Genomic DNA, 71,610 nt, shown 5'->3' with positions numbered 1-71,610 from the left:
AAGAAGGAGATGTGGAGAAAATTCACAGACTTCCTGGGAAGGGTCATGGGTGTCTACCGCTGTGCGCTTCTGCATCCCCAGGTTTCTGTGGTTTTGTATTTCTGAACCTGGGTCGGCTTTGTGCTTATGGCCAACCCATGTGGAGTGTTTTGTACCTACTGCTGTCTGTACTTTTGCCCATGTGCTCTCTTTTGTACATACAAAATTAGGTGATTTAAAATATAATGGAATAAGGGGGAGTTACTATCATTATATCGTTTTGTAGGTGAGGTGGGAGCAAGATTTGAACCTGCCATCCCAGTCCAGAACCCTGGCTCTTGACTGCTATGTCATCCAACTCTATAAACACTTTCTTTTTTTGGGCTGCTTGATAATGATAATTTAACAAAACTTCTATGACTTTCCAAGGTCATTAACCTGGTCCTCCCTGGAGGAGTAGGTAGATGCTGTTTTCCCTGTTGTTTGGTGTCTTGGGAAAAGACTGATTTTTCAGATAGCAAAGGTGACAAACGAGAATATCAGGAGACAAATAAGGTTATCGAGCTATAAAGCAAGATTGGGAAATGAAGATTGCAGGCACTATCAGGATGCTTATCTTTTATGAGTTAATTAAGCCCGATTATAAAAACTAACACTGTAACTGAAGAGCTGTTAGAAGCTGATGTGCAGGTGACTTCTAACAAGGTGTTGATGGTAGAAACGACAAACTGTGGAAACAGATCCGCAGTGTCATTTGATCCTCAGTAACAATTGTGGGGGTAGATCTGATCATCATTTTCATGTTACAGAGGAGGAAACCAGCTCAGAGAAAGTCCATGATTTCTTTAGTTAGAATCACACTCAGAATCTTTTAGAAAAAAATAATTGTATTGATTTATTTATGGCTGAGCTGGGTCTCCATTGCTGTGAGGACTTTTCTCTAGTTGCGGCGAGCAGGGGCTTGTCTCTCATTGCGGAGCACAGGCTCTAGGGCACACAGGCTTCAGTAGTGGTGGCAGGTGGGCTTGGTAGTTTCGGCTCCTGGGCTCTAGAGCACAGGCTCAATAGTTTTGGCACAGGGGTTTAGTTGCTCTGCGGCACGTGGGGTTCCCCTGGATCAGGAATTGAACCCACAACTCCTGAGTGTCCTGCAATGGCAGGTGGATTCTGTACTACTGAGCTACCATGGAAGTCCCGGTTAAATGATATAACAGGAAGTAAATCAGAAACATTGATATTTGGGGGCGGTGGGAATGCTTTCAAAGAATCCTCAAATACGTCAGGATAAATATTACCCTCACCAGCTAATTGTCACGTAGCACGAAGCTCACTGGCGATGAACTGAGCGAACAGTGGGATTCAGTGCTGTTACCTGTTCAGCACCAAGCCGCAAAAGCAATACTGGAATTTGAGAAATTGAGTGTGGTGGTTGCCGAGTGACATAAGAAAGTGCTCTGTTGATTAGAAACGTCTACAGATAGTGGCAACAGTGTCCCGTGTAATATGTCCCCACGCACGAGAAAACAGGGACTGCTGCTGCTGCTAAGTCACCTCAGTCGTGTTCAATACACTCCTTGGACAGCAAGGAGATCAAACCAGTGAATCCTAAAGGAAATCAACCCTGAATATTCATTGGAAGGACTGATGCTGAAGCTAAAGCTCCAATACTTTGACCCCCTGATGAGAAGATCTGACTCACTGGAAAAGACCCTGATGCTGGGAAAGACTGAGAGCAGGAGGAGAAGGGGAAGACAGAGGATGAGATGGTTGGATGGCATCACCGACTCAATGGACATGAGTTTGAACAATCTCCAGGAGCTGGTGAAGGACTGGGAAGCCTGGCGTGCTGCAGTTCATGGGATCACAAAGAGTCGGACATGATTGAGCACCTGAACAACAGAGATTTGGTCAATCATGACTATGTAATGAAGTCTCCATAAAAACCCCATTTTCCGAGAGCTTCTACATTGTGTTTCCCTGATAGCTCAGTTGGTAAAGAATCTGCCTGCAATGCAGGACACCCCAGTTTGATGCCTGGGTCAGGAAGATCCTCTGAAGAAAGGATAGGCTACCCACTCCAGTTTTCTTGGGCTTCCCTTATGGCTCAGCTGGTAAAGAATCTGCCTGCAATGTGGGAGACCTAGGTTTGATCCCTGGGTTGGGAAGATCCCCTGGAGAAGGGAAAGGCTACCCACTCCAGTATTCTGGCCTGGAGAATTCCATGGACTTTATAAAAAGAGTCGGGCACAACTGAGGAACTTTCACTTCATTCTACATCGTTCACTTCACTCTACATCGGGAAGCTGGGAGGCTTCCAAATGCCTCTGGGCTGGTTCCCAAGCTCCGTGAGGACGAAAGCTTGTTCAGGACCTTGTCCTATGTATCTCTTCATCTAGCTTTTGTATCATATCCTTTAATATACTTTTATAATAGATTGGCAATCTAGTAAGTAAACAGGTTTTATTGAGTTCTGTGAGCTGTTCTAGCAAATTAATCAAACCCAAAGAGGGGGTCATGAGGTATATAACCCGTCTGTCAGAAGAACCAGTGACAACCTGGACTTGCAGCTAGAGTCTGAAGTGGAGGGTGGTCTTACATATGGAATGTGATGCTATTTCTGGGTAGTGTTAGAATTGAGTTGAATTCTTGGACACCTTGCTGGCATCTGAAAATTGCCATTTGGTGTAGAAAGCACACACACACACACACACACACACACACACACACACACAGGAATTTGGTTCAGAAACTGATTTTCAGCCCCAAACTAGAAATAACCAAAATGCCCTTCAATGGGTTAAACAAACTGGCACATCCATATCAAGGAACATGACTTGGCAGTAAAAAGAACAAACTACAAGCTACAGATACATACAACACCGTGGGTGGATCTCAGGGAGTTAGGCTAAATGAAAACAAGCCATTCTGATTCCATTCATTCAGCCCTTGTAAAATAAGAACTATATGAACAGATTAGTGGTTGCCAGGGGTTAGGGAAGTGGGGAGAAAAAGAGAGGTGGCTGTAGCTACGAAAAGCGCATTGAGGGATCCTTAAGTTTGGAAGCATTAAGTATCTAAACTAGACTGTGATTGTGGTCACATGCGTCTGCATGCATGCTAAGTCGCTTCAGTCGTATCCAACTCTGTGTGACCCCATGGGCTATAGCCTGCCAGGCTGTTCTTTCCATAGGATTCTCCAGGCAAGAATACTGGAGAGGGTTGCCATACCTTCTCCAGCACATGCGTGTACAGGTGATAAAATTATATGGAACTAAATACAGACACAGAAATGAGTGTATGCAAAACTGGTGGAATCTGAATGAGGCTGAAGGACTGTACTAATGCCAGTTTTCTGGTTGTTATTCAACCAGATATGCCAGATGTTGCCATTGGGGAAACTGGATAAAGGGTATATAGAATCTCTATATTATGCCTGACATTTGTGTTAAAAAGACATGGGCATTAAAAAAAAAAACAACTTTTTTTTAGTATTGGAGTATAGCCGATTAACAAACAATATTGTGATAGCCTCAGCTGAACAGGGATGGGACTCGGCCACACATGTACATGTATCCATTTTCCCCCAAACTCCCCTCCCAGACATAAGCATTTCTGGAAGCATATACAGAAAAGTGAGAAGTAGGAAAGGGATGACTTCTCTTTTCACAGTCATATCTTCTGGGTGTTTTTGATTTACCACATGCATGTGATACTTTGTTGTTTTTAATTACCACTTGTATTTTGGTTCTATAAACAAAGTATCCCTTTTAAGAACTTTACCTAAAAATGTAGCATTTTGGAAGCATAACACTATTTAGTAAGCTTGGAATTTGAATTACAACGCAAGGAAGTGCTTCAGTATTTAATTCTGAGCACTGACCTAATGGCAAATTTTGCATGACAACAGTTGATCAGATGAAGCAAGGAAGAAACTTAAGTATGAAACTGCTTCAATTAGAAGTGTCCCTTTATTGGGGGAAGAAAAAAAAATAGGCACATTTGGAGGCTTTTCCTTTTCTCCCTGTGATGGTTATCACTTACTGTGCTAACAGATGACCAACTCAATGGACATGAGTTTGAGGCAGCCGAGTGACAGTGAAAGGCAGGGAAGCCTGGCATGCTGTAGTCCATTGGGTGGCAAAGAGTCAGACACCATTTAGCTAGAGACTGAACAACAACAGATGCCAGAGAGCTGATCAAACATAATTTCTGGGTGTGCCTATGAGAGTGTTTCCGGAAGAGATTAGCTCGCTCAGTGTTGGCTCACATGATTATGGGAGCTGAGAAGCCCCATCCTCTGCCATCTGCAAACTGGAGGCTGAGGAAAGGTGGTGGGGTCAGTTCCAGTCTAAGTTCAAAGGCCTGAGAGTTCAAGTTCAATATCCTATTGATTCCTATTTTTATTCTTTGACAACCCTCACTAATACAATCAATTTTGGTTCTATTTGCCATAAATTCAGACATTGTAGTCTAGATCACATGTGAAAGGATTAGTCTAGAAATTGTCTCATTCCTTCAGAGAAGATTAAAATTTGCTATTGGATTAGAAAAATAGGATTCTAGAGCCTTTGAAGGAGGAGTGGCCAGGGCTGCAAAATCTGCCTCTAAAATGAGATTATCCCACATTACACTGAGATAAAATTTAGGATTAAATTAAGGAATTGATGCTTCCCAGGTGGCTCAGTGGGAAGAATCTGTCTACAATAAAGAAGCTACAATAGATGTGGGCTTGATCCCTGGATCAGGAAGATCCGCTGGAGGAGGATATGGCAATCCACTCCAGTATTTTTACCAGAGTAATCCCATGGACAGAGGAGCTTGGTGGGCTATATATAGTCCATGGGGTCGCAGAGTCAGACTCAACTGAGCATTCAGCATTAAGCAACTGATAAAAATTTAGAAAACAGTGAGAAGGGTACACAATTGTATACAAATGTGAATCTATAAATTCTTGAAGTTTTTTTTTTTTTTTTTTTTTTTTACCAGAATAAACAATTTTCAAAAAAAACTATACAAGTAAGGGGTCTTCCCTGGTGGTCTCAGTTCAGTTCAATTCAGTTGCTCAGTCGTGTCTGACTCTCTCCGACCTCATGGACTGCAGCACACCAGGCCTCCATGTCTATCACCAACTCCCAGAGTTTACTCAAACTCAAGTCCATTGAGTCGGTGATGTCATCCAACCATCTCATCCTCTGTCATCCCCTTCTCCTCCTGCCTTCAATCTTTCCCAGCATCAGGGTCTTTTCCAATGAGTCAGTTCTTCGCACCAGGTGGCCAAAGTACTGGAGTTTCAGCTTCAGTATCAGTCCTTCCAATGAATATTCAGGACTGATTTCCTTTAGGATGGACTGGTTGGATTTCCTTGCAGTCCAAGGGATTCTCAAGAGTCTTCTCCAATATCACAGTTCAAAAGCATCAATTCTTTGGCGCTCAGCTTTCTTTATAGTCCAACTCTCATATCCATACATGACTACTGGAAGAACCATAGACTTGACTAGATGGACCTTTGTTGGCAAAGTAATGTCTCTGCTTTTTAATATGCTGTCTAGGTTGGTCATAACTTGTCTTCCAAGGAGTAAGCGTCTTTTAATTTCATGGCTGCAGTCACCATCCCAGGTGGTTTAATGGTTAGGAATCCACATGCCAATACAAGGGACACAAGTTCAATCCCTGGTCGGGGAAGATCACAAATGCTGTGGAGCAACTAAGCCGGTGTGCCACAACTGCTAGCCAGAGCTCTAGAGCCTGTGAGCCTCAGCTACTGAATCCCACGCATCTAGAGCCCATGCTCTGCAATAAGAGAAGCCGTGGCGATGAGAAGCCTGCACATCCCTGCAAAGAGTGGCCCCCTATTGTAGCAACGAAGGCCCAGCTCAGGCAAAAAATGAATAAATAAATAAATCTTCTAAAAATGTATACAAATAAAATGGAAACATTTTGATATATTTTATTCCAGATTAACAGTGCAGATTTATTCCAGATTAATGTCCTCTGTAATATATCTTTATGGAAGATATAATTGAGACCATACTATGCAGTTTCATCATTTTTCAAATCAATATTACATCCTAAGAATTTCCAAAGTTCCTGGAAGTTGCCAAAAATTGCTCACAAATATAATTTTTGATGGCTATGAAACACTACATCCTGGATGTACCATAATTTATTCAAAAATCCTCCTGTTGGACATTTATTTGATACAACAGGCAGTGGTGAGACAGGCATCTTTATTCAGAAAGCTTTGTCTCTATTCACCCTCAACATGTTTATGAGAACTTCAATATAGTTGAATATATTTAACTGCAATATATGGAAAGTTCCATTAAAATTTTTTTAAAATTTTGACTCTTTGGCCATGCCATTCAGCATGTTGCATTTTAGTTCCCCAACCAGGGATTGACCCTGTGTCCCCTGCATTAGAAGTGCAGAGTCTTAGCCACTGAACTTCCAGGGAAGTCCCTCTATTTTGTTTTACTTTGCCCTTATGGTTCTCATGTTTTTATTTTGCATTAGTTGCACATTGTCACAGATCTCCTTTGGAGAAACAGAGAGCTTATTTGGGGATATACTTGTGAAATTACTTTACAGGTATACATGGTCAGGATGAGCTGAAGTCCGGAGTGTACTGGATTAATGGAAAAAAGGGGGAGAGGAGGAAGACTGAAAGTGATGGGAGAAAAGAGGGGGACATGGGATAGAAGATGAGAAATATGACCTGAGAAAACAGCAAAGAGAAGAGGCATCTAACCCTGAAAGCCCTCTGAGCCATTGAAGTCCATTAAAGAAGTCCAGACCCTATTGAAACATAAGCCATCTAATGATCACACAGTGTGCACAGAAAAAGCAGGGGCTTCAATAAATGGGGGGAGTGAGAAAGCTAGAGGTTTGTCAGGGAGGGAACAGGGTTCACAGTGGGCCAGGGAGAGCAGCCTGGCCTTTCCTTGGGATCTGCTTTGTGGGTGAGGGGAAGGAACCCCGAGGGGATGAGCAACTTCTTCAGGCCCCAGCAGCTCTGGCCAGTCTCCCACCATGGCCTCTCGCAGCCCCTGCTGGTCAGAGTAGCCAGACCCCATTTAAACATCTGGATGCAAGCTCAGCCACGCTGGGGTTCTTGCCGGCCTCCACTTCCCCTGGGCTTCCGGCCCCAGCCCCTGTCTCAGGCACCACGGCTGGTCAGAAGACAGTGTCCCACCGGTTAGCTGCAGAATCCATCCGGCTTAGCTTTCTTTCCCTGACAGACTTAAGAAGCTTCTGTAGAAGAGAGAGAGGGACTATTTCCTGCTCCCTCCACGTAGGCGCCCCCAAAGTGGGGCAGAGGGCTGGGGGCACACAGGAGCTGTTCTTCTCAAACACCCAGAGTGGCCAGGATGCGGCTATAGGAACAAGAACACATGGACACCAGGGAGGACACAGACCCAGAAATAATGATGCCTAATGGCATTAGGTTTATTCTGTGGAGCGCAGAGTCAGAGGCTCTCAGAGGCACTTGTGAGACTAACGGCAGATGGTGTATTGACCTTCCCGCCCCCCAGCACACCCCAGGGCCAGACAAGAACCTCTATCAGATAGGAAACCAGAGTCCCAGGCCCCATGGTGGAGGAGGGGTAAGCAGATGATCCGCTTTTTTATACCAGTCGTCTTGCTTCCTCTGGGCTTCCTTAAAGTCTGGCGTTTACAGCTGGAGGCACAGGGCCCATCCACTTTTCTCCTGGATGGAAGAGATCGCCAGTCAGAGTCTGGCCTCAAAAGCTCCCAGGGGTTCTCTCCAGAAAGAGCTCCTGGGTGCTGGGTACAGAAGGCTTCCTTCCTTCCTGCAGAAGAAGGTGGCCCCTCCCCACTCCACCTCAAGCACACCTACCTCTGTATGAGGTTCCATTATTAGAAGTGACTAGAACATTTTTTTCTTTTTTTTAGTTCTTGAATCCATCCTTCTGGGCAACTGATATAATGCAGGGATGGGGTCAAGGGCAGGTCAGCATGAACCTGTAACTTACCCAGCAGGTATGCCAGCAACTCCATCCGGTCGGAGCCAAAGAGCATGTGGGTTTCATCATCCAGGTGGGTCACAGTGATGGGTAGCCCAAAAGCCTGGAGAAGTTACAGGGCAGGAAGGAGGGTGATGGAGCAGGTGGTTACAGGGCTGCCATTGAAGGCTGCAAGTCAATCCTGGTCAGAGGTCACAGACACAAAGTAGCCAGAGGTATCTGATGAGAGGTTCCAGGGTTCTAAGGAGAGATTTCTGTCTCCTCTCTCACCATCTAGCTCTCTCCCTCCTTTCCTTGGGCCCAGGGAAAGGAAGGAAGACGATGAGGGTTATCTTGGAGATCTAGGAGGACTCACAGTTGGGGAGTAACTTTTGCTCAGGAGCTTAGGGACGCAGTCAAGATTCTCTGTCTCGGCACAGGGGTGGGGACAGAATTGCTCACCCCATATTTGCAGGCTGTGTCAGTGGTCTCCTTGAGCTTGTTCTTCACTTGTGGTGTTGAGACCCTTTCTAGAAGTTCCTGGGCTTGTCCCATGGACATGCCAGCCTTCTCTGCAGCCTGAAGGGATGTGGTAGAGAAGACAAGTGTGTCTGCTTTAGTGCAGGTGGGAATCTCAGGAGAAACTCTGGTCATTTTATTTTCTGTCCCCACATTATCCTGGCAGCACTTTTACCTACCCACGAGTGAAGGTCTAATCTTTGCCAACAGGGGCTATGTTTTTTGCCTTCAAAATCATGAGATTGGTAGAAAGAGTGGGTGGCAAGGGGCATAATTGTAGAAATTTAACATGAGAGGGCATCTTGAGAGGTCAGCTTCCCAACCACTTCATTAACAGTTTAGGAAAGACTTCCCTGGTGGTCCAGTGGTTGAGACTCTGTGCTCCCAATGCAGGGGGCCTGGGTTCAATCTCTGGTCAGGGAACCAGAACCCATATGATGCAATTAAGAGTTCACAAGTCACAACTAAGACCTGGTGTAGCCAAATAAATATTTAAACAGCCAAAACAAAACAGATAAGGAGCTTCCAGTCTAGAAATGGTACATGTTTTGGTCAGTGTTGAAGAGCTTGTTAGTAGCAGAGCTAATGCTGGAATCCAAGTCCCCTGACTTGGATTAAGCTGGGGGCTCGTGCCTTCCTACTTCTCAGAATTCCCGAATCTAAGGGCTGGACTCTAATTCTCATAGAATTTCCTGAGGAGTCTGGACAGGGCACATGGCTGCAGCCACCAGTGTCTGTCTTCAAGAGAATGTTAAAGGTTTCAGTTTGGGGTTTTTTGGGATCAGTGATTCTCAACTGGCTGCATTAATTAGAATATGCTGGGGGAGCTTTTGAAAATCTCAGTTTGGATGTCATCCTTGAGAACAAATCACATGGGAATTTCTGGGTGGTGGTGTCCAGGTGTTGCAAGTGATTTTAATACACAACTGGGGTTGACAGGTATTGCAGCCTGACCCCCTTGACCTGGAGTGGGAAATACAAAGTCAGGCCTGACTTCTTGTCTTTGACCCGGTTACATCAGAGAAGCGTATTCTGGCTAAGTGCTCAACAACAGGGAACTGGTTACGTGAACAGAAGTACACCCACTGAGTGGAATGCTATGTGGAACCTAACAATTATTCTCTCCAACAGTTTTAAATGACAAGGGAAATGATTATTTAGTATTAAGTGAAAAAAGCAAGCCAATGCATAGACTTTGCAGGAATAAAAACACAGGAGGATATACTAGGCAAGCTTTACACATTTAATGTTTTTTGTGACTTGTCATTTTATATATTACATTTGAATATGCCTAGTTATCTTTTGTAAACTTAAAGTGAAAGTCACTCAGTCATGTCTGACACTTTGCGACCCCATGGACTATACAGTCCATGGAATTCTCTAGGCCAGAATACTGGAGTGGGTAGCCTTTCCCTTCTCCAGGGGATCTTCCCAACCCAGGGATCGAACCCAGGTCTCCCACATCGCAGGCGATTTCTTTACCAGCTGAGTCACAAGGGAAACCCTTGTGGCTTAAAGGGAAAAAATGTGGTGTTGAATTTCCTGATTTAATCCTGAAGAAAAACTTTTCTATATCTAAATATGGCTGGCACACATTTTGACATTTGGAGCTATTTCCACTTTTCTCACTCGGACTTCCTAAATACTTCTGGCTTGAGTCAGTTATCTCTCTCTGTCTTTTCAAAGTCTGCTTTTTATCTCTTGGATGTGACGGTGAGGTTTGTGTTGCAGTTTTTAGGGCCAAGACTTGCCAGTCCTTCAAGTCTCCCCATCTGCAGGCCCCCCCATGTACCACCTCTCTCCCACTGACTTCTTTCATCAAAATCATGTTTCCTTTTTAACCCATGATACATTCTTTCAAGAGTCTTCTTAGTTCCAACCATTTAGTAATTTGGCCTCAAACATCCTTTCTCCCCCAGTAATTATGACCACTTCCACCCAATAATAAATGATGTCCTCTCTACTCCCAGAGGTCAGCTGTCCTCAGATTCCCCAGGAGAGGAGTGGGAACACTCACGGCCAGGATGCTCGGGGGCTCCGTGATGTCTTCGTCCTGAAAAGAGGAGGACAGTCAATACGAGGGGTGGGGGGGGGGGGGAGGTGGCACAGTGAGGGGTGAGATGGAGGCCAGTGAACCAGGTCAGTGAACAAGGAGGAGGTCTGGACTTGGACTCGAGGCCTAGGGGAGGGTCACAAGTCATCCAGGGTCTCCCGAAAGTGGGTGCCCGGGACCCAGCCCTCACCCGTGACCAGACACGCATCCACAGTTCTCTGGACACTTTCTCCAGCATCTCCGGGTGCTCCATCTTCACCGCAGTGAGGAAGCGCATGGCTGTCAAACTTCCTGTGGGGCAGAGGCACTCAGAGGGGGGCTCCTCTAGCTTGTCTCCCATGAAGACCAGGTTTTTCCTCCTTCTCATCTCCCCCCAGCCGCCCCCCCCTCCAGTGCTCCATTGCCCTCAGCCTCCCATTCGCGTTTCTGATCACTAATCCATCCTGCTTTCCCTCTGCTTCTAGCTCCACAACTTTCTGTGTTACCAGCTGTGATGCTGAGCTTTCCCAAAACTTCCTTCACTTAATGGAATCACAGGAACCCCTCCTTTCTGGCCCTGCAATCTCCAAATCCACCGCTGAAACCTTATCCTCCATCCATATCCCACTCTCTTCACCTTTCTTAAGGATCACAGAGAAGAAATCCTTGGGGAAGTGGAGGGGAACCTGGAGATGCTGGCTCAAGAGCCTAATGTCACTTCTCAAGTACAGGGCTTTGCGGGGAAGCATAGCTGGCGGCTGGTTTCCTGCAAGTGGAAAGTTGGACTTTCTGATGAGAGATCACTTGAGGATCCCAGGCGGGGGATGCACCTACCTGGGTTTCAGGCAGTGGGCATATTGGCTGCTGCCGCCAATAAGGGGACCCAGTGGAGGGGCTGCTCCCCTGGTTGTTTGAAATTAGTCTTCCCTCAAATCCCCGCCAAAAACGCCACTGCCTTCGTACCGCTGTCTCTCATGATTCCTGCAATTAACGTGGGCTGCAGCTGCAGGCTGACGTTCCAGATATTCTTATATCTGCACAGCACCTGCAGGAGGAGCGGGGAGGGAGAGTGAAGACGGCTGAGGGAGAGAAGGGTGTTTCATGGCACTGACCAGCCAGTCTATGGGTGCGGAGAAGGGGTTAGAAGGACACCCTAAATTTGGCTTGAAAGGGCAAAACTTTCCCAATTTCCTAGTTATCGATTCCAGGATCTCTGCTCCTGTGGACAGTTTTTATCTGTTCTGCACCCCACTCCCCCAAACTGACATCGGAGGGCTTATATTCTGGATTCTTTGGAGTTGATTATCTTCCAAGTCAATGTGGGAAACCCCGGCCTTAAGACATAAAGGTTCGACCTGGAGCCAGCGATCATATCCCGTTTATCAACAACGTGACCTTCAGTCCTGGCTCTCTACCCTCTTGCTCTAAACCGCGTAGGGGACTGCCAGGAAATTCACGAGACCGAGGTCCCCGCGCTCTTTGCTGATCCCTCCGTCTGCCTCCGTCTCCCCAAGCCCCGGGCGAAGCTGCTCCCCCGGCGTCACCTCGAAGGCCAGCCAGGAGTAGGGGGACAGGACATCGTAGAACAGCTCGAGCGTTCGCGGCCCGGGCCCCATGCTGCAGACGCGGGATCGCGAAGCAGGTTCGGCCCCCGGAAGCCCGCGGCGCAAGCGTGCTTCCTTCGGAGCGCGGCGGCCCCGCCCCCGCTCCCCGCCTCCCCGGAGGACCGCCCCCTACCCGCCCCGGCCGCGCCTCCTCCCGGGGGAACCCGCCCCAGGGACAGAGTCCAGTGGCCGGTTGGTGTGTGCGGGGCTTCTCCGAGGTCACCCGCGGGGGCCGCGGGTGAGGGGGTCTCCTGGGGAATTCGCAGGTGTGCTCACCCGCTCTGCTCGGGGGGATGGGGGGCGTCACTACCCTACCCTGGGAGGAGTGTGGGGCAAAGGGGCGAGGTTTGAGATCTGGCCTCTACAGTTAGCAGTGCACCTCTGGCAATCCTGTTGACCTCTCCGAACCAGAGAAGGCTTGTTACTGACCGGAGTTCTTGGCCTCCTTCGAACTGCTGCGTGGGGTCGTGTCGGATTCTTTGTGACCCCATGGACTGTAGCCAACCAGCCTTCTCTGTCCGAGGGATTTCCCAGGCAAGAATACTGAAGTGGGTTGCCATTTCCTACTCCAGGGGATCTTCCCTGCTCAGGGATGGAGCCGACTCTTTGGTCTCCTGCAGTGGCAGGCGGGTTCTTGACCACTGGTCCTTCTTATGCAATAGAAATGAGTCAGAGGCCTGATAAAAAATACAGGGAAGGCGTTATTGGGTCTCCTGCTGGCGGGGTGCGGTGAGGGGGTGTTCCAGAACAAACCATAGGTTCTGTTGCTCACTCCCCTAGTGTGCCCCCCCCCCCCCCCAACACACACAGGATGCTTTCTCTTAATATGGGGTGAAGTAGGTATGTATCCAGGGGTCAGGGCGGAGGGGTAGCTTAGGTGGTGGTGTGTGCAGGGGCCATGCCCTGTACCCGGCTCTTGGTTCCAAACCCCAGCTTTTGGTCCAGGCCCATTAGAAGTGGCAGTTGGGTTTTTTTGGTCTCTTTGTATCTTTTGTCCAGAGTTTGCCCTGTGCATACATGCAGTTATATTTAGTCCCATATAGTTTCTTCGTATTTTGTTGGTCCAGGAGAGGTGTGTCTAGGTGCAAGCATTGCAGCACTTCAGTAAACTATTCCAGGTCCCAGCCTGTCTCATCCTCGTCTCTGGTAAAAAGAGAACACTTAATACAATTACATAAAATTTAAAAAAAAGTCTGGCAAAATCCAGCCAGTCAAAAAAATGACTGGGAAAAATATTTGGGTTCGTTTTGCAGTCAAAAAACTAGTTATCCTAGTGTTGAAAGAGTTGAAAAAAAAATCAATGAAGTAAAAGAACATAAGTTCATGGGAAAACAGGCAAATCATATGAACAGAGCTTTCACAGAAATGGACAAATAGATGGCTCTGAAACACAAACCTGCTTGTCTACGTGAAAATTCCAAGTTAAAATTACACTAGGCTATTTTCATCTATCAAGTTGGCAGTGATCAAAAAGGTTTATGACTCAGGGTGTTGGCAAGGATCTGTGGAGAAGCATTGTCCTATGTAAGTGGTGGGAGTGTAAGTCAGTTCAGCAGTACCTTTCTGTTTTAAACATGCACACAGCCTTTGACCTAGTAGTTCCCTGTTTAAGAATTTATACTATAAACATGTTTACTTACATGCTGTGTGATGAGCTGTGAAGTTACTTATTACAGCATTGTTTGTAGTAATAAAAGATTGGAAAGCTACCTAAATGTTCATCCATACAGGGCTAATTCAATAAAGCAATATTTATATTATTTTCAACTATAAAAGAATTTGGAAACTCTTTGTGTGTTAATATTGGAAGATATTCTATATATTAAAAAGTGAAAAACAAGGTGTAAAACAGAGCAAATAATTTATCTTTTTTTGAGGGGTTTTAATAGTCTCTAGGTGTGTGAATATACCACACACACATATATGCTCATTGATACTGACAGAAAAAAACATGATAAAACCAGTTGCTTTTCAGAAGGCAAGCTAGGTGCCTGGGAGCAGGTCACGGGGAGAGTTTTTGTTGTATCTAATGTAGAGTTTTTGTTGTAGCTAATGTTTAACACTTTTTGATTTTTGACCCATGTGAGTGTATTATCTACCCAGAAAGAAAGACAATCAGGAAAGAGGGACAGAGAGATGGAGTCAGGAAGAAAAATTTAAAAAGGAAGGAATTTGCCTTTAGGAACTTGTACTGGCAGAAGAGGGGAGATTTATTTATATGATTTATGAGCATTTGTATATTTTACTTTGATTTAAGGAAAATGTCAATTATGAAGGCCGTTGTATTTGCCAAGATGCAACAGAGTATTTACATCACTGGTTCTCAGTGCCTGACATTTTCCTAAGGATTTGCCAAGGGTGATGTGAAATTCTGTGTGCTAACTTCCACACATAAGAAACCACATCCAAATGCAAGAGACTCAAGTTGACATTATCGTGGTTCTAATCTTGGGTATGCTGTGCTATATTAAAAGAAGTAAATCTTGGCAAACTGCGTATTTTCAACATGATTTAATAACAAATTTAGTTGGAACATCTTGCAGGTCATCAGGACAAAACAGTGTGACAACATCGTAGCTGAGAACAGCTAATATATACTGTCATTATCCCTTTGTAAGTAAGATCCCTGAAGGAGGAAATGGCAACCCACTCCAGTGTTCTTGCCTGGAGAATCCCATGGACAGAGGAGCCTAGTGGGCTACAATCCATAAGGTGGCAAAGAGTTGGACACACCTGAAGCAACTTAACCCACACATACCTTCATAAAATACATACGTACTGGACATGGGTAAAAGCAAAAACCAGTGGAAAAACTGAAAATATCTGTAGTAGAGATTATACATACTTTTCTTAATTTCTCAGAGTCCCTCTCAGGCTTTGACCATTTCTTTCTTCCCCCCTCTTTCTAAAACAGCTTTATATTGAGGTATAACTGACATGATAAACTGTACATGTGTGTGTGTGCATGCTAAGTTGCTTCAGTTGTGTCCGACTCTTTGAGACCCTGTGGGCTGTAGCCCACCAGGCTCCTCTGTCCATGGGATTCTCCAGGCAAGAACACTGCAGTGGGTTGCTATGCCCTCCTCTAGGGGATCTTCCCGACCCAGGGATCGAACCCGAATCTCTTATGTCTCCTGCGCTGGCAGGCAGGTTCTTTACCACTAGTGCCACCTGGGAAGCCCCAAACTGCACATATTTCAAGCATAATCTTTGATGAGCCTTGACATATACATGTACCTGTGAAACCATCACCATCGAGAGTGAATACACCTGTCGCCCCCAGAGTGCCTCATGTCTCTTGGCAATACCACCTCCCTCAATCCTGAAATAACCAGGGACGCCTTTCTGTCACTAGAGGTTAGGTGTGAATTTTTCTGTCACTGTTGGATTAGATTTTTTAAAAATATATATTAAAAATCTTCATGTTTCAAAATAAGTTTTAGAAGCCAGAGTCATTGTTTCGAGGTGTCCCAGTTAGAAAGTTGACTCTTGGAGATTAGAAAGGAGGAACTTCACTGGAGATAGACTTTATGATTGTCCCCTTTGGAAAGGAAGGGATGAGGGGGGAGGAGAGAAAGACCCTGGCTGTGATGCTGAACAAAGTCCCAGCCAACCCCCAAGGAATTCTGAAGGTAGGATGGTCCTTCAGAGTAGCTCTTTACTTGCCATCTCCCGCCCACCCCCCCCACCCCCCAACCCTGCAATAAAGCTGTCCTAGGGTGTGAGCTGCCCTCAGAAGAGGGCTTGACCTTGACTGAGATATAGCTGTCTGCTGGCAATGCCCCATGAGCTGGGGGGCGGTCATGTCTGAAAGGGAATCTGTGCAGAGCATCACAGGGCCTCTGATATAATAGTTGTGATATTTCTCCCATCCCAGGGACTTCTTTAAAAATATCATTACTAGTGCTCGCTTCGGCAGCACATATACTAAAATTGGAACAATACAGAGAAGATTAGCCTGGCCCCTGCGCAAGGATGACACGCAAATTCGTGAAGCGTTCCATAGTTTTATTCATGTCAAAGTATGGCAAAAACCACTGCAATATTGTAAAATAATTAGCCTCCAACTAATAAAAATAAATGAAAAAAAAAAAGAAAGAGAAAAAAAATCATTACTAGAGAGACCAATTTCAAATTGTTCAAGGGGAAAGGTATGGAAATACTTCTAGAGATTTTTCTCAGAATTTGAGAGGACAATCCTTAAATTCAAGTCTAGAGAATGATTCGTTGGTTCATCGATTCACACTTCCCAGTAGTGCAGAATTTCTCAACCTCAACACTACTGACATTTTGGACCAGATGATTCTTACTGTGTGTGTGTGGGAGGGGGGTGGGGATGTGGGGGTTTGAGGGGTGGGGGGCTGGGGGGCTGGGGGCAGCTTCTCATACACTATCGGATGTTTAGTAACATCCCTGACCTTTACCCACTGGATGCCCGTAGCATGTTCCAACTCCAGCTGTGACAAAAGATATGCCCAGTGAGAGAAACCAGATGCAAAGGACTCCGTCTCATGTGATTTCATTTATATGAAGTTGTCAGAGAAGGTAGAGAACAGAGCAGTGGTTTCTCCTGGAGGCTGTGAGTAAAGTGGGAACTGTCTGAAAACTGGGGAACTTTCTGAGGTCATACACTCACTAGATGTCTCCTGAGGGGTTTGAATCACCCCATTGAGTGGATACACCACATTCTGTTTATCCATTCACCATTTCATGGGCATTTGGAATATTTGCAGTTGCTGGCCATTGCAAACAATGCTGCCAGGAATATTTACATACATGTTTTAGTATGAGAAAGCTTTTCTTTCTCGTGGGTACATACCTGGCAGTGAAATAATTGGGTCTAACAACCAGTTTATGTTCAGCTCTTTGAGAAACTGACAAACTGTCCTCTAAGATGGCTGTTCAGGTAGGTACTGTTATCACCATGGTCCCTGTTTTATTGATGGGGAAACTGAGGCACGGAGAGATTCAGGAACTTGCATAAGGTCGTAAAGCTTATAAAATGGTGGAGGTGGCAGTTGAACCTGTGGAAATTGGAGCTATGATTTCTAAACCCTCCAGTGGTTGAGTGCCTTTCTTGGATCCAGAACCAGCTCCTTAGGACAAAATAACATTCTAGCTACTGACCGCTGTGAACTTGACACTCACCTGTGGTGGCCGCGTCCGGGGCTGGAAGTTATTCTCAAAGAGGGCACCTGGTCACCTTTCCCCGACCAGATCTCAGTTTCAAAACTGCTGGAGAACTTGTTACTCAGCTCTGTCCGTGGGAACTATGCCTGAAAGAATGCCTGTGATGTCCTTTTCCTTCTTTACTTCCAAGGTCATTCCCTAAGCACATTTCAGGCAACTCAAGTATTTTTATCTTTGTGTTCCTTCCATGAGAAAAATGAACAAACCTAGTGAGTATTTTGCAATGGGATTTCTAAACTCTCCTGTGGTCGAGTCCCTTTCTTGGACCCAGAACCACCTCCTTAAAATAACATTCTGGCTTCTGATTCGACACGTGTGCCTGGTGGATTTTTATCTTTAATGCAGCCTGGGGTAGCCGACAGTGCACAAGTCAGTGGTGGCACATGTTTGCCGGCTGGCGGCCACTCAGGGCGTCCCTCATAGCTCAGTTTGTAAGGAATCCGCCTGCAGTGCAGGAGACCCTGGTTCAATTCCTGGGTTGGGGAGATCTGCTGGAGAACGGATAGGCTACCCATTCCAGTTTTCTTGGGCTTCCCTTGTGGCTCAGCTGGTAAAGAATCCGCCTGCAATGTGGGTGACCTGGGTTTGATCCCTGGGTTGGGAAGATCCCCGGGAGAAGGGAAAGGCTACCCACTCCAGTATTCTGGCCTGGAGAATTCCATGGACTGTATGTCCATGAGGTCACAAAGAGTAGGATATGACTGAGCGACTTTCACTTTCACTGTCCAATTGCTCAAAAGACCCTTTGCATCTGCCTGGTTATTCCTCCTGATTTTAAAGGCCTGCACAGTCTTCACTCCCTTCTGGTTTAATACCACTGTCTGCTCTGTTCCTTTGTTAAGAATTGCAAAAGAGCACCACACGCTCAAAACAAACCAGTGAGGAAATGTATTTTCAGGCTTTTAGGTTAATATACACATACTTGACAATACGCAATTTGGGGAATTGTTCTTAAAGAGACTTTTTAAAAAAAAATCTGAACCTAGAGGCTTGAGGGATCCTTTTCCCCCAACCAGAGACTGGAACCACACCCCCAACAGTGAAAGCTCAGAGTCCTACCTCTATAAACCGTGCTGCGAGGAACAACCTCATCTCTGTCCCCCTGAATTTGTGCTACAGTTTCTCTTGGGAATGTCCCCAGGAGTGTGACTCTGAGCCAAAGGATATGTGAGTCTTTTATTTCACCAGGTCCTGACAGATTGCTCTCCAGGGTGACGGTACAGCCCCACACTCCAGCTGGCGGCGCCAAGCTTTCCTCTCTCCACTTCCACGCCAACATTTGGTGATTTGGGGCCATTCTGATGAATGCAGGATAGTATGTTACTGTTGGACATTTGTGGTTATAAATGAGAGTGAGGACCTCTCCTGATATCCACTTGAGTTTCCTCTGCCTCTGTGTATGTGTGTGTGTGTGTATACCCTAGCTTTCCTTGTATAGTCTAACTAGTGGTCTGTTATGTTGTGAATGTCTTCTTGACAATCCTCTGTGCTTTTCATTGACTGGAACTCCAACCAATTTTTGAGCTTTTGGCCCACCCTTTGGTTGCAAAATTATTCTACATTTTCTTCTGTGATTTTGTAATTTTACCTTCCATATTTATAGGTCTCTTATCCATTTGGATACCTTTGTATAAAGTAAGAGGAAGGAAGCCAACCTTATTTTCTTCCAGTGAGCCTCATCTGCAGTATCATTTAATGAATGATCTATCCTTTGCCCACTTATAGGTGGTTCACATTTTATCATATCTTAAGTTCCTATGGATAAACTAGTCCATTTTCATGCTCATTTTCCTGTTTTATTAGTCTGACTATAACTTAGCAGTATGTCTTCATATCTGGGAGAGGTTAGTATGCCTTACTGTCTACTGCTCAGACCCTCAGTCATGTCTGACTCTTTGTGACCCTATAGACTGTAGCCCACCAAGCTCCTCTGTCCATGGGATTCTCCAGGCAAGAACACTGGAGTAGGTTGCCATTTCCTCCCCCAGGGGATCTTTCTGACCCAGAGATGGAAACCGTGTCTCTTACGTCTCCTGCTTTGGCAGGTGGATTCTTTACCACCAGTGCCACCATAGATGCTTTTATTCGTCTTTGTAAGTTTTTAAAGTAAGTTGTTGGGTTCATGAAAAATTAATATTTTATTTCTACAAAGATTTAGTAAATTTGTAATAGGTAGATTCCTTTCTATATGGTTCTTATTCACCTTATATTGTTACTGCTTGCCATAGTATCTCACATATACAGTAGCTCAGTAAATATTTATAGACGTGAACTATTGTTCAAGTGATTTAGGTCAGTCTCCTTTCTGGGAGATCATTTCAGGGAATCGAGCGATGTGATAAATGGAGTCACATTTGAAGCCATCTTGTCTTCTTTTGAGCAAGAGGAGAGAGGCAAGGAAAGCAAGTATCAGGGGGCTGACCCTTCTCTAACAGGAACTACTGTGACTTTGGTCTTATTTCTTATAAGATTGAAAATAACTTCTGCCTGGAGTTTTACAGATGGCTGCACTCAAGGATCACTAACTGGGTTCCTAATGGATTTTCAAAGGAAAATATGAAGCTTAAACTGGGAGATGAAAGGGGGGGAAATGTCAGTTCTCTCCTATGATTGAATTAATGACTTCTTGCATGTGTGTGTGTGTGTGTGCATGTGTTAGTTGCTTAGTCTTGTCCGACTCTGCAACCCCATAGACTGTAGCCCACCACGCCCCTCTGTCCATGGGATTCTCCAGGCAGGAACACTGGAGTAGGTTGCCATTTCCTTCTCCGAAAGGAACTATAGACTTCTTGCGTGTTGAATAGCAAATAACTCTGCAGAAAGGGTTTGTGCTGCAGAAATGAGGAGGGTGCCACCTAGTGGCGGTAAGTCTATATAACACCATTTGATTTTCGGTCCCGAACAATAACATGAAACGCGCGGTACAGTGGCTAAGTTATGCAAGGCACTATTCTAAGAATTTTGCACGTTACAACAGTAACCCCATGAGACAGAGATGTTTATTACCTCTAGTTTAAAGATGAGGAAATCGAGCCTCCCAGGAGTTAAGCAACTTGCCCAAGGTCACAGAACTAGTACCGTGTTGAAATCTACAGAGCTAGTACTGTGTTGAAATCTGGGTTGTGTAGCTCTGGAATCATTAAGTTCAATATTTCTTCTATTTTGCCTGGGAAGACAGAGTATGCAGTTGTAGTTGATTCCCACAACAAGAGGGCATGGATGGTGTGCATCTCCTCCCCCCACTTCCGGTCCAGTGACATCTCCTTGTTAGTTCAAATTCCATCATTGTGGTTGAATTTACACAATGGAAATAAAACAATTCTGCACATAGGGATTTCTTTTCTTTGTCTCCTGTCTTCCCTCTTTCCCTTCCTCCTAATATCCCTTCCTTCCTTCCTCCCTTTCTTCTCCAGAGAACAACTTTGCCACAGACCTTCGGTGAGAATGTCTGAGAATTCAGAAATACAGCCCTAAGCTTTCTTTAGGAAAGCTGGAAAAGAGATTTGGAAAGTCACTAAAACCTAGTTTTGAGAGAAAAAAATGAACAAAAGGACCTTGAGATTTTCCTTCTTAATTTTTTATATATGAGAACAAAAACAGGTAGTTTCGGACTAATGTAGAATTCCTTAAAATAAAGAATAATGTGAAATTACCAAACTGTTTTATGAGAAAACAGAACAGCTGCAGGGTCTGTGTTGCTGAGCACTCATTACAAATGGCCAAAGAGACAAAGGAATCAGGAAAAAATAAGCAGAACCATTTTTAGAGGGACTTAAACTAACTTTGGGCTTCCCAGGTGGCTCCGTGGGTAAAGAATACACCTCCAATGCAGGAGACACAGGTGTGATCCCTGGATAGGGAAGACCCCCTGGAGCAGGGCATGGCAATCCACTTTAGTGTTCTTGCCTGGAGAATCCCACGGACAGAGGAGCCTGGTGAGTAACAGTCCATAGGGTCAAAAGGAATCGAACATGACCGAGGCAACTGAGCAAGTTAAGTGCAGCAGAGCCTACATACCATTGTTGACATTGGCAAAGGAGGACTGGAAGAGCCGTAATTCACAGGACAAACAGACAAATGGCAATTTGAAGGCAATCAAAACACAGACTGAGAATGCCCGTGGCATTTAGGGGAAACGACACAAAGTTGCTGCCATTGCCTGCTTTAGATCCCACAGAATCTTTTGGGTTAAGGCTACTGGAAATATTTGAGTCATAGAATAACCCTACTTAAATACTTTCAATAGACAGTACTGGTAAAATGTTGGTAGTACTTGAGGTTGTGAAACACAGAGGATCTTTGTATTGTTTCTCCTCTTTTCCATATGTTGGAAATTTTCCATAATTGAAGTTTAACAAGAGAACCAAGGCTTTAGGCCCTGTAGATGGTTATACTCTGTGGACTGAAAAAAAAAAAAAAGCAGCAAGATCTGTCAGAAAAGGACGGCCTGAGATGCATATGCCAGTCGGAAGATCTATCATAACAGGAGGCTTTTCATCAGGTGCGTGTGTGAAGTTCAAGTGTGTGTACATGTGCTTGTAAAGGAGTGGAGCAGGAGAAAATATCATGACTGCAGTTTCTATATTCAGAAAGCTGAATATAGCCTCAGTCATTTGGGTGGTGCTAAGGTGACCAGTGGCTCTGGTTTGCCCAGACTCCAAGGTTTTTCTGAGATATGGGAATTTCAGCTTTGAAACCTGCCTGGTTGGTTAGTGATGGTGGCAGATGAAGTGCAGAAATGGTGATGAATTCTATGTTTGAAGGGCGCTTGATGGATAAGGAAACAGGAGAAAAACCAGGCAGCTGAACAGATCTGAAGTCGAGGATGGAGAATTTTAAAAGAGGTGGTGGTCACAAAGCCCTGTGCCATGGGGGACCCAAGAGGAAGGAGACTCAGGCCATAGGGTTTGACTTTGTGGAATGACCTCTTCAGATCAGGAGTTGCCAGACACTTTCTTCAGCTACTACTTAGCCTTTGAAATAAAAAACAAAACAAAAATTTCTGCCATCAGGTACAATGAATACAATCAGTGCCAAAACATTAAACTGTATTAGTAGTTTTCAATATTAAGATACAGATACAAAAATTAGTTAAATAGTTCATGCTAAGATAAACTGCAGAGGCAAAAGTATTACTAACAATTTGATTAGTTCACCCAAAGGTTAAAACTATAGCTTGCAGTATTTGGAGATATTTGATTTTTGTTCATTAACCTAAATCTCACATAAAGTTGAACAAATCTTGGTCAAAAATAAACATTATAAAACATAAACGCACAGCGAACTGAACACACTCCAGAGCAAATCATTTTAGCCTCCTTGCTCATCTTCCTCACCGTTATTAACTGATGGATGGAGTCCACTTAGCCTTCATTCTGCTGTGATGTGATGGAGGTCCTGGCCCAAGGTTTTGGGGAAGAGATGGATGAGTTAGTCTTCCAGCATGACTGTGGCTGATTTTCCTTTGTCAGCAGGCTGCCTCAGGCAGGGTGGAGAGTAGATCCAACTGTCTGTTTGCAGCTTGAACTTTGAGCTTCGTCTACCACGCCGTCTGGGTACTGATTCTCTGGAGCATTGTTCTATCATCTGCTCAACCAGAGACCCACCGGGTCACATGGCCTTTCCTTTCGTGTACCTCAGTCCCTCTGTGGCCAGAGCTTGCCTGTGACTGTATCTCCTTTCTGTTGCTGTCTCCACGCCCTCCACGAGCACGGAGGACTTCACCCAGTCCTACTTCCTGATGCTGCTGCCTATAAGGACCATCTCAGGTGGGGTGAGGGCTTCCACGGTGGCTCCGATGGTAAAGAATCTGTGCAGTGCAGGAAAACCGAGTTCGATTCTTGGATTGGGAAGATCCCCTGGAGAAGGGAATGGCAACCCACTCCAGTATTCTTGCCTGGAGAATTCCACAGACAGAGGAGACTGGTGGACGGCAGTCCATGGGGTCCCAAAGAATAGGACATGACTGACTAACACGGGTGGGGTGGGGAGCCTGGGATAGGCCCCCTGCTAGGGCAGGTGATCGGAGGTGGAAGGCGACGAGTGAGCGGTGAGGGTAGGAGTTAAGCCACAGTTCCTTCTGTCTCCAACCTCAACAAAGGATCCAGATGGAGTCCAGCTTCTCTCGGCCACACCGCCACACCAATCTCCTGATAGATACTCTGTTCTCCCTTGGGAAGCCAAATCGTGACTGGAGGGTGGCTGCAGGCCCCTGTACAGACAAGCCCTCCACATGGCTGGGCTGGGTTTTCCAAGGCATCTTTCTGGGCCTTTGAATCCATAGGCAAGCACATGTTTCTTGCTGTGTTGATGAGTAGAATGTGAGTTGAGGGCCTGTTCCACTAAGTGAGATGAGATTAGGAGCCAAACCGGGGTCCCATGAGGTCTCCTGTCTTTCCCAAGAGTCGAATTGCCATCCTCTCCCTGTGAAGTGTTTCTGTCACTCATGGTCCCAGGTGCACTCAGGGCTTCCAGCCATGATATATTGTAGCATCTGGTCTGAATAAGCCAGGGATTTATTTGCAGTCTCTGAGGGCTTTGGCGGGGGACAGGGGTGGGGGGGGCGGAATGCAAACAGTGGCTTTCCCGAGGGAGGGCCCGTGGTAACAGGACCCCTGTGTTTTGCATCTGCAGGCACTGACAGGGACCTCAAAGGATGCTCGGTGGGACTGACGGGGACTTCCAAGGATGCTCAGTGGGACGTTGCTTCTCTTTGCCCTGATCTTTCCTAACTGGCCAGGGAGACTGAGACATAAGCGTTCTGTTCTGAGTTCCTCTCTCTCCAGCCAGAAGGAGATAAAGCAGGAAGATCAGGACTTGTAAAATTTTGTAGAGAAGGGGTTTTAATTATGAACCTTTGCAGTCTGAGGCTCAGCGCTGACCCCGCAGTACACAGACCTCCCCTGAAGTGTTTTCCATATTGTAGTTTAATGAGTTGTTCTTTCCCAGCCTCTGAGCTCAGGGAGGTGAAAGTTTTGTTGCCTTAACCTTTGAGTTCTCAGCATCCAGTTCAGGGAGTAGCCCATACACAGTACACTTTTGTTGAATGAATAAATGCATTTACTTTCATATGGAGGTTTCTGGTTTATTATGCACAAATATATTATTTCCTTGGAACCTCCAAACAACCCATTGAAGTGAATATTACCATCATCTCTGTTTCCTGGGCAGGGAAACTGAGGCTGAGAAAGGTTTAGTGACTTTCCAAAGATCACCCAAGTGGAGACTCAAATCTAGATCTTTGACACCAAGGATCTTCCAGGTCCTTCTCTGGTGCCACACTGATGCTAGGCCTCTCCTGCCATCGTATAATAAACCAGCCAGTTACCCACCGTCTGAAAGAATGCAGATATGTAAACAGTGCCCCTGGATCAGATCCACAAAGAAAAAGGCAGCCAAGGGTCTGATCTGACAGCAGGAGTTTGTGCGAGTGTGGTCATTTCAGAGTCGGAGACATAGCCTCCACAACATTCCCAGGGACTCTGTAGGAACCTCTCTGCCAGCCTTTACTCCTTGTTATCGATTGAGTAGCTTCAGGGTGGTCCCGCTCAGAGCTTTAGATAGAAACTCACTTGGGGCCTGTATGTCTGTCCGTAACAGCATCGTGATGGGAGAGGTGATGGGGGAGGAGGGACCAGGAAGTTAGATGCATTTCTGCTTTTCACAAACAATTAAAGGGTTGTGTTTTAGGGATTGCAAAGCGGTGGATGAAAGCTGGAGAAATTGGAAGTGGCCAAAATATTCGGAAATTTGCCGTGTTCAAAGCATGGCAAAAGTTGTCATGATGAGTGTCTCGGGTTTACAGTGAAGATAAGTGGTGGTGAATTTCAGTGCCCCCTTGGGTTGGAGAAAGTGCCAGGTGCAGGATTGGCAAACTGGGGTTTGGGGGTGTCAACTCTGACTCACTGCCTATTTTTGTAGAACTCATGAGCCAAGAATGCTTTTTGCATGTTTAAATGGTTGAAAAACATCAAGAGAATATTTCCTGACATCTGCGTGTCCTCATTCTGCAACACCCTGCCTCTCAGCCTCCCATCCCTCACCTTTAGACAACGAACAGCCAATGGTCCCTGAGAGCTTACTCTGGGCCAGTGTTTTCTCTCACTCATTTCTGAGGCTAAGTTAGAAAATCCTGGGTGGTAGATATTCTTATCATTATTCCCATTTTACAGATACAGAAACTGAGGTTCAGAGACAGGCAGTAACACGCCTGAGTCACACAACCATAAGAAGCCGAGCCAGGACCCCAAGCTTCAGTCATCTTGACTCTGGGGACCTCAGGGTAGGAGAGAGGAAGGTGGGACTTGGGAGAGGGCTGCAGCTGCCGAGGTGAGATTTTTCCATGAATGTTCCACCTTGGGATTCTTTTTTAAAAATGTCCTATTTTATGGCTGTTTCCTTTTTTTAAAAAAAAATATTTTATTTTAGTTATTTTTTAAAACTATTTATTTTATATTGGAGTATCAGTGATTTACAATGTTGTAGTCAGTTTTAGGTGTACAGTAAAGTGATTCTGTTACACACACACATGTATCTATTCTTTTTCAAATTCTTTTCCTGTTTAGGTTGTTACATAATATTGAGCAGAGTTCCCAGTGCCATACAGAAGGTCATTGGGGGTTATCCGTTTTAAATGTAGCAGTGTGTACCTGCTGGTCAATCCCTAACCATCCCTCACCCCACACCCAACCATAGTTCCTTCTCTTAAGTCTATGAGTCTGTTTCCTTGCTTGGATCCCCTCTGACTGCTTCTGCCACACCCGAACCAAATCCAACCCAAGGGATTACTGGTTCTGTTTTACTTTGGACTAACTTCAAAACCACTTTTCTCTTATTTTCTCCTGACGCAGCTGAGCGAGGGTGGAACATTCTTTAGACCCTTTACTAAAAGCAAAGAGGAAAACCAAATAAGAAACAAACCAAAAACTTAAAAACAACCCGTTTCCCCTCAGTGAGGCTGGTTGACAGGCTAGTTTTGCAGACAGAGCACGCCTACCATACCACACCCCACCCTGGGAAGGGTCTCGACCAGGAAGTTCCTCTGGAAAGCTCTTGAAGAGGTTTTGCTCCCTGGTTTGTGGGAACACTCTCCTGAGGCCCGGGCAGGAATTGTCAGCAGAGTGCTTCTTCCAAGGAGACTGGCCAAGTTTGTCTTCCGAGCTTAGCACCTTCACACCCTCCCTCCCCCAGTGCTTGCAGCTCTGTTTCCCACCCTCACCCTCGCTTCCCACAAACCCGCCTTCCTGAGTGTGTAAGAAATCTCACTCTGCCCCTTCCTGTGGGGAGTGTGCTTCGCTGCACGGGGGCTTTGGGTGGAGGGCCCCCTTCTCTCCCTGTGTCTCTTCCTGCCCTTCCTTCCTTCCCTGATGGCTTCTGATTTCTGCCCTTGGCTTCAGCCCCACCTCACTCATCTCAAGACTTGTTACCGCTTGATTGAACTGCTTTATTGTCTCTTATTCAGAGAGACTGCTCCACATGGTGGATAATGTGTTGGGTGGGGGGGGGGGGGGGGCGGGGGGAGGGGGGGGTGACTTTGTGGGTAAAGAAATCCCTCCTGCCATAACTTTCAACTGCTCCCAGGGGACAGGGGTGTTGTGCAGAATTTGCAAAGTGAATCCCCTAGGAATGCTGGTTTCTGTCCAAAGTCAACCAATTCAAAGGCAGGGTAGTCTGGTCCATTGTGGAACTTTAGGTGCATTCTATAGAAAGCAAGAAAAAAAAGGGGAGGGAGGGAGGAGTAGCAAGGAGAGAACTTGATCTGGTTAAAGTGGGGCAACATACAGTATTGATAAGGATGTCATCGTCCTCAAAGCTCTTGTTAACTCTCTACGTCCTTCAGCTTTTGCAAATGAGATACTATTTCTTCATAATAAGCACGGAGAAGCATTATACAGTTTATTTTCTTAGCAGTGTTCATATTAATGACATGGTGACTTTGAATCTGTTTTCTGTTTTTCAGTATGTATGAGTGCTTGTATTATTTGGAAAAAATGTATATTCTTCTTTTCTTTAGGCATTGAAATGAAACCTCAAAATCTATTTTTTTTTTTACGATAACTGTCATGCCAACCTTAAACAGTTTTAAGTAAATTTCACTTAGGAAAGCTATCAAAAGAGTGTGTTTTCTATAAATATTTTCCTTTCCAGTTGAGTAAGTACCAAGCTACATGAACTATAAAGGGATGAATGTGAGTGAATATGTGTGTGTGTATGTGTGATTTTTTTGCACTTAGGAGGTAAGGGACTCTCTGAAAAAAGTGCTCAAAGGTCTAGGAACTCAGAATTTAACACTCGCCTATGACGTCACATTTTCACTTAGCCTCTTAAGCTTGATATGATCAGTAGCATTTTTTCTCCAGTTACCTTAATAATTCTGATTTTAAAAATACCCAATACAAGAAAACCCAATCTCCTAACTTCTGGTTCCAAGATATCTGGGAGGAGGGCTGTCTTATTCTGTGATCAGCCTTCGGAGGCTCTGCCGAGGGTCTCATTCTGGAGAGCGACAGTGAGCAGTAAGTAGTGTTTCCTTATCCGGCAGCCCCTCCTAGATACCCTGCCCCACCCTGCTAGTTCCGCCAGGTGACCCAGAACTGGTAAAGCCAGAGGCACTGGCGCGGCATATATTGTCACACACCCAGGAGGGAAGCAAAAGAGACCATCCTCCAGTCTGGCCTCTCTCTGATTTCTGCTTCCTGCTCACATCACTTTTTTTGCTCTGTTCTTCCTTTCCTTTCTTCTTGCATTGTCCCTTCTCATCTGGAAACATAGAGCATCCAGTTGACCAGTCCCCACTACCCCCCTGCCACCCTCTGCTTCATCTTTACCTCCAACCAGCCTCCTGAAAAGACGGGGCTTTACAAAATGCCTCACTGTTTTCATCGTCGCATCATCTCTGGAAATTCCTGTGATCTGAGTGCCACCTGATCCTTAACCTTTGGTGGTTGTTTAGTCGCTCAATTGTGTCTGACTTTTCTGTGACCCCAGGGTCTATAGCCTGCCAGACTCCTCTGTCCATGGGATTTTCCAGGCAAGAATACTGGAGTGGGTTTCCTGCCATTTGAGTGGGTTTCCTTCTCCAGGGGGGATCTTTCTGACCCAGGGATCGAACCTGGGTCCTGTCTCCTATACTGGCAGGAGGATTCTTTACCACTGAGCCACCAGGGAAGCCCAACCTTCTTTTAGCCAAGTCCAAAGCCTTTTTCTTCACTTTTCATTTTCCTTGAAATTTCTGCACCACTTCAAAATTTGGGCCAGATTTTCTCTCCTGGATCCCCTTTTTCTGTAGGCATTCAGATGTCCCTTCTACCCCTTGATATGCACACCATGCTTGTCACTAGCCCTCCTTTTTCTTGACTGTGGGTTAGTGGGGTTTCTTAAGTAGGGTGACCATGTAATTTTTCATCCAGACCAAGCTATCCTTGGGAATTAAGGGATGAAAAATGCCAACAGGCACAAACAGAGCTCATCCAAGGCAAACAGAAATGTCTGGTCACCCTCTCCTTAAGGTTCAGTGCGGGAGGAAATAGAGAAGAGCTAAGGACAGGATGCAAACGACCATTGATTAAGGAGCTTTCATAAATCCATCTTAGTGGTTTAGCTACTTCTACTTAGAATCTCAAGTAAAAAAATTCAGCTTCACATTCATGAACGAATTCAGTTACCTGAGAAGTGTCAGAGCAGATTAGGGAAGAAAAGATGGGTTGGGAGAGAGGTCAAGGAGAAGAGAAGTCAGAGCTTGATTGGAGCAGGTCCCCTGTGGGTTTGCCCTTACAGGCAGAGATGAGCTTGGTGCTGAAAGCGCTTCCATGCCCTTTTCAGCCCAGGGTTGCCCAAGATCAGTAGCACTGAGTGGCCAGCAGGGTAGGCAGCCATGATGATTTTGCACAAAATATTCCAGGAGCTGTTGGCGGCAAAGATGTTGGATATGGAAAGAAACAGAGCAACCGCATTGAGAATGTAGAAAATGAGAAAATAGCTGATGGCTTTGATGGCCGCCAGGTGAGCCTCCATGCTGGGGTCCCTGGAGCCAGTGGCGCTGCTTTTCATGTGGAAGGTGTGTCTTTTGAGAGAGATGATCAGCAGGGTGGCTGCCAGCATAAACATGATCAGAGGGATGAAGATCCCCAGGTAAAGGGTGGTAACCAAGTTGCCCATGTTGGTCTCGGAGAAGTACACCTTCTCAGTGGAGTTGGAAGAGGGGACAGGAACGGAATTGTTCACGTACACGTTGAAGATAACTTTAGAGAAGGGGAAGCTGGAGCAAAAGGAGAAGAACAAGGACAGCCTCACAAGCCCAGGCATCAGCCCCATGACCTTCCTCTTCACCACGGAGAACCACGGGTGAGTAAAGCTTGCAATTCTGAGACAATAGAAGATATTGAGCCAGGCAGCAAGCCAGAGGTTGGAGTAATTCAGAAACATGACAATGGTTTTGAAAAGTATGTATACTCTTTTTTCATTGTAGATGACCCAGAACAGCAGACTGTACGTGTTTTCCAGCATCATCCAAATCTGTAGCAAGAGCCTGGAAAAACTCAGCATGAGCAGAATGCAGTCACCAACGGGGAGTCTTTTGCCTCTGACCCACTCGGCCCCATGGATGACGGTGATGAAGCCATTCCCAGCGATACCAATGATGCACTCTATTGCAGAGACCACCAAGGTGAAGACGATCTTAAACCTGGTCGTATCTTTATCTGTTGCAACTGTGTTCACTGTCACCATCCTCTTTGGCTCTGATGTTCAGATTTCTTCCTGAAGAACTGGTGCCTTCTCTGCAACTGTGTGATCCTGACTCAGTGTAATTATGTGTTTTCTTTCCAGTTAATGGTTATTGCCTTTTTCTTCATTTGCTTGTCACGTGACCACAAGTTAGAGGCTTGAAATGCAAATGATGAGAGGATCTGGTTGCCGGCTGTCTCCATCTTTCATCAAGACCCATTTATCTTGGGCTTTCAGGAGCTCATTGGGAAAAAAAAAATTGAGACAGGTTCCTACCCCAGCACCCTCCTACCTTACCTACCTTTGTTGTTTAGTCACTCAGTCGTGTCCAACTGTTTGTGACCTCATGGCCTGTAGTCTGCCAAGCTCCTCTGTCCATGAGATTTCCCAGGCAAGAATACTGGAGTGGGTTGCCATTTTCATCTCCAACCTACCTACCTTATTTAAGTCCATATTTTACTGGCTTTACAGGGCAAGAGTCCCAGTTTAGGAAGCACAGCCTTTTTTTCTTATCTAACAAGACTTGTTACCTGTTAAATTATCCATGAAAATGCCAGCCAATTCTTTTGATCTGCCTTCTCCTGCTTCCTTTGTTATCTCCTTTATTTGGGTAGAGGCTTTTTTTCCTATGGTTAGTTTATGAGCCAGAATTTCCCATCAACTCATATCTGATCATTTTTACTTAGAATCAAGTTTCTTTCAGAAAAGCTAGCTATTATAGTGTCCTCAAACAGTACTCAGAAAAGCCAAAATTGGATGTCATTTGGGTTAGAGACAAAAAACTCCCATATGACAGTTTTCATTGTTTGTGTGTTTATCATCAGTTCTAATTTATCAAGATCTGTGTCACTGTTTGTGCCCAGAATCAGGTAGAGTTAGCTTGGGAAGCCTTCAGAGTGTTTTGAACATAGTCTTGAAGTTGGAAAATGTGACAAAACATCATTACTTGAAATTTAATTCCCTACTTCTTTCCCCTGGCTGTGTAACAGAATGAACTCTAACATATATATGTGTGTAAAGTATAAAATATTTATAAATATATATGGGCTTCCCTGGGGGCTCAGACAGTAATCTGCCTGCAATGTGGGAGACCCAGGTTTGATCCTGTTTTGGGAAGATCCCTTGGAGAAGAAAGTGTCCACCCACCCCAGTATTCTTGCCTGAAGAATCCCATGGACAGAGGAGCCTGGTGGGGTTGCAAAGAGTCAGGTGTGACTCAGCAACTAATACCTTCACTTTCATAAATATATAAATCACTAAAATATAATATAAAGTATAATATAATCAATGAAGCATAAAATAAAATATAAAATATTACATATATATGTGTGTGTGTGTGTGTACATATATATATATATGCTCAGGACTCATTCCACATCTATTTAGTCAGAATCTGGGAGATAAAAAGAAACATGGCACTAATAGACATGATTAACAAAGGGTTACACAAACCTTCAATTTGTAAAAAGCATAACATCTAGGAAGTATTTACAATAAAGCACAAGACAATGAGGAAAAGAATCAGAGAGATAGTGCCCAGGCACGCTTTATTTTTAAAAAGCTAAGAGATCTCACAGTCACCATTGAGAACCAAGGTCTTATCTAGAGCCCAATGGGTCTTGGGTCAAATCTGGTCTAAAGTTGTACTTTATCTTGTAGTGCCTGATGTTGGACAGCAGTGGTTCACCGACATTTGATTTTTATTCTGTAGGCCAACATCTAAATTTAGGAGACTGCCTATATGTACACACAAAAATCTGTCTTCTCTGAAAAATTAGTAAATTGGGCATTATCGGGTTTTCATGGTGAATCATTTGAAGCGGAGTAGTGGCTGTCTATGCAAAATGCATGTATGTGCTTTTTAGTGTTATAGTATTCACCAGTTCTTTGGAGAAGGGAATGGCAACCCACTCCAGTATTCTTGCCTGGAGAACCGCATGGACAGAGGAGCCTGACGGGCTACAGACCATGGGGTCGCAAAGAGTTGGGCACGACTAAGCAACTAACACATTCATCAGTTCCTAATGTCTTCTTGACCCTGAGACTTCATGCCAGTGTACTTAAAATGGATTTCCCCAACCACAAACTAATTTTATTTCAAATACAGGGATTTTTCTTTTATTATAAAATTTTATTATTAAATCATATTTGTATAAAAATAGCACCAGACACAGCCATATATTACAAAATTAAAAAGCATTGGTTAGAGAAATGAAAATTCATGTCAAGCCAAAGACTGGTACACAAATGACTATTTATTCATAATAGCTAGAGACAGGAAATTAGATTCTTTGACAAGTTCTGCATCTTCAGTAACAGAGTCATTAACTTATCTTACTTCTACTAGTAGAGGAGAGTCATATTTGTCAGCAGCTTTCACATTTTCAGTTCAGTTCAGTTCAGTTGCTTGGTTGTGTCTGACTCTTTCTGACCCCATGAACTGCAGCACGCCAGGCCTCCCTGTCCATCACCAACTCCCAGAGTTTACTCAAACTCATGTCCATTGAGTCAGTGATGCCATCCAACCATCTCATCCTCTGTCATCCCCTTCTCCTCCCACCTTCAATCTTTCCCAGCATCAGGGTCTTTTCCAATGAGTCAGCTCTTTGCATGAGGTGGCCAAAGTATTGGAGTTTCAGCTTCAACGTCCTTCCAATGAATATTCAGGACTGATTTCCTTTAGGATGGACTGGTTGGATCAACTTGGATTCCAAGGGACTCTCAAGAGTCTTCTCCAACACCACAGTTCTAAAGCATCAATTCTTCACTGCTCAGCTTACTTCACAGTCCAACTCTCACATCCATACATGACTACTGGAAAAACCAGTCTTGACTAGATGGACCTTTGTTGGCAAAGTAATGTCTGTGTTTTTTAATATGCTGTCTAGGTTGGTCATAACTTTCCTTCCAAAGAGTAAGCATCTTTTAATTTCATGGCTGCAGTTACCATCTGCAGTGGTTTTGGAGCCCCCCAAAAATAAAGTCAGTCACTGTTTCCCCATCTATTTCCCATGAAATGATGGGACCAGATACCATGATCTTAGTTTTCTGAATGTTGAGCTTTAAGCCAACTTTTTCACTCTCCTCTTTCACTTTCATCAAGAGGCTCTTTAGTTTCTTCTTCACTTTCTGCCATAAGGGTCATGTTATCTGCATATCTGAGGTTATTGATATTTCTCCTGGCAATCTTGATTCCAGTTTGTGCTTCATATAGTCCAGCATTTCTCATGATGTACTCTGCATATAAGTTAAATAAGCAGGATGACAATATACAGCCTTGATGTACTCCTTTCCAGATTTGGAACCAGTCTATTGTCCCATGTCCAGTTCTAACTGTTGCTTCCTGACCTGCATACAGGTTTCTCAAGAGGCAGGTCAGGTGATCTGGTATTCCCATCTCTTTAAGAATTTTCCACAGTTTATTGTGATCCACACAGTCATAGGCTTTGGCATGGTCAATAAAGCAGAAATAGATGTTTTTCTGGAACTCTTGCTTTTTCGATGATCCAGCAGATGTTGGCAGTTTGATCTCTGGTTCCTCTGCCTTTTCTGAAACCAGCTTGAACATCTGGAAGTTCATGGTTCATGTACTATTGAAGCCTGGCTTGGAGAATTTTGAGCATCTCTTTACTAGCGTGTGCGATGACTGCAATTGTGTGGTAGTTTGAGCATTCTTTGGCATTGCCTTTCTTAGGGATTGGAATGAAAACTGACCTTTTCCAATCCTGTGGCCACTGCTGAGATTTCCAAATTTGCTGGCATATTGAGTGCAGCACTTTCATAGCATCATCTTTTAGAATTTGAAATAGCTCAACTGGAATTCCATCACCTCCATTAGTTTTGTTCATAATGATGCTTCCTAAGGCCCATTATGAAGCAACAAATTAATTTTTTTTTTTGGTCCAAACTTATACAAATTTATAATAAATAAAATCTCCCCAAATTTCTTGCACATAATCCTTGATTTCTATTGCTCTGGTACCATCTTCTATTGGTGTTTATTCCTGTTTTTCTCTGATTTTAAGAGGTAAGAGCAATGGTGGGCAGGCACTGTATTTATAGGGATGTGGAGTCAGCTTATTATTTACTTTTTTTGACTCTCATTTGGGGAGCTAGAATGTAGGCATCTTTATTTTGGGGAAACTCTCATGGTGGAACCAAATACCAAGTTTTCAAATTCTCAGCTATTAAGTTCAAAAACTGGTCCTGGTGTAGGACAGGACAACTTTGGAAGAATATATGATTAGGAAGCCATTTTCTTTTTGCTTCTCTCTCAGGCCTCACCATGCAGACTAGAAAATGCCTTTCCAAGAGAGAGGAATTGGGGGGAGGGGGGTGAGTTATTGAGTGAGAGCAAGCCTCTCTCTGAATGGGGCCCTACTTCTTGGCGTGTCCTCATGGCTGTGTAGGGGTGTCAGTGGCAGAGGGGGTTTTGCAGGCATACTCCAGCTGTCCCACCATCCATCCACCCTTGGGAGAATTGCTGTTTCTGCCTTGTGTTCACAAAAAGAGTTTGGAAATTTGCTGAGGGAGTCAGTAGATTCCAAAGGAGTCTGGAGTCTTGGAGTCTCCTACCAAGGAGGTCTTGCAAGCTTGGGTCCAGATGAAGCCAATGCAAGGACAGAGGAACATCCATGGAAGAGACTCCCCACCTCCTGTTCCCCTCCTGTCCGCCTCCAAGTCTCTGTCTCTGATCTCTAAGCAACATATATGTCACCTCAGGGAGTATAGAAATCCTAAGAAAATCTTAGAATCATAGTATTTAAGCCTAGTATGACTGAGGAAACACTAAAGTATCATTGGTTTAGGTAGCAGCATCAACTCAGTGAGAGGGATAAACATGAACAAGATCTTCCTGTCAATCAGAGTGTTCAACCCTCTGCCTTTGAATCTTTTCTCATTCTATTGTTGAACCCAAGTTCATGTGTCTGAGGTACCGTGAGGCCAAACTGAAATAGAGTTTGGAGCAGAGAAAGATTTATCAGTAGTATCCCTACAGTTCAGTTCAGTCGCTCAGTCGTGTCCGACTTTTTGTGACCCCATGAATTGCAGCACGCCAGGCCTCCCTGTCCATCACCAACTCCTGGAGTTTACTCAAACTCATGTCCATTGAGTCGGTGATGCCATCCAGCCATCTCGTCCTCTGTTGTCCCCTTCTCCTCCTGCCCCCAATCCCAGCATCAGGGTCTTTTCCAGTGAGTCAACTCTTCGCATGAGGTGGCCAAAGTATTGGAGTTTCAACTTCAACATCAGTCCTTCCAATGAACACCCAGGACTGATCTCCTTTAGGATGGATTGGTTGGATCTCCTTGCAGTCCAAGGGACTCTCAAGAGTCTTCTTCAACACCACAGTTCAAAAGCATCAATTCTTCGGTGCTCAGCTTTCTTCACAGTCCAACTCTTACATCCATACATGACCACTGGAAAAACCATAGCCTTGACTAGACGGACCTTTGTTGGCAAAGTAATGTCTCTGCTTTTTAATATGCTATCTAGGTTGGTGATAACTTTCCTTTCAAGGAGTAAGCCTCTTTTAATTTCATGGCTGCAATCACCATCTGCAGTGATTTTGGAGCCCCAAAAAATAAAGTCTGCCTCTGTTTCCCCATCTATTTGCCATGAAGTGATGGGACCAAATGCCATGATCTTAGTTTTCTGAATGTTGAGCTTTAAGCCAACTTTTTCGCTCTCCTCCTTCACTTTCATCAAGAGGCTTTTTAGTTCATCTTCACTTTCTGCCATAAGGGTGGTGTCATCTGCATATCTGAGGTTACTGATATTTCTCCCGGCAATCTTGATTCCAGCTTGTGCTTCTTCCAGCCCAGTGTTTCTCATGATGTACTCTTAGCTGTGTCCATTTCTTTTGCAACCCTATGGACTATAGCCTGCCAGGGTCCCCTGTCCATGGGATTCTCCAGGCAAGAATAGTTGCCAAGCCCTCCTCCAGGGGATCTTCCTGACCCAGGGATCAAACATGGGTCTCCTGCATTGCAGGCAGATTCTTTATTGGGCAAGAATAGTTGCCATGCCCTCCTCTGGGGAATCTTCCTGACCCAGGGATTGAACATGAGTCTCCTGCATTGCAGGCAGATTCACTATCATCTGATCCACCAGGGAAGAGCTTCACTACTTTTATTAGTAGAGGAGGTGCCAACTCAGAAGGTGGAGACCTAGACTCATCTCAGATCTGTCTGGTTGGCTGGGATGCAAGGCTTAAAGGCAAAAAGGTAAAGAAGAAGATGTCTCTGTGATTTCACCTTTGTGATAGGCCTCAGCTGCAGACTTCCCGGCACTGTCTTGTGATTTGAGGTGTCCTTGGTGATTGTGACTGATCTATGCATGCCTGCAAAGCCGACTAGTAAATCACGGTCTTGTGATGTAGCAACTTCTTTCCAGGAGAGAGCAGAAGCCATGGCTGAAGCATTTTATAATTTACTTAGAGCTTCTGTGAAGGTTCAGAAGCTTCAGTTCTTGATTGATCCTCCTGGTGCCATAAATTTCAAGTCTGCTTGGGGCAGCCGGTTAAAGCCACAGGATGCAGTCTCTGCAGTGTGGGGTCATAAATCCAGACATTAGTTTAAGTTAACTTTGTTGGGCTTGTTTTCCTTTGTTTCTGCTTTCCCTCACTTCCCTAGCTGGAACTGCTTATATCTGCTCTTTGGAACTCAGAGAAAGGTCTAGGAGTCTAAGACCATTCCCTACAAACAAGAAACAGGGGACATGGAGAGGTTTTCCTACCTGGAGGACCCCACAGGGTCCTGCTCGGTTTCAATCCCATAGTGATATCTTAGGCAGGTTGAATCTTTTCTAGTCTTCTTTGACTCAATCCAATTTTGTTTCATATTGGTTTGAACCTTATCTTCTCTGCTTTTCCCCAAGCATAACTTGAGCTGAGACCCCGTCTGCTTGGGTTGGATGGGAATGGGGACACCTGTTTCTCTTTCCTCTTCCTCCAGGCCCTGGCATGGGAGAGAGGGGATGCGGATGTCTCATTATTCTCCTGGTGGCGTGGTAAGTGTGCTCCCTAAGGATGCTGCTACTCCTCCTCCGCCATCTGGCCGTGATGCCTCTGGGAGCAGGCATCCGCATACTGGTCGTCTCCTGAGGACCCTGAGCAAGTGCCTCAGAGGGCTCCGCAGCAACTCCCCAGTGTGCTGCCTGTGACTCACATCAGCCACCTCTTCTCTCCCTGCCCTCTGCTTTTTTTTAACTTTATTTATTTAACTGGAGGATAATTACTTTACAATATTGTGATGGTTTTGGCCATACATCAACATGAATTTGCCATAGGTATGCCACGTGTCCCCTCCCCTTTAATCCCGCCTCCCACCTCCCTTCGCACCCCATCCCTCTAGGTTGTCTCAGGGCACCGGCTTTGGCATGGAAGCATATACATTACCATATGTAAAATAGTTAGCCAGTGGGAAGCTGATGTATGATCCCGGGAGCCCTCCTCATTTTTTTTTAAAGCACAGACCTAGGTGGAGGGTTGCTCTTGTGATCCTGGCTGGTTACAGTAGGGCTGGTGTTTCCACCTTTTGGTCAACTTTTCAGGTAAGCATGTAATCTTAGTTCTTGGCACTTTTTCTTTAATCGGTTCTTCTCAATCCTGCCTGCATAGCAGAATTGCCTGAGTTACCTGAAGGGCTTATAAAAAAATCCATAGCCAGGTCCTATCCTTAGAAATTCTGAGCAATTGCTCTGGAGAAGAACTAAGCATTGGCATCTCCAAAGCTCCCCATGGCAAGTCTCACCTGGAGCAGGGGAAGGTTGAGAACCACTGCAGGTAAGGGGTGGGCTTCTCAGGGGGCTCAGCTGTAGGGAATCCTCCTGCCAACACAGGAGGTGCAGGTTTGATTGCTGGGATGGAAAAATCCCCTGGAGAAGAAAATGGCAACCCACTGCAGGGTTCTTGCCTGGGAAATCCCATGGACAGTCTGGAATCACACAGAGTCAAACATGACTTAGCGACTCAACAACAATAACCACCACAACAGGTAAGGGGTACTTTCCTGTGTGGTTTATAGTATGGGCTCTAGGGTCGATTCTGAGGCAACAGGAACTCGGTCTCTCATCATTTTTGTGGAGTTGACCAAATGACTTCCTGGGGGAGACTAAGAGGGCCAGTTCTTCATCAGGTAGAGGGATACCAGATCTAGAGGCTGAATTATAAAAAATTATAGTATTTTTAAAAACTGAGTTTTGTTCTTGTGAAAATCACTTCTGTATAATGTTAGAAAAGCAAAAATGTTTCTCATATCTATGAAAAGGAAGAAAAAGAAGTTAAACCTAGAGGGTCAATTGTTCTTCATAAACTTAAAATCATTCCTGTATGTTTATTTGGCAAAGGATATGTGGACAAAAAAAATGCTGCTTGCCATTTCAGTAAACCAAGAATGTTGCCTGCCATTCCAGCAAACAAGGAATTATGCCCACCATTAAGCCATCAGTCATGGTAGCCACCCCCGAAGGTGTGGCTGAGGGGAAATTCCGGATGGAGGAAAAAAAGGTACGCCCTAGATAGTTAGTGTCTGACTCTTTGTGACCCTATAGTCCATGGAATTCTCCAGGCCAGAAAACTGGAGTGGGTAGCCTTTCCCTTCTCCAGTGGATCTTCCCGACCCAGGAATTGAACTGGGGTCCCCTGCACTGCAGGCAGATTCTTTACCACCTGAGCTATGAGGGAAGCCTCATTGCTAGATAGGTAAGATGCATATCAAAGGGATAATTTCAATGAGCCCAGACTTGAAAAGCATCTTCCCATATGTAGAAAAGCACTAAGATCGTTAACTTGTGATGTCTGTTTTGTTCATGTGTGTGATTAGCGATAATCTTTGGATGTGCAGCTACATATTTTTTATTCCCCTACAAAAGCTCCTATATACTCTGGCTCTTCCCTTACCTCTTTGCAGCAGTTCCTTGGAGCTATCTGAGAGGCTGCCTCCCAGGCTATAGTCAGTCTTTCATTAATGTCCCTGAATAAAATATAACCTTTAACTTTTAGGTTGTGCACCCTTTTTTCTTTTCCTTTCCCTGACAGTTGTAATGAAAGAAAACAGCCTAGATGTCCCATGAAATAAACCACGGTAAGAACAAAGACCAGGGATGTGGAAGAGATGTGATCAAAACCTAATAGGCTTCTGAGAGAACTGAAATGTCAATGAGGCTTGTTCTGGTTGTTCATAAAATAAGCAGTTATGTATTTAAGTGAAAAATCTGCTTGGGACATCACATTCTTCACAGATAGCAAGTTGTAAAAGAGTGTCTTTTGAATGTAGCGGAAATTGAGTCCTGAAAAGATAGAAGCACGTGCAAATTTAAGTGTAACTGGAAATACCATTGCTCAAGGGCCTGAAAATATGGCTAGGAAATGAAAAGATAAATTATGTGAAAAGTTTTAAACATTGTGACATTTGCAATTGCCGCTGATAAGAGTAGATATTTAGTAGTACTAAGATGTAATAATTAGCTTCACTTATTCACTGTGGGTTTGAGAATTTTTATGATTGAAAATATTTTGGACAGTGTGCCCACGACAGGCACAACACAGGGAAGCAATTAAGAAATTCATTTTTGTAATAGAGGAAACTTTCAAACCATTTAATGTTGATGATGCTTCTGGGATAGAAGATGATGCTAATATTGGACTTGCCCTTAAAGGTAAGTTTCACCTTGCAAGTTACCTAAGGACACAGTCCTTACACCTACTCACTTGCATCATTCGGCAGGAATTGCTCCCTGCTAGAAGTTAAAAATGGAACACGTCACAGACACGGAGGTCAGCGCCTGTAAGCTGGATAACCTCCTAGGCTTTGGGCCGTCAAGCTCTGTTTGATGAGTTGGACACATCACATGGCGGTCTCCTCCCTGTAGCAGATGGAGAGGCCAAGTCACAGCTGAAGCTAGGGAGAAATGGTGAACCGTTGGGACATACTCACATCATCTGAGGAAAAAAATATCTTTGCTTATGTTACGCAGCAAAGATTGTTGCCACATAGCTGGCCTTTTGGGTTAACAAATGCTTTGAATATTTCCCTGCAAAGCCATCCACAGTATTTATAAAACATGGAGACAGTTATCTGGCATGGTGTTATCTGGTCCTCTTTTCTGTGCTAGAATTAGTTGGTGGAACTATAATTGATGGCCTGAATTCCATGATGGATACACTGACCGTTGACATGGCTTATTGATCTCCAGTTCTGAAGACAGTCTCCCTCTGCTCTGTGCCTCTTTGTCAGTCCTTACCTATAACATGGAAGGTGATCCATGGTGTCATACGGGATGGAAAATTTAATACAGTGACGCTGGAAAGTCAGACTCTTGCAAACATCTTAGCAGTTGTGCAGATTTTTTTTTTTTTAAACTCTTTGAAAATGCCTATCGTTTTCAATAGCTCCTTTCCAATATTAAACATCATTTCTTGTCTAGACTATCTGTCAAGGTTGAATTCTGTGTTCATATCAGACTTGAAACAAGATTTACAATGACACATTGGTGCCAAAGAAAAAGTTGTAGATTTCTGGTTCCAAAATAAAAGTCAATGAATTGTGAAAGAAAATATTAGAAGTAGAATATTCCTATTTTTATCTTAACTTTTTTCCCCCAATTTTGAATTTGAGATACAGTTGTTAATATCATACATGCATGTATTATGTAGCTTGGTTGCAGTCATAGTTCAGAAAAATAGTTTGATTATTTTCTGGCAGTTGGCTTATTTTTCTTACCAGCGACATAGACCTTTATGTTCTTGGCTTTTGTAGACTCTGCAGTTTTCAATGATTTTTTTCAACTTATGTCCTTGTGCAGGCAATGAATTTTGTAGTGGCTCTAAAGCTTAGGTAACATTTTTCACCATAAGATGGAGCCTATGAATCCTTATTGGAAAATCAAGCAATTACTTAATTCTTCCACTAGTGGGAGGACGTGCTCTTTCTTTCTAAGTAGGAGCCTCAGGAACGTATTAAAAACCTTTTCTATTATATTTTAGGTAGTTGACTAAGAGTTTTACCTACTCACTTTTAGAGGCAGCTTCTGAACCTTTTTATTCATGGTCAGAAATATTTCAGAAAGCTTTTTTGAGAAAATTCACATCTGTCTCTTAAAAATGTATCTTTGAATTAACATTTTGATAAATATTTGTTTTTGAAAGACATATTGCAAATAAAAACTACATTCCTTAAATAGACTAACTTTCGATGATAACAGAGGCTGTTTCTAAAGAATCCCAGTCTACGGCCATACCACCCTGAACGCGCCTGATCTCGTCTGATCTCGGAAACTAAAGAATCCCAAACATCAGAATACTGGAAAACCAGTACACACTGTGTTTGGCCTGACAGCTGGTGCAGCACATTGAGCTCTCCATTCCGAGGTGAGTGGCCGTCCTTGGGGCAGGAGGACGTTGCTGAGTATCAGGCCATGCGTCTTGGATGGTCCCTTTATACCTGCCTTGGGACTTCTACTCAAGTTCTCTGCGGGCTCTCTCTGTACCAATGGGTAGTTACTTGTCTAATTCTGTTCTTCTCATCCAATCCAGGAAGTGGTAATGCAATCTCATTTAGACCCTTACTCAAATCTCTTTTGCCTTAAATGACTCCTTGCACTTAGGAAGTATGGTGGCCATTATTTTTCCAAAAAAAAAAAAGGAGTCTCCTTTATTTATTAATTCAACAGATGTTTATTAATTGTATACTATATCACAGGTTTCAGATATAAACAATGTGAGACAAACTTGTCTTTATGAAACTTAGTTTAGTTTGTGTGTGTGTGTGTGTGTGTGTGTGTGTGTGTGTGTGTGTGTGAAATGGGGGAGAGGCGTGAGGGTATTTGAGCAGGGCAGATTATATAACTTTAGGTGGTGATAAGTGCCATAAAGAAAATAAAGCATTGATTTTTAACAAAGGTTTCAAAACTGTTTAAAGGTGGGGAGAATAGTCTTTTAAAAAATGATGGAGCAAATGAATCTCCTTGTGCAAAAGAATGAAGTTAGACTTCTGTCCCATACCATGCACAAAAAGGAACCCAAAACTGAAGGAGCAAACAGAACAGGCTCTGTCTTGAAAGCAGGACTCCATCCTGGGCCGGACTGTGGACTTTGAGCCATATGCCCAGTAGCTATGGCAACGACATACCACCTGGAAAACCAGGCCCCTGGAAGAAAGAGCCCCAGGGCTCTCCATCGCCTAAAAGAATACCCTAATTAATACCCTAATTATCTGTGAATAGAATCATACATTCTATTATGCTTATTGCGGTCTGACCACAGGCCTATTGATAATTGTCCACTGTTAACTACCTAGGCTTAAGACAAATGATCGCAGCTAACTTTGATTGTATCTTTCTTTTTCCTTAGTTCAGACTAGTTTCAGGGAAACTTACACACTTAGGGTATATAAGGTTTTCACAAAAACTGGTTGGGGTCCTTGGCTAAGAGGAGACTCTGCCTTGGGCCCGCCAGTGTAATAAACTTCACTCCACTATCTGCATTGTCCTTCTGAGTGAGTTTGTTTCCTGGAACACGTGGCTACAACAAAAATGGGTCAAAGACTTAAACGTAAGAGCTAAAATGATTGAACTCTTAGGGGAAATATGTAAGTGTAAATTTTTGTTACTTGGATTACACGAAGTTTTCCTAGATATGAAATGTAAAGTATAAGAAATGAAAAAAGAATTTCAAATATTGAACTGTAAAAATTTAAAGGTTTGTGCTTCACAGGGCACAATTAGGAAAGTAAAAAGACAACTCACATAATGGGAGGAGATATTTGCAAATCATATATATGATAAGAGTCTAGTATCTAGAATATTCAAAGAACTCTTACAACTCAGCAATAAAAAGAATGCTCAATTAAAACACAGGCAAAGGATTTGAAGATACTTTTTATAAAGAAAATATTCAAATAGCCAGTAAGTACATGAAAAAAAGCATGCAGCCACATTAGTCTTAGGGACATGCAAATCAAAACCACAAGAGGCTACCATTTCACACCCACTAGGATGGCAAAAATATAAGACAATCCCAAGTGTTGGCAGGGATGTGGAGAAATTGGAATCTTCATATTTTGCTGGTGTGAATTTAAAATGGTGCAGCTACTCTGGAAAACAGTGCAGCAGTTCCTCAAAAAGTTAAATACAATGCTACCATATGATTCAGAAATTATACTCCTAGGTAGGATAAAACAACTGAAAACATATGTCCACATGTATGTGGACCAAAACATGAATGTTCATAGCAGCATTTTTATGATTGTCAGGATGAGAAAATGACCTGATATCATCTGATGAATTTTTTTAAAATATGGTATATCTTTTCAATAAAATATTCAGCCACGAAAAAGGAATGGAGATACAGGTATATCCCTGGATACACTTTGAAAACATTATGCTAAGTAAAAGAGGCCAAACACAAAAGGCCACGTATTGCCTGATTCCATCCATATGAAATGCCCCAAATAGGCCAATTCACAGAGATAGAAAGTAGATTGGTGATTGATAGTGACTAGGGAGGGAAAATGTGGAATAACTGCTAAAGCAACGGGGTTTCCTATTGGGGTGTTGAAAATGTTCCAGAAGTAGATAGCAGTGATGGTTGCACAAATCTTGTAAATATACTAAAACCCGATGACTTATACACTTAAAAGAGTGAATTTTATGTCATGGGGTTAAATCTCAATTTGAAAAAAAAAGAAAGAGGGCAAGAGGGTGGAAAGTGGGCAAATGGTGGTAGTGGATAATTTTATTTTTATTTATTTATTTGGCTGCATTGGGTCTTAGTGGAGGCAAGTGGGATCTTTAGTTGGTCCACGTGGGATCTAGTTTCCCAAATACTCCAGGAATTGAATCTGGGCCACCTGCATCGGGAGCATGAAGTCTTAGCCACTGGATCACAAGGGAAGTCCCATAGTGGGTTATTTTAAACACTGATCAGGGAAGTTTTGATGGGAAGGTTATGCTTGAACAGAATATTTGTTGAATTCATGAATGACTAAATGAAGCACACAAATCCTGCTGTGTTCCCTATTCGCTCTTTTGTTTTAGTTCAATTCAGTTGCTCGTTGTGTCCAGCTCTTTGTGACCCCATGGAATGCAGCACGCCAGGTTTCCCTGTCCATCACCAACCCGCAGTTTGCCCAAACTCATGTCCATCGAGTCAGTGATGCTATCCAGCCATCTCATCCTCTGTTGTCCCCTTCCCCTCCTGCTTTCAGTCTTTCCCAGCTTCAGGGTCTTTTCTAATGAGTCAGTTCTTCGCATCTGGTGGCCAAAGTATTGGAGCTTCAGCTTCAGCATCAGTGCTTCCAATGAGTATTCAGGGTTGGTTTCTTTTAGGATGGACTGGTTTGATCTCCTTGCTTCTTTTGTTTGCATATGTCCTTTCTCATATACACAATGTTAGAATGTCTCTCTACCCATTCCAAGTCTACAGATTTGTGTGAAAGACATTCAGGAAATGAAAATCATTATTTCATGGAAAGGCTTGCTTACAATACTTCCCTGCAGAGTTAGTTAACAGGAATGTCTCTAAGCTCTAACAATGCCTTAATTGTCTTAAGGAAGGTGTGTAACAGGATGTTAAATGAGGCTCTTGAGTGTTTCCTAAACCATTCAAGTGGAATACAATTGGTGATAAGTGGCCATGTAATCTAGAGAGAATTCTGAATTCATTTCTGTTGGCGGATGGAGGGAATGAGAAGCGCCCACTGAACTGAGGAGGTATCTTGAGACTGATGCCACGTAAACAGGCAGCTCCATATCATCAGTGGATCAGTTTTTTACAGGTGAGCTTGGTAGACAACGATCCAGAAGCACTTGAAGCTGCAGTCTACAAACCTGAGGGGCTGCTGGGACAGTTTTATAGTTAACATATGAAAGAGCATGGGACGACTTTCCCGGTGGCTCTGTGGTAAAGAGTGCGCCTGACATCGCAGGAGTCATAGGTTTGACCCCTGATCCCAGAAGATCCCACTTTCTGCAGAGCTGCTAAGCCCGTGAGCCACAACTACTGAGCCTGTGCACTAGAGGCCACATGCCACAACTACTGAAGCCCAAGTGCCCCAGAGTCCACACTCTGCAACAAGAGAAGTCACTGCAGCTGAGAGGCCCGTGTACTGCAACTGGAGAGTGGACCCTGCTCCCCGCAACCAGAAAAAAGTCCATGTAGCAACAAAGACCCAGCATAACCAAATATAAATAAAATTACTTTTAAAAGGGTTATAGGAATATGTGCTTGGAAAGAAACAGCATGTATATTCCTAAGCCAAGATTTAGGAATGGGTGCTTCCCTTGTGGCTCAGCTGGTAAAGAATCCGCCTGCAGTGTGCGAGACCTGGGTTCGATTCCTGGGTCGGGAAGATCCCCTGGAAAAGGAAATGGCGACCCACTCCAGTATTCTGGAGAATTCTCCAGTAGCCCGGAGAATACCATGGACAGAGGAGCCTGGTGGGCTACAGTCCATGGGGTCACAAAGAGTTGGACCTGACTAACTAACTTTCTTTCTTAACTTTGGGAGTTGAGGACACATCAGTGAAGTTCTTCATCATTGTTTGGGGACTAACAGAGCATCGAGACCATTTGGTTCTATTGATTATTAAAAAATGTTTATTAACTACAAAGCCCTTGATGACAGAGAAGTGATTTACTCCACAGTCCCAGGTAGGATCAATGTAAAGACTGGAGGAACTGTATGGGCCCAAGATGGCATCAGTTATGATGAGAACTGTACAGTCCCCTACCTCCAGCTACAAAAAAGAGGCTCCTTCAGTAGGGGCTGACTGAATTGGAAATGTCTGGTGAACCAAGAAGGGTAATGCCTGAACCTCAGGCACAGGCAGTAGAAGTGAATCTCAAGTGATTGTGAAAGGACCCTCTTGCATGGGGACTGTCTGTTGGACAGAAGAGAGATTTCTAAGTAGCCAGAAAGTCTATTGCTTGCTTTAGATCAAGACTTCCCAGCCTTGACACTACTGACTATTTGGACCTGATACTTGTTGTAGGACCATGTCCTGTGCTTGGTAGGGTGGTCAGCTGCATCTCTGGCCTCCATCCACTAGAAACCACTGCAACCCCCACCCCCAGTTATGTTAATTTAAAATGTCTCCAGATATTATCAAACATTTAACCTCAGATATGTAGATGACACTACCCTCATGACAGAAAGTGAAGAGGAATTAAAGGACTTCTTGATAAAGGTGAAAAATGAGAGTGAAAAGCTGGCTTCAAACTCAACATTCAAAATATGAAGATCATGGCATCTGGTCCCATCGCTTCATGGGAGATAGATGGGGAAACAATAGAAACTATTTGATATTCCATCATCACATTTCCTTCTTTCACTCTGACCCTCCTGCCTCCCAGTTATAAAGCCAACATGCACAATCCAGGCCAGTCCTTCTCAAATGAAGATGCTAAACTTCATCGCATCCACAAAGTCCTTTTTTCAGTGGAAGGTAATGTACTCACAGGTTAGAATGTGGCTGTAGTTGGAGAAGGCATTATTCTGCCAGTGACAGACTTTATTTTCTTGGGCTCCAAAATCACTGTGGATGGTGACTGCAGCCATGAAATTAAAAGACGATTGCTCCTTGGAAGAAAAGCAATGTCAAACCTAGATAGCGTATTAAAAAGCACAGACGTTTCTTTGCTGACAGAGGTCGTTTTGCTAGTCAAAGTTATGGCTTTACCAGTAGTCATGTACAGATGTGAGAGCTGGACAATTAAAAAGGGCTGAGTGCCAAAGAATTGATGCTTTTGAACTGTGGTGTTGGAGAAGACTCTTGAGAGTCCCTTGGGCTGCAAGGAGATCAAACCAGTCAATTCTAAAGGAAATTAACCCTAAATATTCATTGGAAGGACTGATCCTGAAGCTCCAATACTTTGACCACCTGATACGAAGAGCTGACTCATTTGAAAAGACCCTGATACTGGGAAAGATTGAAGTCAGGAGGAGAAGGGGATGACAGAGGATGAGATGGTTGGATGGCATCACTGACTCAATGGACATGAGTTTGAGCAAACTCTGGGCGATGGTGAAGGACAGGGAAGGCTGGTGTGCTGCAGTCCATGAGGTCGCAAAGAGTCCAACGTGACTGAGCAACTGAATGACAACTTGGGGGTGGGTGGGCAAAAATTGCCCCTGGTTGAGAAGCCCTGCTTTCAAGAAAGGTACATGTTGGGCTGCACCCTGCGGGTCTACAAGGCCTGGTCTCTGCCAGCTTCAAGACTGAAGAAGGAGCCCAGAGACAGCAACAGAGACATTAATGGTTTAATGGATGGTGGATCTCACATGTCTAAACTTCCCTGGTGGCTCAGACAGTGAAGAATCCATCTGCAATGTGGGAGACCTGGGTTCGATCCCTAGGTTGGGAAGATCCCCTGGAGGAGGCATGGCAACCCACTCCAGTATTCTTGCCTAGAGAATCCCCATGGACAGAGGAGCCTGGCAGGCCACAGTCCATGGGGTCACGAAGAATCGGACAGGACTGGGCGACTAAGCATGCGTACACGTGTCTGAAACAAGGTACTGGAGCCACACCCCACTGCGTGCGGTGGCCTGCAGGCAAGCAGGGGGGTTGCCTTCAGATACTCCAGGGTGGGGAGGTAGAAGGAATGGGGGTGGGGGGATGGTGGTGAAGGGAGAGAAATTGCCAGTTATGGGGAAATCAATGTCAGGTTGACTCACTGGTTACGAGGGGAGTCAGCAGAGGGGCACACCCTTCACGCCGGTTAGATAAGAACAATCACTAGCGGGGCCTGGGGCAGGGTTTGTAGGAAGGTCAGTCATGCAAGTAGGGTGTAGGAGAAACAGGCACTGGTTGAGCAGGGGATGTACACAGAACAAGAGAACAGTTACCCTGAGTGGCTTGGCTAGATGCTAGGGCTAAGTCACTTCAGTCACGTCCGACTCCGTGACCCTATGGACTATAGCCTGCCAGGCTTCTTTCCCCATGGGGTTTTCCAGGCAAGAATATTGCCATTTCCTTCTCCATGGCTATATAGTATATGCCAAGAATCCCGCTGTGGAAGTCTGGGAAGTTCCCCATGAGTCAACACCTTTGTTTCTGCTGTAATAAGTTACCCAAAACTCATGCTTTAAAATAGCACCCATTCATGATCTCATAGTTCCGGAGGTCAGACATCCAACATGGATCTCACTGGGCTAAGATCAAGGTTTAAGTAGGTCTGTGTTCCTTTGCGGAGCTCAAGAGGAGAGTTTCTGTCCTTGAACTTTCCAACTTTTTAAGGCTGCTCACCTTCCTTGGCTCCCAGCTGGCAAGGATATCACTTGACCTCTGCTTCCATTGTTGTAGCCACGCGTTCTGGGAAACAAACTCACTCAGAAGGACAATGCAGATAGTGGAGTGCAGTTTATTACACCGGCAGGCCCAAGGCAGTCTCCTCTTAGCCAAGGACCCCAGCCAGTTTTTGTGAAAACCTTATATACCCTAAGTTTACGTGCCCAAACACACCTCCCCAAATTCCCTGAAACTAGTCTGAACTAAGGAAAAAGAAAGATACAATCAAAGTTAACCTGTGATTCATATGCCTTAAGCCTAGGTAGTTAACAGTGGACAATTATTAATAGGCCTGTGGTCATACACCAATAAGCATAATAGAACTCATGATTCTATTTGGTTACACAGATAATTAGGGTATTCTTTTAGGCAACAGAGAGTCTAGGTACAAGCCCTGAGGCTTTTCCTTCTAGGGGCCTGGTTTTCCAGTTGGTATGTCGTTTCCATAGATACTGGGCATATAGCTCAAAGTCCACAGTCCAGCCCAAGATGGAGACCTGCTTTCAAGACAGAGCCTGTTCTGTCCGTTTCCTCCTTCACCATCATCACATCTCCTTCTCTGACTCCGACCCTCCTGCCTCCCCGTTATAAAGCCAACCTGCATAATCCAGGCCTGTCCTTCTCAAATGAAGATGCTAAACTTCATCACATCCACAAAGTCCTTTTTTCAATGGAAGGTAAAGTACTCACAGGTTTCACAGGTAGATTGTGGCTATAGTTGGGGAAAGCATTATTCTGCCAATGACATTCGATATGTGGGCACTGAGTAGTCAGATTGCTCCAGCACTAGTTAAATAATACCCCATGCTTTCCACTAAAGGGCTTCTCTGGTGTCTCAGACGGTAAAGAATCTGTCTGCAATAGAGGAGACCCAGGTTCAATCCCTGGGTTGGGAAGATGCTCTGGAGAAGGAAATGGCAACCTACTCAGTATTCTTGCCTGGGAGATCCCATGGACATTAAGAGCCTGGTGGGCCACAGTCCATAGGGTCGCAGAGTCTGACATGACTGAGTGACTAAATCCAAGCTTTCTACAGCTCTCCCTTGATTGGTCTTGAGATTCTGTGCTTCCTGCCCCACTCCCAACACCCTGCCCCGATTTACAATGTAAATACTTTGTAAATAGTTCCTGTGTTCAGTCGCTCAGTTGTGCCCAACTCTTTGCATCCCCATGGACTGTAGCCCACCAGGCTCCTCTGTCCCTGGGATTTCCCAGGCAAGAATACTGGAGTGAGTTGCCATTTCCTTCTCCAGGGGAATCTTCCTGACCCAGCCTAGTAAATGCAAATTTTGGTTTTTGGAACTTCCTGGAAATTTTTTCCTCGAATATTTCCCATCTGAGTTTGCTTGAATCTGTGGATAAGGAACCCGGGGATACCGAGGGCTGACTCTTCCTTTTTTCCTGGCTCCTCCCGGGAATGAGGGGCAGCTGAGCTGATGGGCTGAATTAGAGACTTCACCCCTCTCTGCCTGCACCCCTGGGGCAACCAGCTGTGGGGCTCAGGCCCAGCTGGAAAGAGGACCCAATTTAAATTAGGTGGGAGATACTGATTTTGATGACAATAGGACTGAACTTTTCTTTTCACTGAAGGTTATGCTAATAGAGTTTGGCCAAGAGAATGCACTGGTCATAGCAAACACCTTCTTCCAACAACATAAGATGACACTCTACACATGGACATCACCCGATCGTCAATACCAAAATCAGATTGATTATATTTTTTGCAGCCAAAGATGGAGAAGTTCTATACAGTCAGCAAAAACAAGACCAGGAGCTGACTGCAACTCAGATCATGAACTCCTTATTGCCAAATTCAGACTTAAATTGAAGAAAGTAGGGAAAACCACTAGACCATTCAGGTATGACTTAAATCAAATCCCTTACAACTATACAGTGAAAATGACAAATAGATTCAAGGGATTAGATCTGATAGACAGAGTGCCTGAAGAACTATGGATGGAGGTTCATGACATTGTACAGGAGGCAGGGATCAAGACCATTCCCAAGGAAAAGAAATGCAAAAGGCAAAATGGTTACCTGAGGAGGCCTTACAAATAGCTGTGAAAGGAAGAGAAGTGAAAGGCAAAGCAGAAATAGAAAGATATACCCATTTGAATGCAGAGTTCCAAAGAATAGCAAGGAGAGATAAGAAAGCCTTCCTCACCAGATCTGAAAGAGACATGTGTACCCCAATGTTCATTGCAGCACTGTTTATAATAGCCAGGACATGGAAGCAACCTAGATGCCCATCAGCAGATGAATGGATAAGGAAGCTGTGGTACATATACACCAGGGAATATTACTCAGCCATTAAAAATAATTCATTTGAATCAGTTCTAATGAGATGGATGAAACTGGAACCCACTATACAGAGTGAAGTAAGCCAGAAAGTTAAAGACCAATACAGTATACTAACACATATATATGGAATTTAGAAAGATGGTAATGATAACCCTATATGCAAAACAGAAAAAGAGGCACAGATGTACAGAACAGACTTTTGGACTCTGTGGGAGAAGGCAAAGGTGGGATGTTTCGAGAGAACAGCATCGAAACATGTATATTATCTAGGGTGAAACAGATCACCAGCCCAGGCTGGATGTATGAGACAAGTGCTCGGGCCTGGTGCACTGGGAAGACCCAGAGGAATCGGGTGGAGAGGGAGGTGGGAGGGGGGATCAGGATGGGGAATACATGTAAATCCATGGCTGATTCATGTCAATGTATGACAAAAACCACTACAATATTGTAAAGTAATTAGCCTCCAACTAATAAAAATAAACGGAAAAAAAAAGAAAAAAAAAAAAAAAGAAAGCCTTCCTCAGCGATCAATGCAAAGAAATAGAGGAAAACAATAGAATGGGAAAGACTAGAGATGTCTTCAAGAAAATTAGAGACACCAAGGGAACATTTCATATAAAGATGGGCACAGTAAAGGATAGAAATGGTATGGACCTAACAGAAGCAGAAGATATTAAGAAGAGGTGGCAAGAATACACAAAAGATCTATACAGAAATGATCTTCACAACCCAGATAATCATGATGGTGTGATCACCAACCTAGAGCCAGTTGTCCTGGAATTGGAAGTCAAGTGGGCCTTAGGAAGAATCACTATGAACAAAGCTAGTGGAGGTAAAGGTATTTCAGTTGAGCTATTTCAAATCCTAAAAGATGATGCAGTGATAGTGCTGCACTCAATATGCCAGCAAATTTAGAAAACTCAGTAGTGGCCACAGGACTGGAAAGGGTCAGTTTTCATTCCAATCCCAAAGAAAGGCAATGCCAAAGAATGCTCAAACTACCGCACAATTGTACTCATCTCACATGGTAGTAAAGTAATGCTCAAAATTCTCCAGGTGAGGCTTCAACAGTACGTGAACTTCCAGATATTACAGCTGGATTTAGAAAAAGCAGAGGAACCAAAGACCAAGTTGTCAACGTCTGGTGGATCATAGAAAAAGCAAGGGAATTCCAAAAGAACATCTACTTCTGCTTCATTGACTACACTAAAGTCTTAGACTGTATGGATCACAGCAAACTGTGTAAAATTCTTAAAGAGATGGGAATACCAGGCCACCTTTTCTGCCTTCTGAGAAATCTGTATGTAGGTCAAGAAGCAACAATTAGAACTGGACATGGAAAAACAGACTGGTTCCAAATTGGAAAAGGAGTACGTCAAGGCTGTATATTGTCACCCTGCCTGTTTAACTTATATGCAGAGAACATCATGAGAAATCCTGGGCTGGATGAAGCACAAGTTGGGATCAAGATTGCCGGGAGAAATATCAATACCCTCAGATATGCAGATGACACCACCCTTATGGCAGAAAGTGAAGAAGAACAAAAGAGCCTCTTGATGAAAGGGAAAGAGAAGAGTGAAAAGTTGGCTTAAAGCTCAACATTCAGAAAACCAAGATCATGGCATCTGGTCCCATCACTTCATGGCAGATAGATGGGGAAACAGTGGAAACAGTGACAGACTTTATTTTTGGGGGCTCTAAAATCACTGCAGATGGTGACTGCAGCCATGAAGTTAAAATATGCTTGCTCCTTGGAAGAAAAGCTATGAGCAGCCTAGGAAGCACAATAAAAAGCAGAGACGTTACTTTACCAACAAAGGTCCGTCTAGTCAAAGCTATGGTTTTTTCAGTAGTCATGTATGGATGTGAGAGTTGGACCACAAAGAAATCTGAGCACCAAAGAACTGGTGCTTTTGAGCTGTGGTGTTACAGAAGACTCTCGAGAGTCCCTTGGACTGCAAAGAGATACCACCAGTCCATCCTGAAGGAATTCGGTCCTGAATATCCACTGGAAGGACTGATACTGAAGCTGAAACTCCAATACTTTGGCCACCTGATTCGAAGAACTGACTCATTTGAAAAGACCCTGATGCTGGGAAAGATTGAAGGAAGGAGGAGAAGGGGACAACAGAGGACGAGATGGTTGGATGGCATCACCGACTTGATGGACATGGGTTTGAGTAAACTCCGGGAATTGGTGATGGACAGGGAAGCCTGACATGCTGCAGTCCATGGGGTCACAGAGTCGGACATGACTGAGTGACTGAACTGAATGCACGCTATTTTAATTCCTGACTTGTCTGGAAAGCCACAGGCTCCACCTGGAAGGTTGCTCAAGGCTGGAAAAGACTGTAAAACCACAGGCAGTGATGGGGCAAGAGAATATCACTTCCCAGGGTCCCTTGAAGAATCCAGCTCATTGAAGAAACGTGGTACAAGATGATTTTGAGGGACACGGGCTTTCAGAATTCTACTGACTCACCCCATGAACCCTCTTCCTAGAACTGAGAGGCGGCTGAGTGGGGAGCTTTCTGTACCCGGAGTCCAGGAAGCCCATGGTTTTCCCAGGAAACCCGCATGTTTTTTCTCTCACCTGAAATTTGGGGAGGAGGGAGGGGATGGGAAACGAGAGAAGAGTGGGAGAAGGCTGGACAGACTTGGACTGATGACTACTGGCATTTACATGGGGAAGGAGAAGTAGACGGTCTTTCCAGCCTGTGTTGGCAGGAAAAGCTGGGGCATGTGGCCCCAAAGGAAGGGCTCAGGTCACACCTCTGTAGCTCCCAACCCAGCCAACATGCTTCCCAATACGTCAATGTATGGCCTGCACAAACCCAGAAACCACTGCCAGAAATCTTCATGGGCTTCTTAAGGACACCAAGGAGACAGTGAAACCCAAGTTTCTCTCCTTGTGGCTGGAGGAGCCTGCTTCCTGGAATACAGGGGACCAGGCCAGGGACAAAGAGAAAAAACTGTGAGTGCACATCATTATTAATCATTGTTTTCTTTAATTGTACGGGATGTTTGCATATGATTATGACTATGTGAAGCAGTCAAAAATGACCGGGATATTAACAGTTGTTTCTGAAGGAGGGAGAGAACGATCTGGGGTCAGATGGTTTTGCTTTTGTTGTTGCTGTTTTGGAGATGATGGCAAAAGAAGAGGCGTGCTTTGTGCAGGAGAAGAGGTGTTGGTATGTCAGTCTGAATGGAGTGGAGTAGTCAGGAACATGCAGCAGGAAATGGGGACAAGGCAGTAAGACAAGACGAGGTGTTGTGTTCCTTCCGCATGAGTGTAGGGCCTGGGGAAATATGAAGCTGGCGAGGTGGGCCCAGCCCTCAGCTGAGCTCCATGTCCAGAGAGGAGAAACAGCTCGAGAGTGGTATAGGGGCAGCAACGGAAACGCGGAAAACTGGCTTTGGGATTCAGTGTGAGAAGGAGAGGGTGGGATGATTTGAGAGAATAGCGTTGAAACATACACATTACCGTATGTAAAACAGATGACCAGTGTAAGTCTGACATGTGACGCAGGGCACCCAAAACCTGTGCTCTGTGACAGCCTGGAGGGAAGGGGTGGGGAGGGAAGGGGATGGGGTTTCAGGAGGGAGGGGACACGTGTACACCCATGGCCGATTCAGACTGATGTATAGCGAAAACCATCACACTATTATAAAGTAATTATACCCCAATTAAAACAAATAAATCTAAAAAAAACGTGGTGTGGGGAGAGGCAGGGAGTAGTGAAGCAGAATTCACCTTTCTTTGGGTTCAAATAGGAATGAAGTTTTATTTTTTTTGAGTATTTATTTGGCTGCCTCGGTCTTAGGTGTAGCATGCAGGATCTTTTGTTGTGGTGCAGGAACTGTCTAGCTGTGGCTCGAGGGCTTTGTCGCTCCGTGGCATGTGGGATCTTAGTTCCCTGACCAGGGATTGAACCTGAGTGCCGTGCATGGCAAGGTGGATTCTCAACCACTGGACCACCAGGGAATCCCAGGAACGAACTTTTAAAACTTTACTCCAGGTGCTTGGCAGATATAGGAAGTAGGATGTTGCTTATGTATCTACCCCTGGGGGTGCACGCTGTCTTCATGCCCAAAATTCTACCCAGGATGGGCAATGGAAAAAAAAAAAAAAAAACCTGGATTTTTTTTCCTTTCTCCTTAGGTGGGTGGGTTGAAATATCCAACTGAAGCTGGATTCTGTCTTTAGCTACCTTCCTGGAAATGGGTGCCTCTTACTTTAAAATTGAACATGGTTAAGTCTTATTTTCTAAATTAAGGAGATTGTGCCTGGCCATATGTGAGGCTCTTGGTAAGTGATTTGTTGAAGGAGAGCAGAAAGGGAAGACAGGAGAAGGAGGGAAGGCCGGAAGAAAGGAAGAGATAAAGTCATGCTTTAGGTTTGGGCTGGGGGTGTCATCACACGGATTTGTGTCAGAAAGTGGCCCAGAAAGTTATGGAACAGTTCAGCTCTGGGAAGCGAGCACCAGGGCTTTGGGTTGTGACGGAGGAAGCAGGGAGGTTATTTTGGTTCCAGATTTTCAAGGTTTGTGGTGGGAGGAGTAGAGCCGACCTTACTCTGTGACTGAGGGTAAGAAATGTCACCGTGAAGATGGAGTGAGATACCAGTGAGCTCTGGGACTTGCGTACCGTGACTCTCCCTGAAGAGTTGCTTAATTGCCTTTCTCTGAGGGCATAAATCAGTCAGATCCAAGAGACCCTTTGCTTTCTTCATTTACTGCCCTGCTTTAAGATCACTTCACTCTCTCCCTGGAGCCTCAGTCTCCCCCACCCCATTTGTCTGGGTGTTTGATGCTATTTGCCTTGTGCCCTGCGCTTGCATTTTATTTATTGATTTAAAGAATTTTTTTTTTTTTGGTGGGGGTTTTTATCTACATTCTGTGGCTGCAGAAGAGATTGCTGTTGCTCTGACTAATGTACTTATATTACTCTTCCCAAAAGAAAAAGCTATGTAGAATGATATGTTAAGGATGAAAATAGAAATATAGTAGATGTGATTGCCTAGATGTTTTGTGCTACTTCACTTATGTTTACATCATATTTAGAAATGTTTCTATTTACTGTGGTCTTTGGTCATGTCAATTCAGATGTTAGTGACATATTTCTTTGAGGCTTTCCTTTACATGATTTTTTTTTATACCATGTTTTCTTAAAATGTACAAATACTATATTCAAGTGAAAGAAAATACAGTATTTGTAGATAAATTGTAGCTACTTCACAGTGGTTTGGTGGTAGTCCCAGTATATTTATCAGTGTTTACTGAAGGGAAAAAATATCAAGATTTTTGATAAAAATCATCAAAGTATTAATGGTATATTACAAAGTAAAGATTTTCTTAAAGGAAAATTGCACCTATTTACCTTTTTAAGAGTAAGCCATGAAATTTTTTTTAAAACTTTTTCTTTTGTCTTGGGGTATAGCTGATTAACAAACAATGTTGTGATAATTTCAGTTGTACAGTGAAAGGACCCAGCCATACGTACACATGTATCTATTCTCCCCCAAACTCCCCTCCCATCCAGGCTGCCACATGACATTGAGCAGAGTTACATTGCTATATGGTAGGTCCAAGGTCCGGAGCAGCGACTACGCTTCACTGGACTGGCCATGCGGAGACAGCCCACGTCTAAGGTCAGAGAAACCACAGTAAGACGGTAGGCACTGGAGCAGCTGTGAGGAGATATCCCATGTCCAAGGGCAAAGGAGAAGCCCCAGCAAGATGGTAGGAGGGCGAATTTACATTTAGAATCAAACCCCATCCCTGCCAGAGACGCTCAGAGGGCTCAAACATACCTGTGTGCACCAGGACCCAGGGACCCCACAGAGACGGAGACAGAACTGTGTCTGAGCGTCTCCTGTGGAGGTACAGGTTGGTGGTGGTCTGCTGCAGGGGCAGGGGCGCTGGGTGCAGCAGACTTGGTTACAGCATAAGCCCTCTTGGAGGAGGTCGCCATTAACCCCACCATAGAGCTGCCAGAACTTACACAGGACTGGGAAAAAGACTCTCGGAGGGCACAACAGAACCTTGTGCACCAGGACCCAGGAGGAAAGAGCAGGGACCCCGTTGGAGACTGTCCCGGACTGGCCTGTGGGTGTCCGGGAGTGTCTGGTAGAGGTGTGGGTTGGTGGTGGCCTGCTGCAGGGTTGGGGGCACTGAGTGTAGCAGTGTATGCATGTGATCTTTTGAGGGAGGTCAGCATTATCTTCATTACCTCCACCATAGTTTGGTCCCAGGTAAATAGCAGTGAGGTAACACAGCTCCACCCATCAACAGAAAATTGGATTAAAGATTTACTGAGCGTGGCCCTGCCCATCAGAACAAGATCCAAATTTTACCTCATTCAGTCTCTCACATCAGGAAGCCTCTTATCCTTCTCCATCAGAGGGCAGACAGACTGAAAACCACAATCACAGAAAACTAACCAATCTGATTGCATGGACCACATCCTTGTCTAACTCAATGAAACTATGAGCCATGCCATGTAGGGCCACCCAAGACAGACGGGTCATGGTGGAGAGTTCTGACAAAACAGGGTCCACTGGAGAAGGGAATGGCAAACCACTTCAGTGTTTTTGCCTTGAGAACCCCATGAACAGTATGAAAGGGCAAAAAGATAGGACCCTGAAAGATGAACTCCCCAGGTCGGTAGGTGCTCAGTATGCTACTGGAGATCAGTGGAGAAATAACTTCAGAAAGAATGAAGAGACAGAGCCAAAGCAAAAACAACACCCAGTTGTGGCTGTGATTGGTGATAGAAGCAAGGTCTGATGCTTTAAAGAGCAATATTGCATAGGAACCTGGAATGTTAGGTCCATGAATCAAGTCAAATTGAAAGTGGTCAAAGAGGAGATGGCAAGAGTGAACATTGACATTCTAGGAATCAGCGAACTAAGATGGGTAAATTTAACTCAGATGACCATTATATCTACAACTGTGGGCAGGAATCCTTTAGAAGAAATGGAGTAGCCATCATAGTCAACAAAAGAGTCTGAAATGCAGTACTTGGATGCAATCTCAAAAATCACAGAATGATCTCTGTTCATTTCCAAGGCAAACCATCCAATATCACAGTAATCCAAGTCTATGCCCTGACCAGTAATGCTGAGGAAGCTGAAGTTGAACGGCTCTACGAAGACCTGCAAGACCTTCTGGAAGTAACACTGCAAAAAGATGTCCTTTTCATTGTAGGGGACTCGAATGCAAAAGTGGGAAGTCAAGAAACACCTGGAGTAACAGGCAAATTTGGGCTTGGAGTACAGAATGAAGCAGGGCAAAGGCTAATAGAGTTCTGCCAAGAGAACGCACTGGTCATAGCAAACACCCTCTTCCAACAACACAAGAGAAGATTCTACACATGGACATCACCAGATGGTCAACACCGAAATCAGATTGATTATATTCTTTGCAGCCAAAGGTGGAGAAGCTCTATACAGTCAGCAAAAACAAGACCGGGAGCTGGCTGTGGCTCACATCATGAACCCCTTATTGCCAAACTCAGACTTAAATTGAAGAAAGTAGGGAAAACCGCTAGACCATTCAGGTATGACCTAAATCAAATCCCTGATGATTATACAGTGGAAGTGACAAATAGATTGAAGGATTTGATCTGATAGAGTGCCTGAAGAACTATGGACAGAGGTTTGTGACATTGTACAGGAGATAGGGATCAAGACCACCCCCAAGGGAAAGAAATGCAAAAAGGCAAAATGGTTGTCTGAGGAGGCCTTACAAATAGCTGTGAATAGAAGTGAAAGGCAAAGCAGAAATAGAAAGATATACCCGTTTGGATGCAGAGTTCCAAAAAATAGCAAGGAGAGATAAGAAAGCCTCCCTCAGCGATCAATGCAAAGAAATAGAGGAAAACAATAGAATGGGAAAGACTAGAGATGTCTTCAAGAAAATTAGAGATACCAAGGGAACATTTCATATAAAGATGGGCACAGTAAAGGACAGAAATGGTATGGACCTAACAGAAGCAGAAGATATTAAGAAGAGATGGCAAGAATATACAGAAGAACTATGCAAAATAGATCTTCACAACCCAGATAATCATAATGGTGTGATCATCAACCTAGAGCCAGTTGTCCTGGAATGCGAAGTCAAGCGGGCCTTAGGAAGCATCACTACGAACAAAGTTAGTGGAGGTGATGGAATTCCAGGTGAGCTATTTCAAATCCTGAAAGATGAGACTGTGAAAGGAAAGTGTTGCACACAATATGCCAGCAAATTTGGAAAACTCAGCAGTGGCCACAGGACTGGAAAAGGTCAGTTTTCATTCCAATCCCAAAGAAAGGCAATGCCAAAGAACGCTCAAACTACCACACACTTGTGCTCATCTCACGCTAGTAAAGTAATGCTCAAAATTCTCCAAGCACGTTCAACAGTACATGAACTGTGAACTTCCAGATGTTCAAGTTGGATTTAGAAAAGGCAGAGGAACCAAAGATCAAATTGCCAACATCTGTTGGATCATCGAAAAAGCAAGAGAGTTCCAGAAAAATATCTACTTCTGCTTTATTGACTATGCCAAAGCCTTTGACTGTATGGACCACAACAAACTCTGAAAAATTCTTGAAGAGATGGGAATACCAGACCACTTGACCTGCCTCTTGATAAATCTGTATGCAGGTCAAGAAGCAATAGTTAGAACTGGACATGGAACAACAGACTGGTTCCAAATAGGAAAAGGAGTACATCAAGGCTGTATATTGTCACCCTGCTTATTGAACTTATATGCAGAGTACCTCATGAGAAATGCTGGGCTGGATGAATCACAGGCTGTAATCAAGATTGCCAGGAGAAATATCAATAACCTCAGTTATGCAGATGACACCACCCTTATGGCAGAAAGTGAAGAGCAAAAGAGTCTCTTGATGAAAGGGAAAGAGGAGAGTGAAAAAGTTGGCTTAAAGCTCAACATACAGAAAACTAAGATCATGGCATCTGGTCCCATCACCTCATGGCAAATAGATGGGGAAACAGTAGAAACAGTGGCTGACTTTAGTTTTTTTTGGCTCCAAAATCACTTCAGATGGTGACTGCAGCCATGAGATTAAAAGACGCTTACTCGTTGGAAGGAAAGTTATGACCAACCTAGACAGCATATTAAAAAGCAGAGACATTACTTTGCCAACAGAGGTCCATCTAATCAAGGCTATGGTTTTTCCAGTGGACATGTATGGATGTGACAGTTGGACTATAAAGAAAGCTGAGTGCCAAAGAATTGATGCTTTTGAACTGTGGTGCTGGAGAAGACTCTTCAGAGTCCCTTGGACTGCAAGGAGATCTGACCAGTCCATCCTAAGGAGATCAGTCCTGGGTGTTCATTGGAAGGACTGATGCTGAAGCTGAAACTCCAATACTTTGGACACCTGATGCCAAGAGCCGACTCATTGGAAAAGACCCTGATGCTGGGAGGGATTGAGGGCAGGAGGAGAAGGGGACGACAGAGGATGAGATGGTTGGATGGCATCACTGACTCAATGGACATGGGTTTGGGTGGACTCTGGGAGTTGGTGATAGACAGGGCGGCCTGGCATGCTGCGGTTCATGGGGTCACAAAGAGTCGGAAACGACTGAGCGACTGAAGTGAACTGAAAGGACTATCTTCAACCTGGACTGCAGGACCATTATCAGGTACTCTTAACTAGCTCATGCACAGTGAAATTTATGGGAATCAACTCTTGGATTAATTTCCACTCACAAAAAGCCCCATGCATTGGACTGGCCTTTAGAGAGGATGGCTGACCTCAAAATCACCTTTAAACAATGCTCAGAGGAGAGATGACACTCACACCAGGATGAGAAGAAGATGATATCAGAAGTAGACAGCTTGCTCAAGGTCCTTGACCTGACTCATATGATCATTTATAATGTTTTCTTGACTTCTTGGATCTTTGCGCATGAATGAAATATTTTTCTATCATAGGCATGATCCTATGACATGCTTCCCCTGATAGCTCAGTTGGTAAAGAATCTGCCTGAAATGCAGGAAACCCAAGTTTGATTCCTGGGTCTGGAAGATCCACTGGAGAAGGGATAGGCTACCCACTCCGGTATTCTTGGGTTTTCCTGGTGGCTCAGCTGGTAAAGAATCTGCCTGCAGTGTGGGAGACCTGGGTTCAGTCCCTGGGTTGGGAAGATCCCCTGGAGAAGGGAAAGGCTACCCACTCCAGTATTCTGGCTGGAGAATTCCATGGACTGTATAGTCCATGGTATCGGAAAGAGTCGGACATGACTGAGCAACTTTCACTTTGACCCTATGTTAGTTTTAAAAATCAGTCCGGTTGTTGGGTTCATAGCAAGTTACCTGTGCATAATACTTCTGGGTTACCTTGGGGGATTTCTACACTCCTAGGCTCTAACTCATTGGCCTTAAGGAAATTTAATTAAAAAAAAATTATAGTCCTTTTTAGGTCACTATTGATATTACTAGGTGGGATTTCCTCACCCAGCTCTGACCTTGGCCATAACTATGAGTTTTCCTCTTTCACTCAATTTCAATCAGAGTAACAGGCAAAATTTTAGCCAAAAAATTAAACCTTGCACACTTAGGGGATGGGTTTATGTAGTTAGGGATTTCCTGGTGGCTTAGACAGTAAAGTGTCTGCCTGCAGTGCGGGAGACCCGGGTTCGATCCCCGGATCGGGAAAATCCCCTGGAGAAGGAAATGGCAACCCACTCCAGTATTCTTGCCTGGAAAATTCCATGGATGGAGGAGCCTGGTGGGCTACAGTCCATGGGGTCGCAAAGAGTTGGACACAACTGAGCGACTTCACTTTCACTTTCACTTTATGTAGTTAACACCAGGCTATGGGAATTTAAGTTTAAAAGCTCCTCTGTGTTGGAAACAATTAAATGCTAAAGATTATCAGTCTAGTAACATTAGGAAAGTAAGTTGGGTGCCTATGGGCAATGCCAATACATAATTTTCCTTAAAGATAAGGACTAGTACAGAACAGACTAAGTCAGGTTATACTGGGGATATACTGGGCTACACCTAATGGAAGTTATCGACTTAAATTCTTTATGACCTTAACAATACTGCTAGTTATATTATTTTCTATGCTGCCTGTTTCAGAAATTTGCTGTTTCTTACATTACCAAATGTGTGACTGAGCCTCTGATAAAATGATGATATGTAGTTCCATATGAGATCAAGAATTGTAACAGTGTAACTCTAGATATGGGGAGAAGCAACAAGAGAGAATATTTTCCTGGACCATAAGAGGCTTGTTAAGGTAGGTGGTCCAGAGACTTATGCTACTCACAAGGCCTAGTCCAGTAACATCACATTGAGTATCTACTAGTGAAATCTCCCCCAGACCTGAGAATGAGTATTCCTAGAACTTTTAGACAAAATGATCATGAAATGCCCTCCAAATCGTGGTTGTCTTTATGACCCTGAAGGGGTCAGCCAGCTGGAAACTGGCACTTGCCATCTACCTCTCCAAAGGTTAAATCATGGCCACTGCAGCTGCTGACCTTCAACATCCCCTAAAAGGAGTTCAGGGTGCAGATCAGAACGAGGAACTCTGTGCTCTAGAAAAAACTGGCAGAATAGACCTTTAGATAGATATTTTCAGGAGAAGATTTTATGAGTCCCAATTCTTGCATCTTTTCATACCCAGAGAAACACTAACATCATTGATGGTGACATCTGCTTTGGCTATTAAGGTGAAAATTACAATTAAAAGTCAAAATGGAGTAGCTGTGGTTCCGACAGTCAAGGAAATAATTACATGACACTATGGTTGTGATTTCAGACAAGTTCTTGTATTGCTAAGAGCTTGAGTTTTCTGAGATGTGTCAGACTTGAGATGCCACCAGTCATTCTCAATATCTGCTAGCAACTGGTGACTACAACCTTACCTTTTAAAGGTCTCCTTTGGTAACTATTACATTTTTAGACAGTGATATGGCTTGGAATCATATGTCAGAAAAGGAAACACATGTGTAGTGACAAACAGCACCTGTTATCTCTGTGTTAATAGCACTCAAAAGGCAAAACCTACTTAGATAAAACTAGACAACTGGCTACCTGGCTATAAGTCTCCCCAAAGCACCAGATCCAGACTGGGTTTCAGACTTTTTCTCCTGAAAATAACTGACATCTATTTTGTCTGTTAGCATTCAGGTTGTCTAATTACTTCTAGTTAGGTTCTTTATACCTACATCAATCATACTGGGCTAACAGAAGAGGACATAAAAACTGTACATATACATACCAAATGGTTCCATTCCTTTGGACAAGGTAACCCAAGTGCTTACTCTATTTGGACCAGGATCAAAATTGCTACGAAATATAACCTGGTTCTCACTCCTGCTTGGGCCCCTGGTTACAGTAATTCTTTTACTGATCTTTGGCTTCTGCCTTCTTAATCTACTTTCTGGTTTGTTCTTTCTAAGGACACAATAATTTCCCAGATCAGCTGATGGTGATGCAGAGATTTAGCCACCCCTTGGAAAAGATCCTGCTGGAATAATAACAGAAGTCATCCTGGACCTCTTAACAAGACAGGGCAAGAGCTCTGTGACCCCAACTAGGTAGGGTCTACAAGCCCCTTGCCAGCCTGAAGAAGCTACAGAAGACTGACCTTTGTCCTTCATCGTCCCAATAAAGATTGCTTGGGGTTCATATCTCCCAGGGGGGATTTGAGGCAGGAGATAGTTAGGATCCAGGCTGAACACTTTCTCCTCTGTGGATAGAAACTCCATAATAGCAGAAACTCCCTAAAAGCAAAGTGATGGAGGAGCCTGGTTCCTGCCCACATAAGAGAAAAAGGCCACAAATTCCACATATTTTTTTTTTTTTTAAACACAGAGATTTATTAAGAGGAATTGGCTCACATGATTATGCAGGCTGAAGAGTCCCACAGTCTTCTACTGGCAAGCTAGAGACCAAGGAAATATGGTGGTGTAATTCCTGTCTGAGTCCAAAGAACTGAGAGTCAGGAATAACGGTAACATAAGTTCCAGTCTGGGCTTCCAGGTCAAGGTGACGGAGTAGGACATGTGCTTATCTCTTCCTGCTGGTGTTGGAGGGTCTCCTGTGAGGTGCGGGTCATCAGGGGTCCACCACAGGGACAGGGACACCGACAGCAGTAGTCCTAGAAGGTCCCCTTTGGCGTAAGCCCTCCTGGAGGCTGCCGTTAACCCTACCAACCACATAGTCCTCATTTTTAAAGTTAAGGAGACCTTCCTGACTACACATGTGCAGCAAGGCTCCTTGGAGGTCAAGAGAGAGGGGGTGTCACCTCATAGTAAGTAATGTCAACTACCCATAGGCCTCTTCACTAGAATCTGTCTTGGCTAAAAGATGTGGATGTACACATGAGGACCCTGAGAGACATCAAATATGAACTCAGGACCAGGCCAGCAAGATGATTGACCAAAGGAAACCCGGAAGAAATGCCTCATAAAAGTGATTCAAACTTCCATGAGGAGTGACTCTCTCTCTCTGAGCCTGCCCATGTGTCTATCCACACATATTCTTTTCTTACCTGCAAGTAAACATTTTACTTGCTTCACTGCTTTTTGTCTCTGTGTGGAAATTCATGGACTAGTAGGGCCTTCCCACTGGCTACTGTCCCTGGTGGTCTAGTGGCTAGGATTCAGAGCTCCCACTGCCCAGACTCAGTCTCTGGCTGGAAACTGAAACCCTGATTCCATCCGTTGCAGGCTGAGGCCACCTGAGATCAGACAGAAGTGACTTCAGGGAAACCTTTCTGAAGCAGCTAAAACCAGACTTTGTTTCTACTTTGTGCCTATGGTGGGCTATTACTATTAATAGCATACTGACATGTTTCCAGAAAAATGACTTCTGTTTGTTCCAGGCCTGACAATGTGTCCCTGGCAACAATGACATTGTTAAAAAGGATGTAGTTAATGAAAATTCGAACTGTATTGGTAACATTCCGTTAGTTTAGTGGGTGTCTTTTGAAACTGCTAACCCTCCCAACCTTCCCCCTCCTCAACAAAAGTGGGTGAGAGGAGTGTTGTTGTTGTTTAGTTGCTAAGTCATGTCCGACTCTTTTGAAATTCCGTGGGCTGTAGCCCACCAGCCCCCTCTGTCCATGGGATTTCCCAAGCAAGAATACTAGAGTGGATTGCCATTTCCTTCTCCAGGGGATCTTCCTGACCCAGGGATCAAACTCACACCTCCTGCATTGGCAGGCAGATTCTTTACCACTGAGCCACTAGAGAAGCCCTGGATGGAGGGTTAGCTGTTACAAATGACACCCATTGAACTTAAAGGGGTGTTGTGAAGACAGTTCAAAGTCAGGTTGGGGTTAGACATGGAGGAATGCCCTGCTCCTTTCTCTTATGACAGGAACTTGGTCTCATTCAGTCCAGTTTCCAGAGCTGTGTCCTTTTCTCTCTTCTTTCCAAATCCACCTCCACGTGAGCTTTCCATCTGTGCCCAGGTTCTGGTTTGAACAAGCCATTGATTGATTTGTGGGATCTGGCATGCAGATGCAAATGGCAGTTTTCTGTAGAAGTGTTGGTGGCAATTGGATCCTTTTATGATTTGCATTCTCAAGGCCTGCAGGTTCTCAGAAAACCACATCTTCCAGGCAGCCTGGTGAAGGTTATTTTTAATCTCAGATATAAATACAAGTCCATAATAGTTCTTAAAATGGAAAGAGCTTTCCTTTGCAAGGCAGGGGAGAATTAGAGAGAAGAGTTATTAGTTTAGCAAAAATCTAGATCCAAAAAGGAGATAAAGACTTTGGGGGATAGAGAGAGCTTTGGTTTCAAGAGTAAGATATGGGACAGGCATTTTAGAGGTCATTGATTTTTTGAGGGTCTTACTGAATAATGAGAATGCAGGAGTTTGCTCAGGGAGAGAAAGAAAAGTGCAACATGGAGCTGCTTTGGGCTTTTCAAGCATCTGGAGTTCTCTTACAAAGTCTCATTATTCTTCATCTGCATTTCTAATATCTGTAATGCCTTCTGATGGTCCATATCATCTATTCTCATCAGTCCTCAGCTTCTGTTCTTTGCCTCTCACTGATCCTAGGCCCTGTCTGGAGATGACTTTATTCCAGATTCTAGTCCAGGGTTTGGAACTGGTTTATGTGCAAATGTATGCACCGTGAGGAATTTGTGAAATCCCAGATGAGCTCCCACAGCAAGTAGGAATGAATTTTAAAAATTGCAAATCGAGTGTATGAAAAAGCAGCTTACATTTTAAAAGTAATTGGTTTAATAGTCAAGTAGTGCCCCCCCGCCCCCATCCACCTGGTGGATGAAAATGTAATTCTGAGAAAACACACTCATGGCATGTTATTCTCATCCCACTCAAGATACTCTCTCCTGCTTTGAGCCTGGCTGCTAGATAAAGGTAGAAGGTGGTCTCCAGGTAAATGTCCAGTCACCTGCTTGTCCTTCCCATCTGTGGAGTTGCTACCTGCATCCTCTTTCCTCTAACAGTGACACCTATGTCCAGTACGTCACCTTGTCTTGTCCCTTGAGCTGCCTCCTTCTCTTGCTCATTCTCCTGGCACTAGTAGCTCCGTCTTTGTGTTCAGCTAGGTTTGTTGCATGGAATCCCATTGCTTGATGGCTGGGAGAGTGTCTCCATGGTGATACAGGCACAAGATTTCAGGGAATCAGCCGCCATGCCTTCTTATATACTTGGCAGGCAGCTTACAGTTGGCTGGGTGGCCTGCATTCTGCTTTTATCTCTTCTCTCTTTGTTCTTAGGCTCCTATGAGATAACTCCTGAGATAATGGTGAGGGACATACACATTGTCGTGGAGAGCACATGCTAAGAGGTCCCATACGGATGTTTTTCTTTAAGGAAAACATCATTTACCTAATGACTTAATTTGTGCATAAAACTTCTCATCTTCGGCCCAGTAATCAGCTTTCATGAATTTAAACTTTCTGAAAATTTCCTATGAGACTACTGAGAAAAGGGAATTGGGAACTGCCACTGTTTCATCAACTTAAAGGGTTGATAAACTTCCCCAAGAAGGAGCGGTGTCACAAAATAGAATTAGCATGTCTGTTGACAGGTGAGAAAATGCTGGCATAAAACAAAAACAAGGGAAGCCTGTTATCAATGGACTTAGTGCTCCAGTTCAAAAATGTCCTTAGAAATTTCATGTAGAAAACCAGTTTGGAGGCATTTTATGATCCAAAATGAAGATTTGGGCAATACAAGATTGTCCATGATAATATAGTGTAGACATCAAAGCTTAAACTGCTGAAATACTCTTCGAGGTTCTTGTATAATAAAAACACTTGTTGAAGGTTTCCAATTTTAAATATTAGATCAAACAGATGCATTTGCCTCCCTCCCCACTTCCTTTTGAGACTTCCTTTGGGGGAAGAGCCTTGATAATGAAGAGAGAGGAGTGGGGATGGCCAACAGTAGACTAGAGATTTCATCCCATTTCTTGGGTGTAGATCATCAGTGATACTGTAGGCAAAATGGGGAGAGGATGCTCAGAATTTGAACATGGTGGACCTCTGGGGATGTGGTGGCTGACCATCTTGCCACATTCAGAGCCCTGGATGTGGGTTCCCAGCTTTGGATAGCGAGGCATGGTGCACACCAGAGGTATCATTAAAATTTTGTCGGCCAGGTAGCTGCTTCAGTGCTCCCTTCCAGCCTTTCCCTACCACTGCCTGCAGAACTATTGGCAGCCCCCATGCTGACAATTATTTTCTAGACAAATGGAATACATTTCTCAGAACCTGAGCTTCTAGTGCTGGTGTTGGCACATAGATTAAATCCCTTCTTACTATGATATTTTAGAGTTCCAGGCTGATGTCAGATTCCTCCCTCTCATACCCAAAAGGAAAGCCACTTGTCAGAAGCCAATTCTGATGAACTGGATGGATGACCCAGTTACAAAGCAGAGCTCTCCATCAGCATTTCTATTCAGGAGACTGTCCTGGGGAGTAACACTTCTTATGCAAAACAGCCTTTCATTTTCCCTCTTGAATTAGCAATCAAGAATGGTCAGAAATAGCAAAATCCACAGCTTGCATGAGAAGACCAAGATAAAGTCTCAGAGCAAATGAGCCCTGAAGCAATAAAGATCAAAGAACACCTAAAAATTCAAACTTTTATCCTCAGAGAAGGCAGAGAAAATATAGTATCCATAAAATAAGAAGATGATGCTATTGAACGTGAAAATAAACTTTTAAAAATTAACAATGTGATTTAAAATTGCATTCAGTATATGACTTCAGTAAAAATAAGATGAAGTCAAGGTGATTCCTCTGAAAGCAGAGCAAAAATCAGTGATAAAAATGAGAACAGAAAGGGTAAAGAAACACAGATGTTTAATCCAGGAGGCCTAGAATCTGACTGAATGGAATTTCAGGGAGCAAGATTAGAGAAAATGGAGAGGAAGCAATTATTTTTTAAAAATAGAAGGTTTCTTAGTGCTGATCAAAGACATAGTATCTTTTTTTTTTTTAGATATGAAAATGAACATTTATTTAAAATGATAAATCATAACAAATTACAATAAAAAGCAAATAATGAATATCATATGTATTTCCCTCTGATTTATGATTTTGGTTTCTACCGGAATAGCTTCTCCTTGATACATTTGAATTTTGGAATGCTCAATAATTCTGAAAAAAGAGCAAAAGGAATCTGAAATTAAGGGATACAAAGAGCAAGTTAAATGTACTCTAGAATTGCTGCTATATTTAATGGGCTGCATAATTGTGTAATCAAATTACTCTTACATAATACACATTGACTAAGTACATGTAGGTGCTTGGTCATAGAAATTCTTTTTCTTCAGGGTGTTTGCTTGCCTTGGTAGCATTTTTTGTATGTCATTTCATTTGGAACCTCTGGTCTTCATTAAGACAGTGCATTTCATATACTATGATGTGATCTAATGGAATTAATAAAACATGTGACTTTACATACAGCTGTATTTGTTTTTTTTTTTTTTTCTTGTCTTTTTTTTTTTTTTCTTTATTATTATTATTATTTTTTTCCAGTGGGTTTTGTCATACATTGATATGAATCAGCCATGGATTTACATGTATTCCCAATCCCGATCCCCCCTCCCACCTCCCTCTCCACCCGATTCCTCTGGGTCTTCCCAGTGCACCAGGCCGGAGCACTTGTCTCATGCATCCCACCTGGGCTGGTGATCTGTTTCACCATAGATAGTATACATGCCGTTCTTTTGAAATATCCCACCCTCACATTCTCCCACAGAGTTCAAAAGTCTGTTCTGTACTTCTGTGTCTCTTTTTCTGTTTTGCATATAGGGTTATCATTACCATCTTTCTAAATTCCATATATATGTGTTAGTATGCTGTAATGTTCTTTATCTTTCTGGCTTTCTTCACTCTGTATAATGGGCTCCAGCTTCATCCATCTCATTAGGACTGATTCAAATGAATTCTTTTTAATGGCTGAGTAATATTCCATGGTGTATATGTACCACAGCTTCCTTATCCATTCATCTGCTGATGGGCATCTAGGTTGCTTCCATGTCCTGGCTATTATAAACAGTGCTGCGATGAACATTGGGGTGCACGTGTCTCTTTCAGATCTGGTTTCCTCAGTGTGTGTGCCCAGAAGTGGGACTGCTGGGTCATATGGCAGTTCTATTTCCAGTTTTTTAAGAAATCTCCACACTGTTTTCCATAGCGGCTGTACTAGTTTGCATTCCCACCAACAGTGTAAGAGGGTTCCCTTTTCTCCACACCCTCTCCAGCATTTATTGCCTGTAGACTTTTGGATAGCAGCCATCCTGTCTGGCGTGTAATGGTACCTCATTGTGGTTTTGATTTGCATTTCTCTAATAATGAGTGATGTTGAGCATCTTTTCATGTGTTTGTTAGCCATCTGTATGTCTTCTTTGGAGAAATGTCTGTTTAGTTCTTTGCCCCATTTTTTGATTGGGTCATTTATTTTTCTGGAATTGAGCTGCAGGAGTTGCTTGTATATTTTTGAGATTAATCCTTTGTCTGTTTCTTCATTTGCTATTATTTTCTCCCAATCTGAGGGCTGTCTTTTCACCTTACTTATAGTTTCCTTTGTAGTGCAAAAGCTTTTAAGTTTCATTAGGTCCCATTTGTTTAGTTTTGCTTTTATTTCCAATATTCTGGGAGGTGGGTCATAGAGGATCTTGCTGTGATTTATGTCGGAGAGTGTTTTGCCTATGTTCTCCTCTAGGAGTTTTATAGTTTCTGGTCTTACATTTAGATCTTTAATCCATTTTGAGTTTATTTTTGTGTATGGTGTTAGAAAGTGTTCTAGTTTCATTCTTTTACAAGTGGTTGACCAGTTTTCCCAGCACCACTTGTTAAAGAGGTTGTCTTTTTTCCATTGTATATCCTTGCCTCCTTTGTCAAAGATAAGGTGTCCATAGGTTCGTGGATTTATCTCTGGGCTTTCTATTCTGTTCCATTGATCTATATTTCTGCAAAGACATGGTATCTTGATTGATAAGCCCTGAATTGGGTCTTCCATAATTTTCACCAAATGGAACATTTGATACTGCCTAAGCCAGGATCCGAAGAAGGCAATGGTAACCCACTCCAGTGTTCTTGCCTGGAGAATTCTAGGGATGGAGGGACCTGGTAGGCTGCAGGACCGGATGGGGTCACACAGAGTCGGACACGACTGAAGTGACTTAGCAGCAGCAGCAGCAAGCCAGGATCATTCTCTCCTCTTTCTCATTAGAAGTTCTCTGGTTTTCTTTAGAGTAAAAGCACTCACAGTTAAAAATAATTTCTTCTGCAGATTTCCTGGGTGAGGGTGTCCACATACCCAGTTTTGCCTGTAATGTAGAGGTGATGACTCAGTGTCTCGTAGCCATCCTTGTGACCACGAATGGGAGGTTCATTCCCATTGGAGGGAGAAGAAGCTAGAAGGAGCCAAGCTTTTTAATCACTTCCTGGGGTGTTTTCTCTAGCCTCTAGATTTTGTGTTATGTTAGTCATTGTATGGTTGCTTTCTGTTAAATCTGGATGTAGGGCCCTGCTACTGAGTCTCTCAGGACAAGAAGAAGAAAGAAAGAAAGAAAGAAAGAGAGAGAAAGAGAGAGAGAGAAAGAAAGAAAGGAAGAAAGAAAGAAAGGAAGAAAGAAAGAAAATAAATGCAAGAACCTACAAAAGACAAAGGCACATGTTGCCTGGTTTCCAGTTTGTAACAATGAATGCTCACAGATTATGAAATTTCTTCCAAGTACTTAGGGGACATAATTTTAGGCTGAGAGTTAATCAAACTACCAACCAAGAGTGAAGGCAACAAAGAAACAAAAATGCAAAACCCCAAAAAACCAGCCCGAAACATTTCCAACCATTCAAGGACTGACAGAATTCACTTTTTTATGGTCAGCTTTCTAAGGAAGTGACTTGAGAATGTGTTCTAATACCAGGAGATTGGGAGTTAGGGGGATTGAACAGATATTGTTTAAGGGTACAAACTTATGAGTAGTAAATAAACCCTAGAGATCTAATGCCCAGTATAGCGAATATAGACAACAATTTTGTATCATAATCATTAATCTTATGAAGAGACTAGAATTTAATGAGTCCAGCTGCTAACAAAAGAATAATTATGTAACACGAAAGATGTGTTAATTATTGCTACAATGGCAATAATATTATAATATGTAAATGTATCGAGTTAACATGTACATCTTAAGTTGACACAATGTTATATGTCAAATATATTTCAATTAGAAAAAGAGTAAGACATGGGATCTAGGAAGCAATTGATGGGTATAACAAAGACATTCAGTGAAAGAATTTCCAATGATGACAAATGTGAGTCACGGTTAGGAACCATTTGTCAAGAATGGAATAAGAGGATGAAAGACTTTGCGGGAGCTACTTCTGAAAGGAAAAAAGGGGAGGATTATGTCTAACTGATAGTAACATGGCCCAGTCATGTTCCTTCCTGGACACTTTCATGGTGTCAACAAAAAGTCGTGTTACTTATTCATAGCTTTTAGGGACGGCACGTGTGAGGAATGCTGGCCAGTG

The 71,610-nt window shown here is 43.9% G+C and overlaps 2 protein-coding genes and 1 non-coding gene across 4 annotated transcripts; 1 reads left to right on the top strand and 2 right to left on the bottom strand.

The window, feature by feature from the left end:
• Positions 1–7,401: 7,401 nt before the first annotated feature.
• Positions 7,402–12,180, bottom strand: GSTK1 (glutathione S-transferase kappa 1). 2 transcript variants are annotated; one of them, XM_061165967.1, is made up of 8 exons: positions 12,039–12,180; positions 11,458–11,539; positions 11,132–11,260; positions 10,706–10,806; positions 10,480–10,515; positions 8,406–8,522; positions 7,974–8,067; positions 7,402–7,687 (listed from the first exon to the last, which is right to left on the bottom strand). In XM_061165967.1, exons 1-8 carry the CDS (start codon positions 12,108–12,110, stop codon positions 7,638–7,640), a joined length of 681 nt encoding a protein of 226 aa, XP_061021950.1. In that variant the 5' UTR covers positions 12,111–12,180; the 3' UTR covers positions 7,402–7,637. The 2 variants fall into 2 exon arrangements, with proteins under 2 accessions (XP_061021950.1, XP_061021952.1); XM_061165969.1 differs by lacking the exon at positions 11,132–11,260.
• Positions 12,181–16,001: 3,821 nt separating this feature from the next.
• Positions 16,002–16,108, top strand: LOC133073148 (U6 spliceosomal RNA). The gene has a single exon (XR_009696858.1). It is a non-coding gene; the product is annotated as a U6 spliceosomal RNA (small nuclear RNA).
• Positions 16,109–29,057: 12,949 nt separating this feature from the next.
• Positions 29,058–30,144, bottom strand: TAS2R40 (taste 2 receptor member 40). The gene has a single exon (XM_061166557.1). It carries the CDS (start codon positions 30,012–30,014, stop codon positions 29,058–29,060), a length of 957 nt encoding a protein of 318 aa, XP_061022540.1. The 5' UTR covers positions 30,015–30,144.
• Between the last annotated feature and the right edge of the window lie 41,466 nt (positions 30,145–71,610).

The sequence above is a fragment of the Dama dama genome, chromosome 18 (genome assembly GCF_033118175.1).
Source record: "Dama dama isolate Ldn47 chromosome 18, ASM3311817v1, whole genome shotgun sequence".
Lineage (NCBI taxonomy): Eukaryota > Metazoa > Chordata > Mammalia > Artiodactyla > Cervidae > Dama > Dama dama.
This window is presented reverse-complemented; position numbering and strand designations above follow the sequence as displayed.

Bases quoted from the DNA above. Each gene is read 5' to 3' on its own strand.
- TAS2R40 (XM_061166557.1), bottom strand. From the start codon at position 30,014: ATGGTGACAGTGAACACAGTTGCAACAGATAAAGATACGACCAGGTTT.
- GSTK1 (XM_061165967.1), bottom strand. From the start codon at position 12,110: ATGGGGCCCGGGCCGCGAACGCTCGAGCTGTTCTACGATGTCCTGTCC. The intron at 8,523-10,479 runs GTGAGTGTTCCC...ACATCCCTTCAG, and splicing joins AGCCCCCGAGCATCCTGGCC to GCTGCAGAGAAGGCTGGCAT. The intron at 7,688-7,973 runs GTAAGTTACAGG...TCTTCCATCCAG, and splicing joins GTTGCTGGCATACCTGCTGG to GAGAAAAGTGGATGGGCCCT.